At 39.9% G+C, this 71,688-nt stretch overlaps 7 protein-coding genes across 11 annotated transcripts in view; 6 read left to right on the forward strand and 1 right to left on the reverse strand.

Moving 5' to 3' along the window:
* The first annotated feature begins 4,854 nt into the window (after positions 1-4,854).
* On the forward strand, positions 4,855-28,454 carry LOC117812398 (neuronal acetylcholine receptor subunit alpha-9-like). The gene is made up of 6 exons (XM_034683124.1): positions 4,855-5,014; positions 18,369-18,514; positions 20,675-20,829; positions 20,926-21,172; positions 21,256-21,541; positions 24,879-28,454. Exons 1-6 carry the CDS (start codon positions 4,957-4,959, stop codon positions 25,607-25,609), a joined length of 1,623 nt encoding a protein of 540 aa, XP_034539015.1. The 5' UTR covers positions 4,855-4,956; the 3' UTR covers positions 25,610-28,454.
* Positions 28,455-36,752: 8,298 nt separating this feature from the next.
* LOC117812417 (olfactory receptor 146-like) lies at positions 36,753-37,979 on the forward strand. Its single transcript, XM_034683161.1, has 2 exons — positions 36,753-36,862; positions 37,031-37,979. The coding sequence occupies exon 2, from the start codon at positions 37,035-37,037 to the stop codon at positions 37,977-37,979; it is 945 nt and encodes a 314-aa protein (XP_034539052.1). The 5' UTR covers positions 36,753-36,862; positions 37,031-37,034.
* Positions 37,980-43,659: 5,680 nt separating this feature from the next.
* LOC117812416 (olfactory receptor 146-like) lies at positions 43,660-45,039 on the forward strand. Its single transcript, XM_034683160.1, has 2 exons — positions 43,660-43,744; positions 44,073-45,039. Coding segments are annotated over exons 1-2 (948 nt in total). The 5' UTR covers positions 43,660-43,742; the 3' UTR covers positions 45,019-45,039.
* Positions 45,040-49,565: 4,526 nt separating this feature from the next.
* LOC117812726 (putative olfactory receptor 52L2) lies at positions 49,566-50,510 on the forward strand. Its single transcript, XM_034683636.1, has one exon. It carries the CDS (start codon positions 49,566-49,568, stop codon positions 50,508-50,510), a length of 945 nt encoding a protein of 314 aa, XP_034539527.1.
* An 8,397-nt stretch (positions 50,511-58,907) lies between these two features.
* On the forward strand, positions 58,908-60,345 carry or101-1 (odorant receptor, family B, subfamily 101, member 1; the record flags this gene model as incomplete). The annotated part of the gene is made up of 3 exons (XM_034683637.1): positions 58,908-59,126; positions 59,222-59,881; positions 60,018-60,345. Coding segments are annotated over 3 exons (1,044 nt in total), but the record flags the coding sequence as incomplete, so codon positions are not given.
* A 2,750-nt stretch (positions 60,346-63,095) lies between these two features.
* Positions 63,096-65,795, forward strand: LOC117812728 (glucose-dependent insulinotropic receptor). The gene is made up of 2 exons (XM_034683640.1): positions 63,096-63,654; positions 65,125-65,795. The coding sequence occupies exons 1-2, from the start codon at positions 63,096-63,098 to the stop codon at positions 65,793-65,795; spliced, it is 1,230 nt and encodes a 409-aa protein (XP_034539531.1).
* A 2,487-nt stretch (positions 65,796-68,282) lies between these two features.
* Positions 68,283-71,688, reverse strand: part of LOC117812403 (dual specificity protein kinase CLK4-like) — an 8,885-nt gene continuing 5,479 nt past the window's right edge. For 4 of the 5 annotated variants that reach the window (XM_034683134.1, XM_034683138.1, XM_034683137.1 and 1 more), the window contains 7 exons: positions 71,669-71,688; positions 71,039-71,133; positions 70,764-70,893; positions 70,551-70,633; positions 70,319-70,398; positions 68,965-69,055; positions 68,283-68,875 (listed from right to left, as the gene is read on the reverse strand). The exon at positions 71,669-71,688 is cut by the window's right edge and continues 147 nt beyond it. In XM_034683134.1, coding sequence (XP_034539025.1) covers positions 68,720-68,875; positions 68,965-69,055; positions 70,319-70,398; positions 70,551-70,633; positions 70,764-70,893; positions 71,039-71,133; positions 71,669-71,688 — 655 coding nt within the window. In that variant the 3' untranslated portion in view covers positions 68,283-68,719. The remainder of the gene's footprint in view (positions 68,876-68,964; positions 69,056-70,318; positions 70,399-70,550; positions 70,634-70,763; positions 70,894-71,038; positions 71,134-71,668) is intronic. The other variant, XM_034683135.1, reaches the window with a different exon arrangement.

Genomic DNA, 71,688 nt, shown 5'->3' on the forward strand with positions numbered 1-71,688 from the left:
AACATTGACAGCAAAACTTCTAGAGCTCCCCCTGGTGACTGTCTGAAGTATTGGTAATAATCCCAGCCACCTTCATGTTAACAGATGAGATATGGTTAAAAGTATAATGTCAAAATAAAGATAAAATAAATATTTGTCAAACATGGTTTCTGTCATTATAGTTAGTTCTTATCATGCTGATTTATGTCACAGTGTATATGTTTCTGACTAGTTTAGTTTGAATTAGTAGGAGCAAATTAAATACTTTTTTAGATCCTCTTTGCTTTAAAACGTTGACATTTCTCTCAGAATTCTTAGATCAGAGACATCATTCTAGAATCTTTTCCTTGATCTTAAAGGTAGAATTCTAGAATGTTGTCTTTGATCTTAAAGAAAAAATTCTAGAGTATGTTGTCTTTGATCTTAAAGAAATATTTCTAGAATGTTGTCTTTGATCCTAAAGACAGATTCTAGAATGTAGTCTGTGATCTTAAGGTAGAATTCTAGAATGGAGTCTTTGATCTTAAAAACAGAATTCTAGAATGTTGTGTTTGATCTTAAAGGCAGAATTCTAGAATGTTAAAGACAGAATTCTAGAATGTTGTCTTTGATCTTAAAGACAGAATTCTAGAATGTTAAAGACAGAATTCTAGAATGTTGTCTTTGATCTTATCGGCAGAATTCTAGAGAATGTTGTATTTGATCTTAAAGACAGAATTCTAGAATGTTGTCTTTGATCTGAAAGGCAGAATTCTAAAATGGTGTATTTGTTCATAAAGATATAATTCTAGAATGTGACTTTGATTGTAAAGGTAGAATTTTAGAATGTTGCCTTTGATCTTTAAGGTAGAATTCTAGATGTTGTCTTCTATCTCAAAGGCAGAATTCTGTCTGAAAAGGGTGGGACTTAAAAATAATCAGTGGACCAAACCCTCTTCCATCTACCATGATGTTGACACAGCTCTGTTGACCAATGAGGCTCCTGCAGTGCTGTGTGCACCGGATTATCAGAGTAGAGAAGAAACGGTGAGAGGAAACGTAACATAAGAGTCATTGAACTTTCCATAACCGTGAGTGTCTGCTTCAAACCGACACAAGAATCTGTTCTGCTGTGAATGCCTAGTTATGCAAAACTCTTAGCCTAAACTCATCTCTGAACCGTTGTCATGAATGAACAACTTGTCTACATATCAAGAACAAAATTGATTGTTTAACCATGCTGTAAACATGTTTAAGTCTTCTCTGAAAGTGACAATTATAATATTGGCACTTAAGGGGACCTTTGCAGCCAGCCTCTTATGGACATTCGAGGACCTGCAGGTATTTGCAATTCTGCATTGGCTTCATTTTTCGACTCTGGAGGTTGCTGCAGATACTGCTGCATGAAAACTGCTTTTTCTTCTCACATGAGTATCGTAATTTCTCTTTTAAAAAATGTTAACCATGGGAAAAATGATTTTTTTCTTGCAATGTGGGCACTAACATCACATGTTTTGGGGGGATGAAAAATACCAAATTTTACAGTGTAAAATTGATAATTTGTGGTGTTGAAAAACGAGTTTGTGTTTTTAATGTAAGTTAAATCTTATATTTGTTACTTTACAATTCAAACTAAAGCACACATCATGAAAATGAAATAAAGAGGAATGTGTTTGGGGTTTGACTCTGTGACTTCATCCTCATTCAGTTAATTTATTTCCTGCTAATCCGTTAATCTCCTCTTAATGTCTTCACTTCACTTCAAACTGTTATGTATTCATGCAGCTCTCTGATTGGCTGATGCTCACTGTGAGAGTGTCTCATTTCATTCCCGATAACAGACTCAGAGTACAGAGGGTAGTTGAAACAGTGAAGAGGGTAAATTTAAATTTTTATCTTCATCAAGTGGAGAAACAGAGATGGTCTGGATAAGATAAAAGTGGAGGAATTCATTATAATGTAAAATCCTCAGTGAAATACAAAGATGTTATCTTAAAGGAGCTCTCTGACATTTAAAGATGACGTGGTTTCTCTCTCAGATGTTTTAGATTTATCACTTTCATCTCTGTTTGTCTAATACAAACAAAGATAACTTACTTTAAACTGTAACGTTCAGATAGTTTCTGAAGAAGAGGGCTGACAAGAAATAACTTCTCCAGAGCAGCATAGCTCACAAATCTGCTTTAAATTGACAAAGTATGTCCAAAGCTGAATAAAAACAGAATAAATCTGACACCTTGTTGCAGAAAAAACTGCCCTTAAACCTCTGGAAACCCATCCCACACACTCTGAGCTCCACCCTACATATATGGAGAGGTTTGCGTGGTTCTGAACTTAAAGCCCTACCACACTTTCACATCTGCTTCCTGTAAAAAGTCTGTGTGATCGATCCGTGGAAGCAGAAGGTAATAGTCTAGAAAATTCTCAGTGAGCGAGTTGGATGTGACGTTGCACACATTGAGCCAAGTGATTGTGCTTGATTCATTTAACCTCAGTTGTCTGTGTTATATTTTCAAGTGCTACGTTTGTATTGTGGGAATGACATCAGATATGTTGCAGTGACATGAACATAGAAACAGTCACCATTACAAACATGTCTCCTCCTCCTCCTGTATGCTACCCACAATATATCACAGGGTACAATGTAAAGAAGAACGGGATCATTCAATGCAGTATTTTACAATATGTTGCAGTATGCAATAGGATAGAAATGAAATGAAGCAATACAATAAGTAAAAAAACAACACCATATGACACAAAAGGATACGACACAACATGACACAAAATGATAGAATACAGAACAATACGATATGATAAGATAAGATTGAAACGAAACAATACAACACAGCAAAGAAAAGACAAAAAGGAACGATACAATATAGACCAATATGATGCAATGCAATACGAAACAAAACAATACAACACAACCTGGTACAATTCGGCACAATACGATATGATACAAAATGATATGATACGATATGATACAAGCAGCATAAAACGATACAATACGACACAAAACAATGTAATATGAAACAAAACTATTCGATTCGACATGAGATGACACGATATGATTGGGTCCAACACAAAGCGATACAACACGGCACAATACAATACAATATGAAACAAAACAATACAATAAGATGTGCTATAAAAGGATATGATACAATGCAATAGGATATGTTAAAGTTTGATGCCGTACAATACAGTATGATCTGATATGATACAAGAGAATGCAATGTGATTACATTATGATATGATACTATAGGAAATGACGTTTCACAAAATGACGCGATTAACCATGTTTTCTTAATGCAGGTGTCTAATGTCTCCAGCGATGGATTGCTGGTGCTGAGTGTTGGCTAAGGGGCGAGGGGTGCTTGTTGGTGGGCGGGGGAGTTAAGTAGTTGTCACCTGATGTGTTGGAGGTACAAGCAGCTTTTGGCTCCAGTTACAAAGGAATCAGACAAGTGGTCAACCTGGTCTTTAATTATTAACTCACCAAACACGTTTGCTGATATATTTTTAAAAGCCTGGTGTTAGATACTAACAGAGGAAGGGCTTTGCCTCTTTTTCCATCCTACAACTCGATGAACCAACTTTTTCCTTCTCCCTCTTTCTAGTCTCATCTGTGAAAGTTATTCCTCTGTGTTCTCCAGTTCACACAAGTCTCCCCTTGTCTCTTTCCTGAAGGCATCTAGTTGCTTCCATAATAGTGTATTTCCTGTTATATGCTGCCACTGCTATTAACTGCTGACCCGAACATTTGTCCTAATATGGTGCACTATGTGCAGCAGGGTCACTGTGGAGTTATAAAACATAGTCCCAAAGGAAAGGATACACAGAAAATATTCAAAAACAGAGAAAGTAATAAACTTAACATATTTTTTTAATGTAGGACCTTTTTTGAATGTAGGAAGCTTGTGTTTCTCGTGACCTAGATCGTAGTTTCTGAGTACAGACATGGCCAGCTTCCAGGAGTCAAGCTAACTGACTACTTGTTTCTTTTGTGTGTGTGTGTGTGTGTGTGAGAGTGCGTGTGAGTGCGTGTGAGTGCGTGTGTGTGTATACATACACACGAAACAATAAGGTAGATGATACAATGAAGTGTGATGCCATATAATATAATATGATAGAATGTGATATATATTCAAAACTATACTATAGGACACAAAATGATACAATAGGACATGAAATGATACTGAACTATACAATAAGACACGAAACAATGCAAAATGAAACATGAAACGATTTAACAGGACATGATACGATACAAAGAGATACAATAGGACACAAATGATACAAAACAATACAAAGGATACGATACAATACATTAGGGTACAATTCAATAGGACATGAAAGGATATAAAACAATACAATAGGACACAATTCAAGAGGATACAAGAGGACACAATACTAAAATATAGGATGCAATAGGATACGAAACAATAAAATACAATACATTTTGATCCGTTACAGTATGATCTGATTGTATACCAGGATTCCATACAATACTATGTAATCTGACATGACACGATACAATGTGATATATTAAATAATACAATTTGATAGAATGCTGATTGATTATTATATACATAATATAACTCCTCTTTAAACAACCTGAACAAATCCCTTGTTATGATAATTCTTCATACTGTGACTTGACTGCAGGATTAACAGTGGGGTGTACTCACGGGAATGTTAGTGCTCTAACTGTAGAAAAAGAGATCACTGGTCTGCAGCGTGTGTGTGGCACTAATGACCCCTCATACATCAGCGACCACCGCACTACAGCAAACACCAGCAGCTCCGCTCTCTCTCTCTCTCTCCCTCTCCCTCTCTCTCTCCCTCTCTCTCTCCCTCTCTCCCTCTCTCTCTCTCTCTCCCTCTCCCAGTGTGTTTGCTCATCTCTGCTCGGTGGTCAGATCAGTAGCTGATCTGTCATCCCAGTTTTGTAATCGATTGCTGTTGATTCGGATCAATAACAGTTATCGGAGAAGGATGAAGCTCCTCTGCGGTGGATCGATCCCGTTCCCCCTGCTGCTCATCTGTCTACCAGGTGGGAACATTTTCTTCTTTACTTTTTTTATACTTTTCAGGTACCAAAAAAGAACATGTTGATTAAGACTCGGCTTCAGAAGTTAAAGAACAGAAGGTTGGGAGTGTGTGGGTGAAAAACAAAAGCCTTTGTAGATTGTATAATTTGCATTTTATCTTATTTTTACATTATATTATTTAATTTCTGAAACATGCAGCTGATTTTGTTCTCCTGTGTTCAATAACTGATTAATAATTTTTTAATTGATTCGTATATTCAGCATATTTAAATGCTGTAAATGCATCAGAGTTAAAAGGATGTAGTCTTTGCACAGTTGCTCCAGTCAAAACTGGAGAATGAGTGACACCTGTCAGTGAGGATTAAAGCCATCGATCTGTTTGGTGGTCGGCAGCGTCTAACTGATCAAAATTGTAATCAGTGTCACTCTAAAGAAGGTGGAGGGAAGGTGACCCAGATACAGTTTACAGGGACAGAAAATGTATCTCTAAACATGCAAAGGACAGGTGTATGACGGTCAGGTGGATGTCTGTCAGGTGAATAACCATCAGATGAAAACCCTCTGAGACCAGTGACCAGGCTGTTGAGGCTGTACAGCTGGATGAGTATCTGGGGGCTGGTGTTGATGATTAACTGGTTTTTGATCTTCACGTGGATGCTGTTTGTTAAAAATCTCATCAACAGATGTTTTGAAAGCTTTAAATTAAAAAGCACTGAAATAACTTTTATATTCTTGTTTTATTGAATCTGTCCAATACCTCCTTGGTCACTTTGTCTCTTGGTCTCAGGTCCCTTAGCATTAATAAACTGTAACTGCAGAGCATTGCTAAAGTGTGCGGGGAAACTGCATGTTGGATCTCAAAAGAAGTCGCTTTAAAATAAAACCCAATCAGTCCTGACTGAGTGCAGACATAATTTGTTGGGTGAGTTTGAGTCGCCTCTGTTCGTCACCCCGTCTGCATGCAGGACAAAGACTGAATCCTTGTAATCCCTGTGGATCCTTAAAGAGTCTTAAATCAGAGCATGTGGCCATAAAGTGTCTTCACGGGTCTTTTTTTTTTTATTGTAGTGAGGGCTTAAATTTCAGATGAACACTTTGACGGAGACATGTCTGAATACTTGACCAAACACTCTGTATGTCACGATCATGATGTATTTTTCTTCTTTGTAGCTTTGGTTGTTCATTTCACACACCTGTGCAGCAGCTCAACATGGTTACCTTCAGCCTTTAAAGTGACTAACTGCATGCTTGTTTTTAGTTTGACTTGTATTTATTGTGCATTGGACCTTTATTTAGATTAATGTCTTTATGTTATATTCATCGTTAGCTTGATGGATACATGTTTCAGTGCTGACTACAAAATAATGTCCCCTGTGAGGGGACATTATTTTACAAGAGATGATTAAAATCTCATAAAGTTATTATTTTGTGTGTCTGAGATATTTTATTTGGGCACCCAAGATAACCTTTGTTGGACTTCAGCCCGTCCTTGGACTAGTGTTGTTTTTTGGGCAGGTTTGTGTGAATAGAAATCTCACTTTGGTTGAATCCGTCACTTCGCCACTTCTTCACAAAACCCTGACTTTAAAGATATTCACTTTATCACTCTTTAAGACGGATTTGATCCATTTAACTTTGTGTTGTTTGGATAAATTGAGCTTGATGTGTAAAGGATGGAGGCTCTTAACACAGTGTGGTCCATGGTGTGCATTTGTATCACATGTTCCCTGATTTATTGGAACCACACTGTTAGAAATGATTCTTGTAAAGTAGAACTAGAAGAGGGATTTGGGTAAGGTTTTACATTTATTAATGTTGCTTTTCTGTGTTATTGTTGTGGCAGGACTGTGTGTAATGTCACTGTTAAAGATTGTCGCTAATCTCTTATTCCAGCCTCATAAATAAGAATATCATCCAGTTTATTTCCTCCTCTATGAGACTCAATTTAAAACCTTTGGGTTGTGGACAAAACACGAAAATCCCAGACGTGATCTTTGGCTTTTGGAGACACTGATCAACATTCTATCCTGCTGTATTGATAAAAAATAATAAGAATAATAATCAAAATAACCAGCACAGGGAAAAGGTTGGTGGTTTCAACCCTAATTCTATAACTACAATGTAAAAGTAGTATTATGCTTCATTATTTCAGACATATATCGGTACGTCCACTCCGGGAAAATAAAAGATATAAATCAAGACTTTGAGAACTTGTTGACACTGAGATAACGAGAGGAAACAACGACAAAGTAATAAAATCAAGCAGTATGAAACAATTCAGGAAGAAAAGAATGACACAGTTCAACTACTTAAATGTTTTGTAGCTTATGAATACTATAAATAGTGAAAATACACAAATATGGAGTTGTTTAGACATGTAGAGTAAATACAGAAAGCAGGGTTAATGTTTTACAATGACTGATGTTGCATAAATACTAAAGATGTTATATTAGTCTGTTTGTTTTCTTATAAAATGCTTTAATCCAGAGTTACAAAGTGGTTCCTGTTTTCCATTATTGTCTGTACGTCAATTGTAAATCTAGCTTTTATCAGTTCCCTTCACACAATCAGTCTTTTCGTATTTTTATTGAACAGTGCTGTGAGCGGGGGAGTTCAGGATTCATTGTGCGTCTGAGTGATAAGACCTGGAAGACAAAACGAGAACTCACAGCCATGAGGTAGAGGTCAGAGGTCACCTAGCAAGCCAGAGGGAAATTAAAGCGTTACTATGACTGTGATGGAATAACCTGGATATAATAAGAGGCTGTTTTTACATAAAGTGCGCCAAGCATGACAATAAAAACTGTTTTCGTGCACAAGGGTTTTAACGTATGGGAGATGGAAAAGATACTGCTAAATGTCAGACTTCTTATTCATCTATAAGTGAAGCAGAGAAGAAGAGAGGAGAGGGAGGGTCAAATGAAAAGGAGCTTTTTGATGATGGAGATTTACTTGCTGCGTAGCCCTGCTTTCGTGTCTAGCTGTGTCGTGAGCATACTTATGAATATACTTGAGTATGCACTGTGTGTATTATCGAAGGGCATGCTATGAATCTCAGGCCGTGCGCAACTACTTGATATACATTTACTCTGTCACATCTACTCTGCCTCTACACTGCCCTTGCTGTTCATATTCATACCGCACCTCATGTTCATTTTTAAGGGCGTACAACAAAAGTTGCACGAATTGTTAAAAGCAAGTATATTTCCAGCCTTATTCTCTATAGGTTTTTACATACCGCCTTTTTAAGACCGCAGTTACCACCACCCTAGACGGCAACCTCCAGTCTCAAAATTCGAAGCCCATGCGACGTGTTATAAACTGCAATTCATCGAGAATCCGCTTGAGTAGTGTTGCCAACTTAGCGACTTTGTCGCTGTATTTAGCGAGTTTTCAGACCCCTCTAGCGACTCTTTTTCACACCCAGACTGCAAATGTATCACACATGTATGAAGACAGTGCTGGCAGATCCATTTAGATGGTTAATGTAAATTGTATACAATAACTATCTTGAAAATGATATTGTTGAAAAATTAAATGTTTTACTTTTATTTTTTGTAGGCTCCTAAGTCTAGTTATAAACATATTTAGGGTGTTTTTTAAATTATTTTTGTCTCTCCCTCAGCGTAGGACGGCCAATAGCTACTTTCCTCACTGAGGAGTTGGCAACACTGCGCTTGAGGCTGGCTGCAGAAACACCGGAAACCACATACACACCAATTCAAAAAAGACGATCTTTACAGCAGAAATAAACATGTTTCCAGCCTGGTACAAAAAATGGCTTTGCTCTACGTAGCTGTATCCATCCTTTACCTTGTTTAAGACATGTCTGTAAATCAGCGGCTTAACAGCATCTCTACTTTTTAAAAATGTATACATTTTAATGTTGACAGCATTTTGATGAAGATCATTATTGAGAAACCTTTTGGGGGAGCATTGTCTGTACAAAACAGGAATAAGATGGATACCAGGTAGCATAGAGCCCACATCTCCACTCGTGTATTATTTGCGTAACTTCCATCATGAATAATATTTGTGATCTAAAGACCTGAAGATTCTTTCGATTTTGTTAAAAGGCCTGATCAGGGGTCCTCACCTGTGTTATAGTTCTCTCTTGGCGGTATTTGTAAGTATGTGTGTTTTTGATGTCGGGACAGCCAGACAGAGTGAGCGTTGATAAGCGTTGATGTTGGCAAGGATTAGATCTGTCAATCACCACAGTCCTCACAGATAAGAGGAGGTCAAGGAGCAGAGTTAATCCAAACACACTTTAGATACAATCCAGATCACACATATCACACACATATCACACACTGTCTTCACACACAGTAGACATGGTTTCTTGTTTGTCACTTGTTTGTCAGGCTGCTTTTACCCCTCCTGATGACGAGCAAATGAGGGATAAAAAAGACTCCTACAAGCACAACAATCACCGAACCAAATCTCTCTCTCTCTCTCTCTCTCTCTCTCTCTCTCTCTCTCTCTCTCTCTCTCTCTCTCTCTCTCTCTCTTAATGTCAACCCTGCCTAAATGTGTTTATAATCTCTCTATGATTCTGTCAGTCTTGTTGTCCACGCTCTACTTTTACAATGTTGATCTACATCCTGTTGATCTGTCTGCAGAGAGAATCCCTGCTGTGTCTCCTAGAGTTACTTTTACTTCTTAAGTGCTTTTTAGAAAGAGTTTCTATCAAATTGGTATGGTTAAAGGTACAGGGAGTAATATTCAAAGGAACATTGTGTTGTATTTAAAGGTACAATGTGTAGTATTTGAAGGTACAGTGTGTAGTATTTGAAGGCACAGAGGGGAGTATTTAAAGGTACAGTGTTTAGTAGGTAAAGGTACAGAGTTTAGTATTGAAAGGTACAGTGGGTCATTTTTAAAGGTAAAGTGTGTAGTATTTAAAGGTACAGTGTGTAGTAGTGTTGTAGTCAAGACCACATTAACCTAGACCAAGACATGTTCTAGACTAAAGTGCACCGAGACCAAGACAATTAGGGATCGAGACCGAGTCAAGACCAAGTCAAGGCAAGACCGAGACAAGACCAAGACCATATATATCAATGAAAAATCATCATGAGAGTTTACAAAATAAAAGACTTCTGTTTATATTATTTAAGTTTGCTTTAAATACAATTAACAGCAAAAAAACAGGTTTCATTTTGTCTTTGTTGTCTTTCTTTTGACACCGTGTGAGACTTTTGACTCATTAAGTTTCTTTTTTCTTTTTCATCGTTAGCTTTTGATTAGAGTTAAAACTGTGTTTTCTGTTGCCTGTGATCTCAGGAGAGGTAGGAGGTCGTAACGGTAGCTGAGCAGGATTATTTTGTCAAGCCTTTTATTTTATTAGTTGTGTGCATTTTCTATTTTCTAATATTTGTAGTGTTTTTATCTGATGGGTTATTGGTGTTGAATGTGGTAATCCTGTGGCAGGTATTTAGCTGTGCCCTTCTCTCAGTGTGCCTCCAGAATTTGTTATTGAATGTCTATTTATTGCTTAATTAGATGACTAAGCATGCAGACATCTCTGGTCACGGGCACACACACAGTCTCTCCTCCTGTCGTCTGTCTCCATTCATTAACGCATGAGTGCAGGGGGCGGGTCACTCACCGTAGCACCGCGAAAGTCGCAGCCATTACAGGTGAGGAAAACAGATGAATTGAGCGGGGGGGCTTCCTCTCTTATCACAGAAATGACAGGGACACAGAGAGCATCAGTGGTGGTCTTGACCGGTCTTGATCTAAAATATGGAGTCCGCCCAGTCTGAGACCGAGATAAGATTACGTAAAAATTATTTAGTTTCCGAGACAATACCATAAATAAGCTGTCTCGAGACCAAGACTGGTCTCGAGTACTACAACAGTGTGTAGTATTTAAAGGTATAGTATATAGTATTTAAAGGTACAGTGTGTAGAATTGAAAGTTACAGTGTGTACTTTTTAAAGGTAGTGTGTAGTATTTAAAGGTACATTTTGAAGTATTTAAAGGTATAGTGTGTAGTATTAAAAGGTGATAGACGTTTTGACCTTTAAAGGCTGTGATCCTTTCACCCAGGGGATGGGTGATGGATGAGGAAAGTCCTTGATGATTCTGATTTATTTTTTTAAAGGAGCTTAAACATAATATTTAAAACACAGGATGAAGCTTTGGATGATAAATACACTCACACATGTACAGCTCAGCTCATATTGACTTAACATGCAATCATCTGTTCTTTGCACTTAGCTCTGATGCACACAACTTTGACCATCTGTGCTACCCCAATGTATGAACACACTTGTTACTATGACAATAGATGAGGAGAGAGATAAAGAGGATGATATAAATGATGATGATAAATATGTGCTGCATTATATACGTGTGTGAAAGTGTGTGTGCCAGCTGGCCAGCTTTCAGAGCTGTTGGCGCTCACCTCCTCAGAGAGTCGATGCTGCTGCCTCAGAAACTGCTGACTCGTCCGATCACCGAGCCGTGAAGACTTTTGAACAAAGAGCAGAGACAGTGAGAGGCAGAGCTGCAGGTGGACATTCAGAGAGACTGGAAAACTGACACAGAGCTGTCATTATTTTTAGACAGATGAGTCCGAGTATACAGATCTGTTCAGGTCTGTGGTCTGTGCCTTAGCTTGTTAGTGTTTTAGTAGGTGCTTCAGCCAGCAGCCACTGGGCCGTCAAGCTCAGCATCCTCACTGGACTAATGTCAGAAGTCCATCTGTCCGCGCTAAAACTTGTGTCCCAAACTTGTGACTGGGAATGTGTTATAGAGATCACATCATACAGGGTAGGTAGGGACACTTCTACTGAGTAGACTCAGGATGCTGTTTCAAATATTTTCTGCTGAAATCCTGGGTCTCTACCTGGAGAAAGGTGGCCCATCAGGTGCTGTACATTCACTGAGTTTGTTGTACATTGTTCATGGCTTTAGCTTTGGGTTGCCTCTGATAAAGCTTCTGCAGCTCTTAAAAGCTTGTTGACTCAGGACACTGCGCTAATGCAAGCTGGGGCTTCTACTGCTTCATATTTCTTCCATATGTCTTCATTATGATGACGACTTTTGTTGTGAGATCTTGAGGAGATTTTTCCTCCACCCTAAATACTGGCAAGACTTTTTTGGCTGGGGTGGCCAGGCGCTGTAAATAATTGGGGCCTCCCCTGAACCTATAGGGTTCTCATTGCATCTACTTTAACTTCTTAATATAAAATAATCCAAAAACTGTGATCTCGTAAATAATCAGCTTTGGAAGGTATTCTTACAGAGTGTAAGAATTTAAATCTACTAAACACTTTGGGGCTCCATTAAAGTACCAATTAAAGACAATGTTCCACACTGAAATGCAAAGAAGCTTCTTGCAGCCTTTTGAAACAAAGCCCAAGTATTTGATTTAATTTTAAGTGCCACCTCTGACAAGGCAAATAGCCAATCATGGTTTAGGGTCTCAGGGTGGCCACTGGGGTGACCGATCAGATTTCAGGGGCAGCAATGACCACACTTGGCCACCCCTGGAAACAATAAAAACCTCCACACCAGTGGCGCCATTTCTTTCTCTGGTAAGCTTCATCTTCTTTGTATATAATGAATTCACACCACGACCCAGTGTGTTGGTTGGTTTTTTGTGTGTTTTATGTATTACAAAAATAAGCTATGGCACCAGGACTGACTTTAAATCAGTCGAGACAGCAGCGACTTTCATGTCCAGAAAGCTAAGAAGAGAGCGATGTAATGGCTTTTCTGGTAACACGAAAAAATCACGCCGTAGGAAAAATTCTGTCTCTTCTCAAAGCCTCACTCCTGGTGCAGTCACATCTTTACTAAATGTCTTCACAATACTCTGTAACACATGTTGGAGTCTTTTGGGTGGTTCCTGTGGCCACAAAGGAGGTTTGAGGGGTCTAGGCTTCTCACAACCACTTAGGAGAGTTGAAGTGTCACTGAGGTGAATCAGGAGGTGTTTTAAGTGGGTCTAGTATGTTCTGTTTCTCATTGAGGTAGTTGTAGATGTCTTTTGGTTGTACTTACTTGCAGAGGAGGTTTATTTGAGGAGGTTAAGGGATCTTTTGGGGTTTTCTTTTGGCGACTAAAGATGGTCTTGACATCAATGGCAGAGTTTTTCAGAATGTTTTAGTGGATGCTTGGAGGCTCATGTCTATGTTGAGTTCTAGAATTCTTTTAGGATGACTCCTGTGACTACAGGGAATGTGTCAAGGTCATTCAGGAGGTCCAAGAAGTCTTCTTGTAGCCACCTTGTAGGTTTTAGTGATTACTGAAGAGGTTCTGAGGCTCTTTCAGGTGGTTCCATGTTCAGTTTGTCTCTACGAATGCATGCTGTAGTTAATTCAGATTGTTCCTGTAGCATTTCAAAATGCTCGAGGAGTCACTGACAATGGTAGTTTAGGAGGATCAAGTTTTCATCCATGAGTACGTAGGGGTCATTGTGATGGTTTATGATGCTGCTGAGGAGACCTGGGTTCTAGAAACCCCTCAGGAAGCCCAAAGGGCTCATAAGTTGGCTCTTGTAGATATTAAGTTGCTCTCAGCGGGCCTTTCAGAGACTATTGTTGTTCTTTCGTGTGTTGAACATTCAAGGGAGATGTTCAAAAGAAATGATTCTCCATCAACAAAACACCAAATAAGGAGATATCCTTCAGAAAAAGGGTGACCACTTTTCCAAAAGAGATTCTCGTGGACACAACCATCGACAAGGATCACTAAAGCCATTCTTTACAGCCCACTAAAACACTCTGTGTTGGGTTTTTACTTTCATTTGTCATCCCTGTGTATAAATAATGTCATATTTAATGGATTACCGGCCTTGAGTTGTTTCAGATGCCTTGACTGGAATGAAGGTGTTGATGGAAAAAAGGCAGACTACTGTTAATGCAGACTAGATGTTCACCATCATCCTCCTGTCTGACTTTGTGGTGTTTGTTGAAAAGAAGTAAAGGTGAAATAGAGCTCTCAAAGATGCACTCTGGTGTAAGTTTAGACCCATCATAACTCCATCTCTTACAGGTAGAAATAATCACCACTGTGAACATGAGCAGAGCAGAAACCTCACTATCACTGCCTAATTTTTGTGCAGTTTTATGTCCTTCTGACAGATTCACAGCTTCACCTTCACATTCCCATTTTAGTACAAACAGTGTTAACGCTCAGACCCTCGGTGTGTCTCCACCGTCAGACTGGAATCCACTAATTTATTATTTTCTCGATGTCTGAAGGTCACACAACAGGCCGAGGTTTTACACTCTTCCTTTTTTGTGCAAAGCATCTTGTTACACCTCTCCCTCTCTGTCTCTGTGAGTGATTAGGACGGTGTATTTTTGTCTTTAACGTCTCCTCCTGCAGGAAGGATCTCTCTGTTCTTGTTGTCGAGCTTTTAGAGCAGCAAAGAGAAGTTTCTGCTGTGGGTGCAGGTTGGATTACTGTGGGCCCTGGAGAACTCTGAGGGCTCTTTGAGGAACCATTTAAGAAATGAAAGAACTACAGAGAAACTGAGACTTTTCTGTAGTTTTCTGACTTTATCACACATTCTCATCTTCTGTGGCTGCAGTTTGTGTTCTTTTCTTACACTTAAGTGATTCTTATCTTGAGGGGATGTTTGCTCTGCAGTGTGTCTGCAGCAGAGGAACATTACTGCTGTTGCTGCTGCTGTAGGTGCAGTGTCAGAGGTGTTTTAACATTTAATTGTGTTGCTGCAAATGTTTCACTTTTTATCTTCCCCCACACTGCATCACTACTTGAAGCCTGTTAGGGTTAACAAGCAGAGCCATATAATGTTACAGAACCTTAACACAGTCCCTCCTTTAAAAACAGGAACAGGCAGATTCAAAAATAATGTGGATAGGATTGTGCACAATGAAATTTCTAGCCTCCATCAATAACTTAGACCTCTGGGTCCCCTTAGAGGGTTGAGCCTGTCAAAATTAGATTTGCAACTATCTGCAGATAAAACTGTAAAACACATCCTTACTTCTTTTGATACAAACATTAAAATTCTTTTCTTCGGGCATTCAGAAAAAAAAGGTGGTAAACAAGTTGCAACCTCCAGTCTTGAAATATGAAGCCAATGCTAGAAGCTACAGTACCTTGAGTGTCCACTTGAGGCTGTGCAGCAGCACTGGAAGCCACATACACAGCCATTTAAAAAAAGGCCAATCTTTACAGCAGAAATAAACATGTTTACAGCCTGGCTAAAAAAACAGTTTTGGTCTGAATAGCGAATTTCTCTATCTGCACACTGTATGGGGGTTGAAGATATCAAGGTTACGAGTTTTGCATTATTAGGGGCCCCCTAAACTCTGCCTCTTTGCTTCATGTTAGGTCGACCAAAAGTTAGGTTGAGTCAGCATTTACGCGGGCGATAGGCTTCAAAACTGCTTCAAAAACCAATGGGTGACTTCACAGAGACTGAGTCAAAGTTTTCTACATTATATGAGTTAACATGGGCCGTAACATTGTTTGTTGGCTTTTGCAGACAGCCTCTAATGGACACAGTTTTGCACACCAGCTTTAACAGTGGAGGATGATTGAGGCCAATATGTGATGAACAAAGGTATTGAAGGAGACGTCAGAGTTGTATCATGAGGTTTTATAATTTTTGAACGATAATACAAACATTATAAGTGCACCACGACCAGGAAAGAAATGACACTCGGCGTGCATGGACGAAACAAAAAATTCAAGCCCTCCGCTCAGAAGGTGGGTCTTCAGGAGTAAACTTTCACTGTGACTTTCCAGGATGTCTTTGGCCACTAAAGCTCATTCCACAGCTGCCTGAAGAGGACTGACTGCAGCTGATTGGGAAGTCTTTGTCATCAACAGATTTTATAAACTATTTACACGAGTCAAGTGTCGGCTGTTCAAGGCCTTTCACTACTTACTTATATGGTTACAGGAGTCAGGATGCAGCTTTGTCTGCAGCGATCAGCCTGATGGTTGAGATGAATGTGCAGCTTTATCTGCTCTGACGTGCTGCATGTTCATCTGATATGAAGGTTGGAGAACATGAACTAAAGTCGGCCCCTCAGTTCTCTGAGTATCAGTCTTTTCTGTTCCAATCAGATGTTTTTCTAGCTGCTGAACTTCACCGGCAGCCTCCATCCTCATACATTTCTCACTGACACTTGAGTATGTTTGTTTTGTGACTGTCAGGATGATGTTTGGAGGCTGCAGTTGGCTTATTTGTTGAGTTAATGTGTGATAATCAATCTTTCAGAAGTTGGTTCTGAATTTTATTTGTCTTTCTCCAATTTTTTGGTGAACTTGTCATCCTTCAATGTCAAAGACACCCAGGTGCATTGTATTGTCTTGTAACTGTGTTACACTCTGCTCCCTTTACTTCCACTGTGGGTGTAGTTTAGGTACCATTATTGGCCACTTCTGAGAGTTTGTGGTTCCTCCTCAGTGTGTCATAAATATCTATTATGACATTCAAAGACATATTTCATTTTCGTGAAGAAACGTGTTCCTTTGAGTAAAAACGTTCTGAAGTGGGGCTGTTGGAGTCAAATAAGTGTTTTACTGGGTTTGAATTTTTCTGTGTCTAGTCTATGAACGTAATTCTAACATTGATCACAAGGTGGATTAAGTTTGATTTGATCTGCTTCATGTTTTCAGTGCAAAAAAACTTACATTTGAAAAAGTCACAGAAAACCAAAAGACCAAGATATAAATCTTATTTTGAGATTTAAATATTCAAGTACTTCAATGAGCTCACCAACACGATCTGAATTGCTGTGAAAAAGTAAACAGAGAACGTTGCAGGTCGGAAACAGACGACCCGACTTTCAGAGAGACCACACTGCCCTTAAACGTTTTGACAGAGTATTGCTGAGCGACACGAACACACCGACACACAAGTATGTAGTGCTCACGTCCGCGTCAGCCACTGCAGCATAGGGTGGACAGCAGTAGAATGCCTCTGCTGTGCTTATTAACCAATAATAGCCCGGAGCATGCAGCTGGAAGAGGGTGAGCTAATGAGCGAGAGAGAGCAGAGTTAAACTACTGCTGTGATTGCAGGTATAGACTTCCTGTCTGAACTTTCACCAGAGCTTCATTCGATTGTGTTGAAGAGCAGCAGATTATGAAGAATAACCAACGACGACACAGAAGAGACGTGCATAACATCTGACTTCCACATATCTGGCTTTTAATGTATCAAGTGATTGTTCTCTGTTTTGAAAAGTCGCACAACCATCATTGCCATTGTAGACAAAAATTGAGGAAGAAGGTGATTACTAAAAGTAATATATGGAATATTGAGCTTTAAATAGTGAGTTACTTGGTGAAACACTTCAATAGTGCCTGCCCCAATAGTTTGCCAAGAGTCTAGTAACGATTGTAACCAATGTTTACACTCCAAATGTATGAAATACTGAAATCTCTTCTATATTTAAAAAATTATAGGGTGGTATTAATGAAGGGTGTTTCAAAATGTTGTGGCTTTTCTTGGTAAAACTTTGGGAATCACTGATCTGTTATATGAAGGTATACATAATAACATCCATCGTCACTGAACCAGCCCCATGTCCTGTCGTCAAGGTTTGTAAGACATTGGTGAAGTATTCAACTGAATATTTATATATGAACATAACCACCTTTGAAAACCACGCACCACATGATCCATATTGAAACATTGTCTTTATAAATCTAAATGTATGATGCTAGTTCAAGCTCAAATTTCTGGTCCATGGTGTATTTTTTCTCTTTCTTCTGGTATTGCAACCTCACTTTGTTGATAATTTGCAAATAAAAATATTTTCCAACCCAGAGTAAAGTCCATAATGCCCACCCGCATCCATCACATCCATCACATCTACATTAGTAACACAGGATTTAAAGGATTTATCTCCTGTTGCTCTTCACACGTTTTCTGATTAATGTGTGAAGCCTGAGGTGATCAGCAGGTTAATTAAACTGGGAAATGTGGTTTGCATGTGGTTACTGTATGTTTCTGTGGTATGGACTTAAGGCTTTACTGATGGAGATATGAGACATTACAGGATTAGGAAATCCCTGCAGAGAAAATGACTTGGCCTCCTAGCACTCAAAATATTATGCAGAATAACGATGAATAATTACTGTAAATTAAAGGTTGAACTGTCGACCTATGGCCTACATATTTTTCTCTAAATAAAATGACTGTAAAGACTTCAATGATTTCCTACAAATAAAATAAAATGGGTCAATTTTTTTTCTTTTGAATGAATGAAAATGCCTGGATTCCCCGGGTTGGGAATCAGGCAAATATTAGATAAGTTATTGAAGACATTTCTATTCTGGAGGTTTGTTTAAAACAATGGTTCATTTAAACCAACTGATTCAATAAAGTTCTCTCTCTTTCCCTTCCACAGTTTGCTTTGCTGCTCATGGTCGCTACGCTCAGAAGCTGCTGACGGACTTGTTCTCAAACTACACCAATGCTCTGCGGCCGGTGGAGGACACCGACCACATCATCAATGTCACTCTGCAGATCACTCTCTCACAGATCATCGACATGGTAATCCCATTAGACAGATATGAGTACAGCTTCTACTGACCAGGGGGGGGAGGATTTTGGTGTATGAGGTGATCTGCTTTCAGTTTGTGGCCAAAGAAGTATTAATCAAGAGCAGGCGTCTGAACAGGCTTTTGGTTGTTTGCAGGAAGCTAACGTTGTGGAAAGCTAAAGAGGAACATTTTGACAGAATTGACATCCGTCGTTGGCTGACAAGAATGTGGCTCTTAATCAATCTGCACATAGATATCCAGTTTCGAAGTTCACTCTAAATTCAACTTAGTCCCAGTTTTTAGTTGGATAATGACGAGCACATGTTAAAGGGTGTCTTGGCCAGAACACCTAGGCACATATAAGCCATTGGCCCCAGAGGTTAACTTGCTGGAGGGTGTTGTCATGGGAGTCAAGTACAAAATGCCATCTAGATGTTCACGTTGTTTGTATTTATTCATGATTGCAGCGCTCCAGTCCAAGACAAATTTAATTAAGCATTCAAGTTAAATTTAATTATTTTATCTAATGCAAAAAAAGCCACAACAACCGTCTGTCGACCTGCAGGCTACTTAATCGGCAGCAGTGCGGTATCGATTGTAACATAACATGAAATATTTTATCGTACTTCATCGGCCACAAATCCCTCACCACAACCACCAACAACTTCAACCTCTCCATCGACAATGTTTCCCTCACTCCATCCTCACATGTTCACAACCTCTGTATCATTTTGGACTCCCCTCTCACTCTGGAACAGAACATCAAGCACATCACCAAAACTGCCTTCTTCCACCTTAAAAATAGCGCCCGTCTCCATCCATCTCTCTCCTTTTCCACCGCTGAAACCCTGATCCACGCCTTTATTACTTCCAGACTCGGCTACAGTAATAGCATCTTATATGGCCTTCCTTCAAAACAACTCAACAAACTACAATATATCCAGAACTCTGCCTACTCACCTACACCGCTCCCGTGACCACATCAACCCCTGTCCTCCAAAACCTCCACTGGCTCCCTATCAAACAGCGCATACATTTTAAAATCCTCCTTCTCACCCACAAAGCCCTCCATAACCAGGCCCCCTCTTACCTCACCATATCTCACTGACCTGCTCCACCATCACACCCCCTCCTGTAACCTCCGATCCTCCAACGGCCATTTCCTCTCCCTACCACCTGACACCAAGCACCGAACCTGGGGGTACAGCGCTTTCTCTGTCGCCGCCCCCACCCTCTGGAACGCCTTACCACTACACAGTAGAAACTGCCCCAACCTGTCCACCTTCAAAACACTCACCAAAACCCACCTATTTAGAACTGCTTTTAAAATATGATTGCTTTTAAATGTATTTTATTCATGTTTTTATTATTCTATTGTTTTATATGATGTTTTATCCTTTGTGCAGCGTCTTTGAGTTTTTAGAAAAGCACTTTATAAATAAAATGTATTATATTATGATTGTAGTGTGTCGTATAATACTGTTCTGCACCAATTCAAATCTAATCATATCGTATCAAATTGTTTAATATTGAATCTCATCTATCCCATGTATCAAATTGTATCGTATCATTCAATTTATTTTTAATCATATAGTATCGTGGCGTATAGTATCAAATTGCATCATATTGCTGTCTAATCCCAGTGTAATGTGACATAATGTATCACATCGTATAATATTGTATTGTTTTCAATCGTATCCTGGTGTATCCTATACTATGCTGTTGGACTGTATTATTTCATAACAAGACATATTTTATTGCATTATATCATACTGAATTGAATCCTATTGTTTGCTATTGTGTTGTGTAATATCATACAGTCTCAGATTGAATCTTATCACAAGTGTCAATTTGCATAATATCTTGTCTTATCATATTATAGTCTATTGTCGTATTTGATAGAAGCATATAGAAACAGTGTGGTATAATACAGTATCCTATTAAATCAAATCTTGTCTTGTATCAAACTGTATGTTATCGTATTGAATCATAGTCAGTTGTATCATACGCAACTGGATCTTAATGTTTCTTATTGAATCAAATCAAATCGTATGCTATCTCATCTTGTCGTGTCGTATCGAATCATATCACATACTTTTCAAACATATTGTATCACATTGTATCGTATTGTATTGTACCTATGCTGATGCGCGTGTTCCTTTTAAACCAGGATGAGCGGAACCAGATCCTCACCACCTACCTGTGGATCCGCCAGGTTTGGATGGATGCCTTCCTCTCCTGGAAGAAGGAGGACTACGATGGCCTGGACACCATCCGCATCCCCAGCAGCTACGTGTGGAGACCAGACATTGTCCTGTATAACAGGTTCATGTGGCCTCATGCTGCAGAATATTGGTAGGAAATCCCATTGCGCACCTTGGGTTCTTATCTGTCTATCCTTCTGTACTTTCTTCACCACAGTGCAGATGACGAGTTCTCAAGCTCTATGGAGACCAATGTGGTTCTCCGTAACGATGGGCAGGTAATGTGGGACCAGCCAGCCATTACCAAAAGCTCCTGCTCCGTGGATGTGGCCTTCTTCCCCTTTGATTTGCAGGAGTGTCACCTGACCTTTGGCTCCTGGACTCACAACGGCAACCAGATGGACTTATCCAATGCCTTGGACAGTGCTGACTTGACCGACTTTGTCCCCAATGTGGAGTGGGAGGTGAGTGCCTACCTTGTTCATGTGTTTCAAATATATAATACATTGAAATACTCTAAAAAAATTAAGTCTATTTTTCCATCCAGGTTCTGGGCATGCCAGCCAAGAAGAATGTTATTCTGTATGGATGCTGTTCAGATCCGTATCCGGACATCACCTTTACCCTCCACCTGAAGAGACGGGCCTCCTTCTACATCTTTAATCTCCTCATCCCCTGCATGATGATCTCCTTTCTGGCTCCTCTAGGCTTCTACCTGCCGGCTGACTCGGGTGAAAAGGTTTCTCTGGGGGTTACGGTGCTGCTGGCCCTCACCGTGTTTCAGCTGCTCGTGGCTGAGAGCATGCCGCCCTCCGAGAGCGTCCCATTGATCGGTGAGGATACCAAGAATTCCTTGATTTATGTGTCTCGATGTTCTGTGTGGATACATTAATTTATTATAACATAAGGCTAAACCAAGTTCTTTTGAAACAGAAGTCTTAGTTTTGTCCTTTTCAGGGTCATTGAAATAAGTGCGTCTGTTAGAAGTTGACGGATTCCTGAGAGTCACTTGGTTTCAACGGTGCCAATCACTTCTCATTATTGTTGGCTGGACACATGCTGATTAAGAATCCATTCTAGTTTCCCAGTTTTCATTTGTACAATCTTTATAAAAGCTGTCACCTCGATTCTTTCAGTAGAACTCTCTTCATGCACCTTGTTTGGTTTCTATCTCTTCTTTTCCACCAACACCTGCACAATACATTCTCCACACATCCACTCAATCACACGACTGATTCAACTGATGTTCACATCTCATCTGTACCAAAGTACACTATATGGACTTAAGTATTCGGACGCCTCACCATTGCCTTTGTCACCCCAACAGGGACTGTAATGACATTGTATTTAAAGACGCACTTTAATATGGAATTTGTCCCCTTTTGCAGCTCTAACACCTTCTACTCTTCTTAGAAGGCTTTCCACAAATGTTAGAGTGTTTCATTCTGTAGAGCATTTATGATGTCAGGCACTGATGTTGGACGAGAAGGCCTGGCTCACAATCTCCTTTCCAGTTCATCCCGAAGGTGCTCAAGCTCTTCCACACTGATCTCATCAAACTATGTCTTTATAATCCTTGCTTTGTGCACTGGGGCACAGTCATGTTGGAATAGAAAAGGGCTTTCACCCAAACTGTTGCAGCATAGCATTGTCCAAATTGTCTTGGTAAGCTGAAGCATTAAGATTCAATGTAGATAAGGGGCCTGGTTGAAACACCTGTATTCAATAATTAACAGGTGTTGCATAGTACTTTGTCCATATAGTATTTATGTTTTTCTAAATAAATTAGTTAATTTAAGCATTTTTTTCTATATCTCTCCACTTTACATGCCATGGCCTTTTGGCCTGGCCATGACACTACAAGGTCACAGACTTGAGGAGAGCAACTGTCTTGTTGTATACATTATTGGTTCACGAATCAGTAATACGCACTCATACAGGCAGATTAAAATATGCCATGTTAGCAGAATGATAATATTGGGATTTTTGTAAACAGATTCAGTTCCGTTAAACCTTTAAAATTGATATACTTATATTGCACACTGTTAACATTTTTTTTAATGTAACCTGCTGCTGTGACACACCAGTTTGACCTTCTGATAGATTTAATGTAGTTTAATTTATTCTGATAATCACAATAACTTTATTTAACAGAGTCAAAAGTATGTAAGATTCATGTATGCATTGTGTGATGTCAGCTTTTCGTTCTTCTTACAATCAAAATAAGAATGAAAACCTAAAATAAATGCAGCACTGTTCTCTGACTAACAAAGTGACCATAATCCTCAATGCAACATTATCACCCATAATGCAACACTGTGGTTAAAACACCCTGAGAGTGGAAGGTGTGCAAGCCTGAGAACAGATCAGATGGAGAACAGTGAATTTTAAATGAATACTGAAATTGCTGCAGTTTATTTTATTGTTGTACAGCAGAGGAAAGTTGCAAGGTAAGCTGATCTGTGTGTGTGTGTGTGTGTGTGTGTGTGTGTGTGTGTGTGTGTGTGTGTGTGTGTGTGTGTGTGTGTGTGTGTGTGTGTGTGTTTGTTTTCACTTGTTTGTAACTAATAAACAGAACAGACAGTGGAGATTTGAGTGCAGTGTTCTGAGCCCTGCAGTAAACACAGTGTTTGTGTTTAATGGCTGTAATGAAGAGGCGGTCAACAGAGGGAGAAATACAACAATTAGAAATCAATGATCACTCAGCAGTTTGTTCATGTAGTCCTCTCATTCCAGCTGAGATCTGAGAAAGAACCTAAGCTGTTTCAGTTTCACTAGAGAAGCAGGAAGAGAACACCATTCTGCTGGTCACTGAATAGTTTAACTACTGGATCAGATTCCCTCTTCTAACTAAAGTCAGACTTTTCTTTAATGGTTCTAAAGATTATCTGAAGGCAAAATGGGAGCATTTTTGTCTTATTTAAGACAAAAAAAGTCAGCACACTAAGTGTCCTTTTAACTATTAATCTGGTCACAGACCAGCAACAAGGAACGGACACCTTTCAGCCCAACACCTCCCTCAGGTACGCCGAGGTTGAAAAGTTGAGAGTTTAAAAGGACATTTAGTGAGCTGACTTTTCTCGTCTCTAAAGATTATCTTGTCAGACTGTCCTGAGGTTTGAGGTGTGAAAAGAGTAATGTTCCTGTCCCCGATCTGCTTGAAATGAGTGAACGCGAAGCACAAAGTTAGATGGATGTCAGAAATGGAGGACCAACTTGTTGATTTGTGGCAGCAACGAGAATCTTTATAGAGCCCTTTACTGTTATCAACAGTTACAGCTGCATGCGCATCCTGGCCATGGAAGCACTGCGGAGTACAACAGTTTACCAAGCTATGCAAGGGAGTTAACCATCAAAACCGCAATTGTTACCTAAACAAACTCACTTACGAAAGGTAAACAACTTCTAGCCCCGTTTGAAATCAGTGAGACGATAGAAGACATCAGCAAGTGGACAGATATTCAGTTGACAGTCGTCTTTAGTGGAGAAGCCAGCGTGTACGCCAGAGAGTGATTAAACAGACAAGTCAGTCCATGCCTGAGACTACATTATCTGTGGACATGTACAGAGAGTCAAATATCTAGAAATCCTCTCATGCTAAAGACGAGCTCACAAGACTGCCTTGCCTGAGACCTGGATCATGACAAAGGAGCCAAAAAACTAAGTCCAGACAGCAAAGTGCACCAGTACAGATCAGAGTACTAATGATTCTGTGTTTTTTAATTGCTAGTCAGCAGAGTTATTTGTTGGATAATATACTATAGTAAATTTTAACATAAAATCTGTTCCTGTTACATGTAGTTAAAACTTTCCCGTATTATTTACCTCTCCAAATTGAGTCTTAATTGTCTTATTTGGTCGTAACCTCGACATGAAACTAGCCTTTTTAACGGTGAAAACTGGGTTCAGATGTCCAACAGTTAATACTACTGAATAACAGTCAAACCTGATTGAACTGATGTTGGATAAAGAAGAAATTTAATAACTTGCAGTTACAAACCCCCCTGGTTTTTAGCTGCTACCTAGAATGTATTCGCAAGGAGTCTTTTCATGTTTCAGCAGCTGTTGGAACCACAACAATCACTCAAACACTTTGTTGAACCAGAGACGGCTTCAAACAGAACATGGATGTTTGACTCGTAATGATGATACATTTCTCTTTTTTTACAGGGAAGTATTACATCGCCACAATGACCATGGTCACTGCGTCAACAGCGCTCACTATCTTCATCATGAACATCCACCACTGTGGTGCTGAGGCTCGTCCGGTCCCTGAGTGGGCCGAGCTCTTCATCCTGAACTACCTGGCTCGCATCTGCTTTGTGTACGAGGTGGGAGAGAACTGCCTCAGCGTGACCTCATCCAAGAAACAGCCTCCGTCCAAGGAGGACGCTGACGCACCTCCAGCCAACGGCAGCAACACCAAAGGAACAAACTGGGATGTGAACGGGCAGGCGTGGGGGGGCAAGGTGGAGGAGGAAAAGCCAGGGCGGGATTCTAACAGCCAGGTGGACTGGAAGGAGGATCTGTTTGTGAACATTGACCACTCAGAGGAGGAGGGAGCTGCAGGAGGACATAAAGAAGAGAGGGAGGAGTCAGATAGTGCCTGTGGAGGAGAAGGAGAGGACGTTGAGGAAAAGAAAGGTGTAGGAGATGAAGGGGAAGGTGGAGCCAGGGGGCACAGGAGGGAGATCTTCGTGAGAACCCAGTGTGTGTGCCAGCACCAGGGGCTGTGCAGGAACGTTCAGTACATTGCCAACTCGTACCAGGACCAGCGAGCCGCACAGCTACGCATCGGGGAGTGGAGGAAGGTCGCCAAAGTCATGGATCGCTTTTTCATGTGGCTCTTCTTCATCATGGTCTTCCTCATGAGCATCCTCATCCTCGGGAAAGCCATCTAATCGAGGGGAGGGTTGGTGCACCGATGAAATGATTTGTTGAATGTTCTTTGAAGAGAAGTCTGTGTTTCAAACCCTCAGCCTAATTCGTCACAGTTTTTTTATTTCCATAACCACTCTTTGCAAAAAGTTTTGAATCTGCTTCCGTCCACAGCTGTGACTCAGGCTGTAACGGCTGCAACGTTATCCTTGGGGTAAATGTTCCTGATCAAAGTATGTCAACAAAATGAGCTTGATTTTGCTGCTCAGGCTGTAGTGACACAGTGAGGAGACCTGTGAGCAACATGCCAAAAAATGCCACAACTTGGCTAGAATAGACAGAAAAATAACACGTTGAGGGTGTGTTCCCTTTGTGTTGGCTATGTTCATGTTACAAGCATGACACATAAAATAGAGTAACATTCCTGGTGTGTTTTTCAAAGTAAGAGCCCATGAAAAACTGCTCTTGTTTTTCCACGTTTCTTTAGTGAATTAATTTGTATATGAAGCTCTCTCTTCGATTCTCTACTGTTAAATATCCATTTTGTTCTCTGCCTCTAAATTTATGTAACAGATTACAAAATATATCTCCTTCTATGGCAATCTCTCCTTCTCTTTGTCGCCCACTTTTAGTCCTCATCTCACTGACTCTCTCTGTGCATTAGGACCCATTAGTTAAAGCTTATCCCCTTCTGTTTTGGTAGTAAATTTTTGGGCTTTAGGTGCCAGCCTCTAATGGACACTTGTGAAACTGCAGCTTTTTGCAATTCTGCAATGGCTTAATTTTTTAACACCAAAGTTTGACACTTGGATGTAACATCTAGCCTTTTCTGTTTTTGAGAATAAATATTCCTAACATAAAGCTCTATTTCCTTCGGATACTTTCTGTAATGTAGTCAGACATTGCGAACAGAAATTGGAATAAAAACAAGAGATTTTAGTGGACACACTTTGACTGACACACTTTCTATAAAAGTGATCATTGCCGCCATTACAGCTTGTTCACTAACTACTGGAGAAATTAAAAAACCTTTTGCACTTTGTGCCATTTGAACCGTTAAATATCAAAGAATTTGGCCCAGGTTTGTCACTATTACAAGACTCAACTTCAAGATGAACGTAAGATGAATGGTGGGATGGGCTTTATTTCACTGACTTCCATCTGTCTGATGATCAAAAAGATATTTAATTACACAAAGGAATGAGCGACCTAGCTGTTGCTGTGTTACAGTTTTAAAAACTATGATTGCCACACTTTTTTATAAGTTTATTTGTTGTTTACTGTGTGACTGATCACTTTTTTGACAATTAAAAATGCATGCAGGAGTTTTTTTTATAAATCAGTCACATTGAAAATATGTAATACATGGGACTGCAACCTACTATTGTTGTTCTAATGCATAATTTTCTCTTTCAGCAAAGTGTATAAAGTGTAAAAATGTAAAATATTTCTGTATATCCACCTCAAGTATTCCACCTGAACAACGTAAACTTCTTATCAACTGTTAATCATGAAAGCCATGAATGAAGCTGAATATTCATCTGTCATGATTTCTTTGTTCCATTTGTACAAATATTAAGTCAAAAGGGGAAATAATAAGGGGATTGGTGCGTCATTATGTAGCTTATGTCATTACTTAAGAAGGCACAGCAGCCTCTGCTGTTTTAAAAAGGGTAGTGGAATCCATCATTCATCTCAATGATTTGAATAATCCCATACCCTCACTGATTAGGAAAGGTAACTTGGTTGCACTCGATTTCTGGGGAATGCTCCTTTAACCTAAACTGTGTCTTAAACATTGTAATTTGAAAAGTTGACAGGAGCAGTAGAGTGGATCATCTCTCTGAGGGTTTCTTCTCCTGCAGAGTTTATCACCAACATCCAAGATCTTAAAGATTCGCTTGTTTACTTGAGTTGATCTCACTGCATGACAAATACTTGCATTGAACCTGTGCGTAATAAAACTTAAAGTGTTATGATGCTATAAGTGTGATCATCTTGTGACAGCACAGAGATACTATAACTCATAAATGAATTATCAAGTCTGTTCTAGTTTTTATTCAGAATGAATTAAAATGGATGAATCTTAAATGTTGCTTTGTCAAGGGTTTGGACACAAATAGACGTTATCATTATTGAAAAAAAAACATGGGGAATATCTTTACTCTGTAAAATGTTCCTGAAACATCAACCCTGGTAACAGTTATTCAGGAAACACTGCCAACAATGTTTTTAGTAATGTCAAACTGAAGATGTAAAAAAAGGAGTGACAGCAAGATCATAAAGTGGCCATCGACATACCAAAAACTGGGTACGTCATATGCTAGAAGTTATGCAACATGCTTCGTGGCTAGCGGTATGTTGCCAGACCCGTGTGCAAGAGTCCTCAGTGGTATGCTACCAGTATCCACTGTGCATTTTGTGTCTTTGCTGACAACTTAAGCACAACACAGGGATGTAAACCAAGTTTCTTTCACCTGTCTTTCATGTGTATCAAAGGTATGGTTGTTCGGTACCTCTGTTGACAAAAAAGTCCTTAAGCTTTAGCCAGTGGCCGGTCAGGGTTGACCACATCACATGCCGCAGTTATTCCGGAATACAGCGAGGCCCCTTTAGATCGAGGGCCGGCTGAAAAAAAGTTGAATTTAGTGAAACTTTTTTTTTGCTTGAATCCAGAATAAAAGCACTGTTACTTGCCTTTTTGGAGTGGTCTTAGTCTTCACAATGCAAAAACAAGAAAATGCCAAATTTAACTCACTACATGTTGTATATCCTGTTTGTTTGGTGTTCAAAACTGATCAAACGACACATTTAAACATGACACACTGCTGATGCCGTCATATTCATTAAAAGTTTGTTATTAAAAAAGCCCTGTTTACTGTGCTTTCTATTCTGCTCACTATACATTTCATTTCAATTTCAGTATCTCCATTCTTGTTTTAATTTTAGTTGGAGCAAAGGCAAGCGGAATATTCTCGGTCTTTAATATAAAAAACTACAGTTCCTCTCATGTCCACTAGAGGCCGACTCTTATATTGAGTTGGTCCCCATAGAGCCCCATGTTAAAATGTTACAGCAGAAATAAACATGTTTACAGCATGGTGCAAAAACAGATTATGTTTTTATAGCTCATGTCTCTATTCATGACAACTGTGTGGGCTGAATTTATATACAACCTACCTGTTTACATTAGATTATTAACCAGCTGTGTTAAATACATGATTCTGATTGGCTCAAACCCCATAACAATCATACCAAACACCAGGGACTAACTGATCACACAGGTCATATCAAATTAGTTTGCAGTAAGAAGAATAGAACGGAACTGAACAGATCACAGCAGAATAGAATAGAACACATCAAACCATAATAGAATGGAATAGATCAAACCGGAATAGAATTGAATGGAATAAATCAAACCAGAATAGAATGGAATGCTCCCAATTGATCAAAGCCAATAACTACAGTGATTCCTTCTAGACAGAAAAGTGACACCAGGGATGACCATGACAACGGTTCAGGTTGAACCTGTTTACATTAGATTAATGATTAAGTGATGACTAGACTTTACCTCTGAGCTGTGTTATATGTGTGGGAGCTTTTTGGACACTTTTTTTCGTGTAAATATCAGATTTAGTACAGTATGTCTGGATGTGCCTGACACACACAGCATCACTCTCTTTAGGTCTGTTCTCTGCACTTTACCGCTGTGACACACATTAATGCACTTTCTAGCTGGTTTTAAACTAAGTTTTTACATTTACTTACTGTAGGCTTTAGGTTATGTATGTATTTATTTATTTATTTATTTATAGAGTCTACTTTTAGCTTGTTATCTATTCTGTATGCTGCTGGACCTGAGTAATGTGTTTCGTTCCTTCATGTTTTTAAATGTGACTGAATGACAATAAAGTGAACCTTGAACCACATTTAGAATCTAATACTGTAGGAAACATTTTGTTTATTCTCTTCTGAGCCAACTAATGAATCAGCCCTGGACTAAACCTACAGTATATAAATCCAATGACAGTAGTGGTATTTATAATCCCTTATTACCCGGCTTTCTTACTGATCTTCTGGTTGTGTAAGAAGCTTGATTCTGATTGGTCACAACCCCTTGACAACCCCTTGACAGCGGTTATTAACATTCACTAACATGAGCAACACCAGAGTCAAACTGATCGCATGCCTTCAGGGTGGTCAAGACCTCTTCGCTTCACGTCGGTGTCTTGACCACCCTGTCGGGATTCTTTTTCCCATAACAACCTGCTAACCACACATTATCCAGTACTTACATCTCTCAAACTGTAAAAAAAAAAAAAAAAAAAAAAAAAAGTAAAAATGTCAAATTCAAAGCTTTGAAGCAGCAGTCCATAAACTAAACTGTGATGTTGAGTGTGACTGGATATTGTGGGGCAGGAGGTGAACATTGGTGTTTAGATGGATTTTGATTGCTTAGATATGTCACAGAACCTTTTGCTAATATTTTTGAAACAAATATGAATCATTATATTAAGCCTACCATTGAAAAAGGAATCTAAAACATCAGGTGTTGGTATCCCATCATGCTGAGCTTCTTACAGTCTGTTAGAGCTGTATTCTGGTTTGTGTGCAGCAGAGGGAGCTACTACTGCTGCTACTGCTGCTACTGCATGCAGCTCTTTGACAGTGATTTTTGAAGAGTAATACCAAGAGTATTCCAATGAAGAGTTTATTTTGTTATCAATATTGAGTCCCTGAGTAAACTCTTTTTTTCTTAGGTGGTGCCTAGTTTCTTACCCTAATTTGGACCAACTATTTTTCAATCTAAATCTCTTGCTCCTCTGAAGTTATATGGGGTTGGTAAAATGCTTCAGTGGCAAAATAAATTATCAAGTGTATGAATGAAGAACATTTCATTGCATTTGTTTGATTCCCAAATCAAAACACCACTATCATCTCTTTCAAGTCTGGTTCTGCTGGAGGTTTCTGCCTGTTAAAGGAAGTTTGTCCTTGCCACTGTAACTAGCTAAATGCTGCAAAGTGCTCTGCTCATGGTGGATTAAGATGAGATCAGACTGAGTCCTGTCAGTATGATGGGACTGGATCTTATCCAGCCTTGATGTTGGGTCTGTGTTAATAATAGAACATAGAGTACGGTCTAGACCTGCTCTGTTTGTAAAGAGTCTTCAGATAACACTTTATGTGATTCAGGGCTATATAAATAAAGACTGATTGATGATAATTAATATAGACTTAAAACGGTTTTGAAGCATTAAGTAATGGAATTTTAAACGTGTGATTAAATGTGACTAATGCCAGTAAACTGTTGAAATTTGGTTTTTGAACAAGGTTTTAAAAAAATAATCAGTTGACAGCGCTTGTTTACGAAAAAAGAAGTATATTAACTTGTTTAACATCTTTGACAGTCGTGTTTTGTAGATTTTTATAATATACAAAGTATTGTGCTAAGGGTTGTGTTAAAAATATCTATTTTCTTTATTTTAATTTGTGTGTGTTATGTAAATTTAAGTGTTTTGTTGTAAGATGTGTCTCTTGAACAATTTGTGAAATTTAATCTTTTAGGAATTATTAACTTCTACTTTTGTAAAGTACAGCATGCGTATTTGTTTAAATTAATTCAACGTATTTATTGAACCTAGCTTACCAAACAGCTTCTGTACCTGTTTGTGTTAATTCTGACTAAGATAACACAAGACGTCACTCTCACATGGGATACACATACTTCAACTTTGTTATGGCTTTAACAGCAGTAAAACTTCAAACTGTTGCATGTTTGGAGCTCAGGGGATTACACTGCCCCCTGGTGGTCCACCAGTTTCATCACTGTGTGTTTGGTTGCCACAGCAGCCGGTAATGAGTGCTAATGTTTCTGCAACAGAGGCAACCATTAATGAGGTCCACTGTGAGCAGCTTTCTCACTCAACATTTATCAACAGTTTCTGATGATAATTAGCCACAAAGGAGCGGAGAGAGGTGTGCTAATAGATGTTTATCAGAGCTCAGAGGGTAACACTGTTTACAAGAGAGGGTAACTAAAGCTCCAGGGATCTACATGGAGTCACATCATGACCATGGCCACACTTTGACTGCTGGTTTTCAATTGAACAACTACTGTGTAGGTTTTGATGAATTCAATGTGAATATTGGTGAACCCTGACCTTTGCTCCAGTGGCATCATTTGCAATTTGGTAACAGCTAACAACCCCAATAAAACTTTACTGAGCTACACAAAGTGTACATCTCAGTGACCCCATGGCCATGGGAAGTAGGAGTGCTGAGGGTGCTGCAGCTCCCCCGGTTGGAAAAGGCCTCACACATTTTTTTCTGGATGCATAAATAAGTTTAAATAAATACATTCATTAACAGAATAAAACAGTTTTTTTTCATTGTATTATTTTCTGAAAATGTAATGCCTGAGGAAGATTTTAGAAATAATTATAGCAATTTTAAATAACTGTTCATTTTAAAATAACCCGATGCCTGGGCCCTGTGAGTGTGCCTGCTTAAAAACTGAACGTATTTGGATGAGTTCTGTTCAATGCACTTTACTGCCTTTTGGGCCTGTTTTACCAGGTTTGGCTGCTCTTTGCTGTACAACGGGGTATGGAAGATGCCAGTTGGGCAGTTGATACATATTATAGTAGCCTGTATTATATTCGTTATTGATGTGAATTTATAATGAAAAGTTATCTTGAAAGCTTGTATTCAAACCAGATAAATAAAAATAAAATGTATGTGCGCTAAAGCCTATCAGTTGCATACGTAACCTAAATGCAAAATGAAAAAAAAATTGCACCTCTTACTACAGCACCCCCAACTTAAAGCCACTTCCCACAGCTCTGAGTGACCCTGCTACCTTTCCTCTATGAAGCTCAATATTTATCATCTACCCTGGCACTTTCGGCACGAGTCAACTTTTCCTGGATTGAATTTAGCCTAATTTTAAACAAAGGCAGGTTGTAATTACTCTACATGTGACACTGTTTCCGACAACTGTATGCTTGTTATTGTGATGCAACAGTTTGTGGAGGATATAGCTTATATGAATGGTTCTCTACCAAGACATTTTTGTGGACTGAGTCCAGCTCTTTGTCACTGGTCCCTGAATGCCTCATGGCAGCCTTTAATTCTGTTAAGCACCTGGTCACTGAGACACCTGGGAGCGCAGAGGACTTCAGGACACTAATTCAATTAAACTGAACTTCAGTTCCCAGCTGTTCAGAGAAGTCCTCTGGTAAAACTGTGGGTTGGACAGATAAGACCTCAGTACTCAGACGTCTGTTTGCAGGGCAGAACAACTCAGGCATGATTCTGCATGATTCTGAAAATAACTTTTGGGGCTCTGTTACCCTGAAATATACCTTAAGTTGCTGTTTCAAAGTACCATCAAGCATTTTTACCCGGGTAGAAAAGTGGGTACCTCAAAATGTACCTTGAGAGATGGTATGTACGGCACCATGCTGCCTTGAAACAGAAGCATATGGTTACCATAGACTGTATAAAATATGGACGTAGTATCCGTGACGTCACCCATCTGTTTCTGAAGCTCTGTTTTGAGGCCAATTGTGGAGGCAGTAAAGATCGTCTTTTTTGAATTGGTGTGTATGTGGTTTCCAGTACTTCCAGCGCCAGAATCAACTGGATCCTTGATGAACTGTAGTTTTTAGCACTTAGGACTCACTTAGCACTCTAGGACTCATATTTTTAGACAGGAGGTTGCCGCTTGATGGTTACCTATAAACAGATGCTTAATGGGACCTGGTACCTTGAAACAGACACTAAGAAGTGACTTGTAACAAACCCTAAAGCTGCCTCTTAAAGCTGCCGTTGGTATCGTGATATAAACATCAGTTCGGAGAGAGATTTGGAAGATCAACACTACCCCTCCCCTCTCTGCTCCCATAACCCTACCCACAAAAGACAGTTGTGCACGTTCTATGAGGAAATAGTGGCTTCCCAGCTAATCAGGGGGATGTAGTGGGGCCCCCACTCAACCAATCAGGACAGAAGATTGTAGGTTAGCTGTGATTGGTCAGTCATAACGGGAACAAGGGGAATAATAACATTGCTTTGTACAAAGGCATTGGAAAACACAGAGATTTCGCAATAATCTCAAATTACTTCACTTACCGATGAGTACCGATGGGTATTATGACCTCTTCAACGTTTTTTACACCATTCCTACCTACAGCAGCTTTAACAGGCCCCAACAGAAGCTGAAGGGCTCTTTGAAACTGTCAGTTATGGGTACCTTAAAACAGATACCTAATGTTACCTCGAACAGATCCTAAGGGGTACCTTAAAACAGATACTAAGGCTATCATGAAAAACACGGTGGCTACCTTCAAACAGATGCTACAGTAACATTGAACAAGATCATTAAACTAACCTGACATACAGTGGGTACGGAAAATATTCAGACACCTTCCCTTTTTCTACATTGTGTCATGTTACAGCCTTATTCCAAAATGGATTAAAAAAAATGCCCCCCCATCAATCTACACAATACCCCATAATGACAAAGTGAAAAATGTTTTGTAGAAATTTTTGCAAATGAATTAAAATTAAAACACTCAAATATCGCATGTTCATAAGGCCTGAATGTCTGGAGGAAACAAGGCACCGCTTATCACCTGGCCGATACCAGTGAAGCATGGTGGTGGCAGCGTCATGCTGTGGGATGTTTTTCAGCGGCAGGAACCTGGAGACTAGTCAGGATCGAAGGAAAGATGAACACAGCAAAGTACAGAGAGATTCTTGACGAAAAACCTGCTCCAGAGCATTCTGGACCTCAAACTGCAGCGAAGGTTCACCTTCCAACAGGACAACAATACTCAGCACACAGCCAAAATAACAAAGGAGTGGCTTCAGGACAAGTCTCTGAATGTCCTTAGTGGCACAGCCAGAGCCCGGACTTAAACCTGATTGAAAATCTCTGGAAAGACCTGAAAATAGCTGTGCACTGACGCTCCCCATGCAACCTCATCAAGCTTGAGAGGATGTGCAAAGAGCAATAGGAGAAACTCCCCAAATCCAGGTGTGCTAAGCTTGTAGCATCATACCTGAGAAGACTGGAGGCTCTAACCCCTTCCAAAGGTGCTTCAACAGAATATTTAGTAAGGGGTGAGAATACTTATGAACATGCGATATTTGAGTGTTTTATTTTTAATTATTTGCAAAAAATTCTACAAATAATTTTTCACTTTGTCATTATGGAGTATTATGTGTAGAATGTTGAGGGAAAAAAATAATTTAATCAATTTTGGAATAAGGCTGTAACACAACAAAATAAAAAAAAAAGAAGTTAAGGGGTCTGAATACTTTCCGTACCCACTGTGTGTAGGTGCTAAGGTATAGACACATTTATCCGTCATAACTTACTGTACTAAACTGCTGTGTGAAGAACATGTTTCATGGTGCTTTTAATGCCCAAGTCCACTGTTAAACATTCTAAAAGCAGAGTATTACCGCTTACTTTCGCTATCGCGTTGATTTGTTTTATGTTACATCACACAAAATTAGTCAGAAAGCCAAATTTACTGTCAAATAGGTTTGGTTCCAGAAACTAACCTCCTCAAGTGGCTTTCTCCAGTATTCAGTCAAGTAAGGAATATTTAGTGCCTTTCATACGCTTTTGTAGTTCATTTCTTCTCAGCTACACTGCAAAAACTCAAAATCTTACCAAGTGAAATTGTCTAATTTTTAGTCAGTTTGTCTTATCCCACTTGATTTAAGATACATTTACTTAAAAAGTAACATTTGAGCAAAAGAGAGGGATTTTTTTTTACAAAGCATCTTAAATATCTTAAGTCAAACAATCTTGAAATGATCTTGTTTTGAGTTGTAATTTAGAAGAAACAAGGTTTATTTAACATTTCATACATTTTCAAGCTGAGATCTTATTTGTAGAAGATGGATAACCCTGATTTAAGACAAACCCTTTACTTGATTTAAGTAAATGCATTTTATTGGAGAATCTATCAGATAACAGCTCCACTGATAAAAGAAAAAAAGAAAGAAAGAAAGAAAAATGGCTTTTTTAAGGGTGGGTTACAGTTTTCAGGCACTGTTTCTTCTAAATCAGATCAAAATATACATCCTCAAAACTACATGCACACAATGAAAAACCTACTTTTGAGCATAGCTGACTTATCCTAGAAAAAAACATGACTGAATATTAGTATATCCAGCTCACTATGAGAAGACATTATATCTCAAAATGCTCAAATTAAACATTGTAATTTTAGTTCAAGTACAAGATGGTCTTAAACCGAGAGAAGTGCCGCTATAATACAACTCAAATTAAGGTGAATATATCCCAAAGGAAGAAGTTGACATGAAATGTATTAGTGCAAAGATCTTTTTTTGAGTGAGAAATATTAATTGTTAGCATTCCTGGCTTATTCTGAGACACTCAATTTTAAAATACTGGTAAAATATTGCTTAAAATAAGTTTTCCCTGCTAATTTTGATATTACCTCTTATTTTAGGAGATCTTACCAAGCAAATCTTCACTTTTTCTACTAGCAGAATTTTTTGCTTATTTTCAAGGTAAAAGTACCTTGAAATATTTTTTTTTCTTGTTTTAGGAGGGGAATTTTTTCCTGTGTAACATGTCGCTAACTAGCTTCCAGGGCTATTTCCTTCAGTGGCCTATGTTCATTTAAGTGAGTATGTATGATTAGAAGGAACTTGTTTATACAGATTGGACACATTTTGACTCTCAGTGATGTCACTCTTCTTAAATATGGTGTTTCAGGCGCATATACCACATATGCAGATCCAACTTTATACACTAAGATACATAATGCAAATATTTCTGTCTCTACGGACTCCATGCATGCTCTATGACCACCTGATTGTGAAATGTCCATAAATTATCTGTGTAGTGTAAATTGTATGTTCAACATACTGTCTGCAATATTCAAATATGCAACATAGGTCAGACAGAACGTAGAACTTCGAACAAAAGTAACAAGTTCATGCACTTTTCTGGAATTCATGCTTGGTTTGAGACACCCTCTCCTTTTGAATTGCTGTTGTTTTTTCTCCTCTGAACTCTGAGGGTACAACCAGTAGAGGATGTTGACAGCTGTAATGGCTATCACAATGGGCCCCAGTGTTGCATCAGGTTATCCAAGGCAATGATAATTCCCTAAAGCTGATATCCTGCCTATAAAACATGGAAGTTAAGATCAACAATTTGTTTGGTGGCAGCAGGGAACTGGGAGGAACAAGAAGAAGACTCAGGGTTGGATCCAAAGAAGCTCAGGGTACATCATGCTGATCTTAACTCTTTGCAAATATCCTTAGCGAAGTCTCTTTGCTTATATCTGGGAACAGTTGAATGTTTGCTTTATTGTAACCATCTTTGAAATTGACCTTGAACATAGAATTCCTGACATCACTTGCAGTATTACAGTTGTTGTGTTGTGTTCCAGGTTGATGGAAAACTACACCTACAACAGCCTCACACTCCAGCTGGAGGGGTTGAGTGTCCCGAAGGAGTCCGTCTACCCTGTCTTTGTCTTCTTCTTTTTCTCCTACCTCCTTATCTTGATTGTAAACTTAGGCATTGTTTTCCTGGTTTTCATTGATACAAACCTCCACCAGCCTATGTACCTTCTTTTCTGCAACCTGCCCTTCAATGACATCCTTGGAAACACCATTATGACGCCTCGTGTGCTGGTGGATTTGCTGCGGCCTCCCTCTGAACGCATCATCAGCTACTATGAATGTATTGTGCAAGCTTTCACAACACACATGTTTGGCACCACGAGTCACACCGTGCTCATGATCATGGCCTTTGATAGATATGTGGCCATCTGTAACCCCATGCATTACGCCTCTATAATGACTAACAGGATGGTGATTAAGCTGACGGTGTATGCTTGGGGGTCTGCCTTTGTTTTAGTGGCTATTTTGCTGGGTCTGACCATACGGCTGAACCGATGCAGGACTATGATCATGAATCCTTACTGTGATAACGCCTCCTTGTTCAAGCTTTCCTGTGACAGTGTTGTCATTAATAACGTGTACGGCCTCACGTTCACCGTCGTCCTGCTCACCTCCTCTATAGGGAGCATCGTTCTCACCTACACAAAGATCACAGTCGTCTGTCTGACGAGTAAGAGCAAGTCCCTGAACAGTAAAGCCCTGAAGACCTGCAGCACTCACCTGGTTGTGTACTTGGTCATGCTTTTCAGTGGAATAATATACATTGTTCTGCACCGCTTCCCTCAGTACTCTTTCTACAGAAAACTGTCCAGCATTTTGTTTCACATCATCCCAGGCAGCCTCAACCCCATCATCTACGGTGTGCAATCCAAAGAGATCCGCAAATTTTTGTTGAAGTTGTTTGTGTCTAAAAAAGTTTTGCCTACGTTATGAAGACATTATTCTAAAGATTTTTCTTATCTATCTAGCTGTGTTCTGCTGTATTCTATGCTTGTCATTTCTCAGAGTTAAAGGCTCTCTCTCTGCTCTCTGTAACTGCTCAATGATAATATAGTAATAAGTATTAAATATTGAAATCGTAATATGAGTAAATGCTCTGTCTGTAGTTGCCATCATTGAATAACATCAGCCTTAAAAATCAACACTTGTGCACATGTGCTCCTGAGTTATTATATTTAGGAGAACACGAAGATCTTTAAGGGTGCAACTTTAACACGCAACTGAGCTGCATTTTGTCTCAATCCCGAATAATTTCTCTCCTTAAATAATTGTCAAAATTAAGACAGTGTCTTTCAAAATAACATCCTTGAGTTCATGTCTTTTCCAAGAGACAAAAGGCTCGACTTAACCTGAAACAATAAATGAGCTGAAGTCTTTGTGTCACTCTGCAGATAGTTAGATAGTATGAAAATTTAGTGTAACAGAAACCTTTACTTTTGTGAACATCTATCCTTATTGGCTTTGTGAAGCCTAAAATAAGTATATATTTCCTCAAGATTATAAAATTAATGCAAATTAAACAATAAAAGAAGATGTAAACAAACACTGAATGACAAAGCTCACTGTGTCACATCAAACAGAAGAGCAATGATGTTAAACTGAAACATGAAAACAATTCAAGACATCCCTTCTCCTCCTCACATCATTCTTAGCTTGAGAAACATTTCTGTCATGCTTGGCTTAATGCTGTCAGCTCAGTGTCTTGTTTCTCAGATTTAATCTTTAAAACATGTCACAGAGCCATCACTCCAAACCACACAGTTAGGTCTTACACCTCAGTGATAGAAAGTGCTGTAGATGTTGTGATAACTGCAAACTTCACCAAGTTAAGGCTGGAAAAACTGTTTAATAATGTGGCCTGGTTGTCCTGCTGATTGCTAATGCTAGCATCATAGCACAGGTTTTGTCACAGAGTCCAATCAGATGAAATTTGTACATAAACACTTTTCTACAAAGCTTGCTGAACGGCAGGATTAGGGAATGTTTGCCGACCTTCATATTTACACGGGACATCCACCAGATCTGTGTACATCTCCGATCCGCTGCAGTCTGGCTCCATGCTCTCGTGTCCGTCAACACCTACTAGTTGCGTTTTCGGAGCAGGACTGCCAGACAGCAGGAGTCATGTGACCGAGGTTTTCCCTCAGTAATCACTAAATCAAGGATTCTCCTCCTCCTCTCCTCATCTATGTTGTCTTTATGGTCCTCTGAAAACCTCTGACTTGATGACTCCAAGCCTGCCTCCGCTCAAAATGACATTTTGTTGCCATGTTTAAGTTAAAAACGATATAACGATAACACAGAGTGTTTTATTATGAAAATTAAAATTAATTCATTTTATTTTGGTGCCTGACTTCCTGTCAAGCTCCATCTGCGCTGTGCAGAATCGATGTGTCATGCTCCGGCATCCGGCAAAAATAAAAGTCTCCACCAGTGGTGGTCTTGTTACACAAATAGAACACAGCACGGTGGCAACCCTCTGCGACCCAAGCTTCAGTAATGATTGTGGTCACTAAGGGTTGCTTAATCATTAGTATCACCGCACAGAGTTTTTTTTGGCGTCATGGTGAGATGATCCCTCTCCATCTAAGTATCTTAGGTCTCTCTCCCCTTCTCTTTCCCTGCCGCTTTGTATATCCTTATGTAATCTTTCTTTTACTTTCTCTTATTTTTTTTTGGTAAACCTAGGTGTGCACGCCCTCTTTTACAGAACATGATATTAGCTGTCAATAAAAGATAGGCCAGAGTTCTAAGAGGGATGGTGATGGTTGCATGCACACAGTCACAAGCACAGAAGAAAAATGTTTTCTTTCTTTTCTTTTGCTGCAAGAATAAATTGCATTAATATTTGACAGTTTGTGACAAACATGACACAAACCAGAAATATATATGCAGACAAGAGTAAAAAAAAAATAAAAATAATAATAATAATAATAAATAAATAAATAAATAAATAAATAAAAATAAAAGTCTTGTGTATCTGATCCGATGCGTTCCGACCTGCCAGATCAGAGATGCAGCTGGAACGCAAAGGAGTGGATCCAGTGGGAGTTAACAGATTGACTAGAATAGAAACCAATCAGATCCAGTGCCGTAATGGATCAGAGATGGACCGGACAGGGATCTAATGGAATTTGGCCATCAGTCCTCATCACTTGATTTCTGAAGTGGAGAATTGCTTCACTGCTCTTGAATGTTGTAAACTTTCTCACTAAGCTAACTAACGCTACCTGACAACTACCTTATGAATCAATGTTTATTTAGAGAGCGCCAAAATACAACAAATGTCATCTGAAGACTCCTTAAAAACAGAGCAGGTCTAAACTTTATTTTATGTTATATTATTAACAGAGACCCAACATTGAGACAGGATAAGATCCAGTCCCATCTTACAGACAGGACTCAGTCTGATCTCATCTTAATCCACCATGAGCAGAGCACTTTGCAGCATTTAGCAAGTTACAGCGGCAAGGACAAACTTCCTTTAACAGGCAGAAACCTCCAGCAGGACCACACTCATGTTAGACACACATCTGCTGAGACCAAGTTGGAGCGAGGGATAGAGGGAGATGAAGAGAGAGAGAGATGATAGTGGTGAGACGGACAGTAGTGGTTGTAGCAGCTGGAGTCTGGCACGTCCACAGCAGCAGAGATCCAGAGGAACCTACGAGACAAGGGAGCTCAGGGACTCCAGAAAGGTCTATGGTTAGTAACTTTAAAGGGACATGAAGAGTTAAAGTAAGTGACTGGCAGACAGAGGAGAGGGGGGGGGGGGAAGACAGGATCCCAGTGTGTCAGTCTAATCCTATAGCAGCATAACTAAGGCCTTAGAGCTGGTCCAAGCCTGATCCAGCTCTAACTATAAGCTTTATCAAAAAGGAAAGTTTTAAGCCTACTCTTAAAAGTAAATAGGACTCTGACCCTGACTGGATTCCATAGGAGAGGGGTCTGATAACTGAAGGCTCTACTTCCCATACTACTAACTTAGTTAACGTTAATCTCATTGGAAGTAAAAGTTTCACGTCTGAGGCTCCATCATCATGGGTGTTGGATATAACAGGTAACAACTCCTGCGTCTAACTTTGCAAGAGTCAGAGGAGGAAAGGATCATGTGATGTTTTTAACACGCAGCATTGTTTCAGTACATTGACGACTCTTTTTGTTTAGTTTTGTGGTGCGATAGACGTCCGCGTTGGGCTGTTGCTGCCTCTTACTGATTATTTTTGTTATTTGCACATGTGCTCCTCTATTGTCTCTATCTTAAATTGTAAATGTGAGTTACACACACTGTTAAACCCCCACCGTGAACTGAACTTGGAGAGGTTTTACCACCAGACCCTGAAATTAAAAATTTGTAAACACTAAGGAAGATATTCACACTTCTACTTCAAAATAAAACATAAAATTAGGTTCACATTGTTGTTTTTCTGTGTAACTGAGTGAAGTTCATGGACTGTACTGGAGCCTTGAGTCTCAAAAAGGTCTCAGTTACACAAAACATTTGGCTTGGTTCTGCTGTTGCTTTTTCTTGCCCGGTTTGTTTTGGTGTTTTTCCACCTCTGCATCCATCTGCACTGGTCTGCACCCTCTCTGCTTTGACAACATTTGGGCAGCCAATCAGCACAGCGTCTCATTATCGTAGCATCCCCACCCACTCAAATCAATGCATGGATAACAAGATTACAAGCTGAGAGGCTTCAGATCCTCATCAGAGGCTGGATTTGTGATGTTTTTGCAAATCAATTCAATACCTTGCTTAAAAATACAACTAGGACATTATGTAAACAGTGAAAATATCATTATATTGGACCTTTAACTGAGACATACGTTAACAGCTGTCTTATAAAGATGATCCCTCTGCTGGTTAAACATGTGTCTACAGATACATCTATTGTAATTTAATATCTAGACAAAAGAGTTGGCAGGGACACCTTTCCCTTCCTACTGTAGCATTTCTCCAGCAAAAATTTAACTTCGTCTTTGGCAGTTAGAGCAGCACATTCTCTAATGCACTGCACTGATTATAATGCAGCATTGCTATGAGATCACTGATGTGCCGTAATCGCAGTAAGAAAACTACAAATTCACAAAGTTACATTGTTGTAAACAGTGTTCTTCATAAAAACTACTGGCAGATTGTGACGGATGGCCAGGATGTCCATGATTTCCAAAAAGACTGTCGACTTTTGATTTGTCAGACCACAGGACATTTTCCACTTCCCCTCAGTTCATCTTAAATTGGCTCAGGTCCAGATAAGTCTTCAGTGTTTCTGGATCAAGTTTATATATGGTTTCCTCTTTACACAAATCAGTTTTAAATTGCATTTGTGGATACAGTGATGAAATGTGTTCACAGACAATGATTTTACGAGGTGATTTTGAGCCCATGCAGTGATTTCCATTAACCATCAGCTGTTAGCATCCCGTAGCATGTCGTTGCTAAACAATGCTAGGCCCGATTTTCCCTGCAAGCTGAGGAGAAGGAGGCATGGATGACATACTGAGGTGCAAGCTAAAAAAGACGACATTGACCTGCCCTTCCACCCACCATTATGGGGAATGTAAGATCTATCTACGATGAAGATACGGTGGACGAGCTAACCCAGCACCAGAGGGAATACTGGCAGAATAGCATCATGTTAACAGAGCTAACACTGGACATGAACGCCGCATTGGAAGGATTTCATCTGCTGTGAGCGAACAGGATACAGGAGAGCAAGACTGAACTAACTGGTGAAGAAGGCCAGCTCAGTCCTGGACCCTGTGGAGGTGGTGGCTGACAGGAGAATTATGGCCAAGCTGTCGTCTCTGATGGACATTTTTTTCTCTATATATTCTTATACTGTACACCTTCTTGTTTGCTGCTGTAACTCCATGAATTTCCCCGTAGTGGGACGAATAAAGGAGTATCTTATCTTATCTTATCTTATCTTATCTTATCTTATCTTACAGAGCCCAATTGTTTTAATGCAGTGACTACAACTACAGTGTTGTGTCTGTTTTTAATGCAGTGACTTCTAGTGCAGTCATGTCTGTTTTTAATGCAGTAACTACAACTACAGTGTCATGTCTGTTTTTAATGCAGTAACTACAACTACAGTGTTGTGTCTGTTTTTAATGCAGTGACTTCTAGTGCAGTCATGTCTGTTTTTAATGCAGTAACTACAACTACAGTGTCATGTCTGTTTTTAATGTAGTGACTTCCACTGCAGTCATGTCTGTTTTTAATGCAGTGATCTCACTACAGAGTCATGTCTGTTTTAATGCAGTGATTTCCACTATAGAGTCATGTCTGTTTTTAATGCAGCGCTGCCTGATGGTCTGAAGATCAGGATTTGGTCCTTGTCCCTCTTGTATAGAGATATCACTTAGAACCATCCTTAACTCTTCTGAGCTTTGATTTCAGAAGATTCAAACCAATCACTTTGAGGAAAAATGAATGCTGTGATTGGGGGTAAATGGTAAAGACTTTTCAAATCCCATGACAAAATTTGTTTTTTTCTTTCAGCTGCTTGAAGTTGTGTCGACCTTGTTGACTTCTTGATGTTGCATCACACTTCCTCTGAGCTAAAGTTGACTGATTCCCAGAAGTTACAATCATGTCTGTCAACACCCTTAAACAGAGGAGGTCTTGTCTTGAGCTGGCGATTAGCAGTGAGCAGAGAGACATACGAGCAGGCTGACGGAGGACGTTCAATGTGGGTATGGCAGATCTACAAGGCACTGTTGGATTTTTCAGTTTTCTCACCATGCTTGATGCCAGAAAAGCTATACGATAAATATGCTTTACATGAACAATGTGCTGTGCTTTATAATTCTCTAGATTTCAGGGACAGCTGTCATTATCAATTCATTATGGCATTAATATGCTTGGATTTCCCAGTGATACCTGTACCTAATGTCAGTGTTTGTTCTTTCAGTTTGAATGTTTCTGTATTGTGCAGATTCTTACTCAATCTCTTGTTCAAAGGTTTAATGAAGTCATGATAACATCTGAGGCTTTACAGTTGTTGTGTTGTGTTCCAGGTTGATGGAAAACTACACCTACAACAGCCTCACACTTCAGCTGGAGGGGTTGAGTGTCCCGAAGGAGTCTGTCTACCCTGTCTTTCTCTTCTTCTTTTTCTCCTACCTCTTTATCTTGATTGTAAATTTAGGCATTGCTTTCCTTGTTTTCATTGATACAAACCTCCACCAGCCTATGTACCTTCTTTTCTGCAACCTGCCCTTCAATGACATCCTTGGAAACTCTATCATGTTGCCCAGGGTGATGATGAACATGCTGCGGCCTCCCTCTGAGCACAGCATCAGCTACTATGAATGTATTGTGCAAGCTTTCACAACACACATGTTTGGCACCACGAGTCACACCGTGCTCATGATCATGGCCTTTGACAGATATGTGGCCATCTGTAAGCCCATGCATTACGCCTCTATAATGACTAACAGGATGGTGATTAAGCTGACGGTGTTTGCTTGGGGGTCTGCCTTTGTTTTAGTGGCTATTTTGCTGGGTCTGACCATACGGCTGAACCGATGCAGGACTATGATCATGAATCCTTACTGTGATAACGCCTCCTTGTTCAAGCTTTCCTGTGACAGTGTTGTCATTAATAACGCGTACGGCCTCACGTTCACCGTCGTCCTGCTCACCTCCTCTATAGGCAGCATCGTTCTCACCTACACAAAGATCACAGTCGTCTGTCTGACGAGTAAGAGCAAGTCCCTGAACAGTAAAGCCCTGAAGACCTGCAGCACTCACCTGTTTGTGTACTTGATCATAGTGTTCAATGGGATATCTATCATCACTCTGCATCGCTTCCCTCAGTACTCTTTCTACAGAAAACTCTGCACCATCCTGTTTCACATCATCCCAGGCAGCCTCAACCCCATCATCTACGGCCTACAGTCCAAAGAGATAAGGAAGTTCCTCCTAAAGTGGATCATGTCCAAGAAGGTTTTACAGTCATAATACAGTTTTTGCTATATATTTGTGTTAATCGATTCATAAAAATGACATTAAATGCTTACTAGATACCCTACTCCAACGTTGTGTGTTTACTTTTTGTAAGAAATGTGAAAACATGAAAAAAAAAAAAACGCTATCCAACATTTTGTGTATTATAGTGAGGCCAAATGAGCTGATACTTGAAAGCAACATTTTGTTATCATACATCAAAGCACAATTTGAATCAGGACTTTTTACAGAGAGGGGGAACATTATTAATCTGTTTATAGATTTCATTTAGTGTCTGCACGTACAACTGCAACTCCAAAAGAGCGAGGACGTTGTAGAAAATGCTGATAAAACACATTTTGATGGTTTGCAAATTATTTAGAGTCTGTATCTAACTGGAAATAGTGCAAATGCAACATATCAAACTGAAACCTTTTATTGTTTTATGAAAAATATATGCTCAATTTAAATTTCTGCCAGCAACATGTTTATCACTGTGTTGCATCACCTCTTCTTTTAACACCCTTCACAGTTCAGGGTTTACTTTGTCATATTGTTTTAACATGATGCTCCACATATTTTCAATGGGGGGCTGCAGGCAGGCTTGTTTAGCACCTTGACTCTTCTACTACAGAGACATACTGTTGTAATACATGCAGAATGTGGCTTTTGTTCAGCATCAATGGTGCCTTCCTTGATGTGTAAGCTATGTCATTGGAACATCCCCACCATTGGGGATGCTGACTTTGAACTGTGTGCTAATGACGAGCCAGGTGGTTCCTCCTTATGTACTCAGTGTCCATGATTTACAAAAAAAATGTCAAATTCTATTCATCAGACCCCAGGAAAGTTTTCCCCTTCACCTCAGTCCATCTAAAACAGGCTCAAGCCCAGACAAGCTGATCTTGCATGGTTCAGTTTTAACATGCATTTGTGGATGCAGTCACAAATTGTGTTCAGTGATTCTGAGCCCAAGCAGTGATTTCCACTACAGAGTCATGTCTGTATTTAAGGCAGTGATTTCCACTACCGAGTCATGTCTGTTTTTAATGCAGTGATATCAGCTACAGAGTCATGTCTGTTTTTAATGCACTGCTGCCTGAGGGCCTGAAGATCAGGTCCATCCAGTCTTGGTTTGGTCCTTGTCCCTTTTATATAGAAGTGTCTCCAGATCCTCTGAATCTTTTAATGATAGTGTTGATGGATGGATGAATAAAGAAAACATACATTTGTTATAGGAAGAAATCAGCTGACAGCTCGCGCTGCTCATAGTCATTTTGCAGGGCTCGATAGAGAGCGAAACATAAAACACATTTTAGGTGTCATATCTAATTTAACAATCTTAATATTAATATTTGAACCTCTGTGTGCCTGTCTTAAAATGCACTGTACTATACATTCTACTTCTCCGCCACAGACAGATTTACTTTGCTGCATCGCGCTCCATACTGAGATGAAAACTTGCATACACGGACTTAGACCTGGGGTGCGTCTCAAAGTTCTAAACGTCCATCCTCGCGTCTCTTCCTCGCATCTCTTCCTCGCGTCTTAGTCCCGCCCACCAGAGATGCGAGGCAATGAAACCAGAGGAGAGAGGAGAGAGGAGATTTGTATTTAGAGAAATGAGACGTCCTCTCCTCCGGAGCGTCACGTGAAGCGACGTCGGTTTGTGATGACGGCTTTAACAGCTGTTTGTGTCTGCACACATGTTCACTGTAATAACTCTGATAAATATAAACAGTAACAGAGCTCTGTCTCTGTGTTTACATGTTTAACACACACCTCCACATGAAGAGAATCTGGTCTCTGTTTATTCTGTCCTAAAGCATCGCGGATCGATTCACCGGTAAAATGCCTCATTATTAAATTATTTATTACTTTAAGGGAAAATAGAACCATGCAACTCTTTTCAAACCCTGTGCTCATTAATGATCAGCCTCGTATGAAACTTTATTAACCTGACAGGAAATATAAAAAGTGTTTTTACTAACAGACAAACTTTACTGTCAGACTTCCCTTCATGAAGAAAACGAGAACAAATGGGGAAACTAACAGGAGGAATAACTGATCATTGATATATATTCTATCAATGATGTTAGACTCTATTACTCTATTTCATTAGACAGTGAATCTGACAAAAACAATCAGATATAACATAATCCACCCTCTGTTATATTGAATTTATGATTTTGCGATCAGTATTTTGTTTTTAAAATTCATGTCAAACACTTTTCAATCTCAGCTCCTCACAAACAGACTGTTTAGAAACCGACGGATGTTTATGATCTGTTTCAGGGCACCCTTAGTGACTGTTTTAAGGTCTGTTTTTTCTCTGTTATTAAACTCAGCTGATGTTAAGTTTCGGTTAAGTCCGAGCCGCTGCAGCGTCCAATCGGTGAGTGATATTCGATAAGGGGGCGTGTCTGTCAGAGAAAAGACTTCCGCAAAGTCTGCTCTCGTGTTTCCTCGATTATCCCTCCTCGGATCAGTCTCCTCGCTCCTCGCTCCTCTCTCCTCCAGCAGCGTTTAGAGCTTTGGGACGCAAGTTAAAATGGCGCGTCAGTAAGTACTTCCGGTTCGGCCGAGGAGCGAGGAGACTGCAGTTTAGAGCTTTGAGATGCACCCATGGTGTGGGATCTGAGCATATCCTCAGCCCACGTTCAAATTGATAAATGCCGACCTTTGCGTGGAAATGGTCGTACACCCTGTTTTCGGTCGTACGTATGTTTCATTAATAAGGGCCAATAGTCCGTAGTATTCAGTTCAATATGGTATTTTTTGATTTCCAAAAAGGTAATTCATTATGAGGTGTATTGAATAAAAAATGTAACATAATAAAGTTATGAAGTAAACGAACATGACTAGGTTAAAAGGAACCCCGGCTACCAAAACTTATTTTCCTATATGATAAATGTTTTTATCAGCTATATAAAAATGATAATAAAATCTCTCAAAATATCTTAGTTTGTATAAAACTGGAAAACATATTTTCACTCGTAGGCCGCCATTGTTCTTTGCGTCGCAATGATGTTTGGGTGGTGACGTCATTTGGTTGCAACAGTCTGTTTTCTTCATGCTTGTCAGCTGAAGCATGTGATTCCTGGGTGCTCTGTGAAGGCTCTGATGAACTTATGTTATATTTCCGATCAGACTGTCTGTACAGTGGCTGACTGCCCTCGCTGAAAAAGTCATTATCTGAGAGGAAAAGATCCAGAGACTGACTGTCCTCCTGACACTGTTTTTTCAGCTCATTTTCACAATGAGCAGCATAAACATGGTCTTGAGTAATAAGTTGGTGCGCATCAGCTGGCCACTGTACTGCTGCATCAGATGTGTGGTTTTTTGTCTGATCAACATCACTCTTATTTGGAGAACACTGTACACTGACGGACAGCTGTGTTGACTGATCGGGGGACTTGTCATCATCTTCCTCCGTGATCGTGGTAGTGATGGTGGTAGTGATCGTGGTAGTGGTCGTGGTCATGCCCGATGGTTCGCCATCAGAGGCTACATCTGCAGGAGCGGGTTGTTGACATCCCTGCAGGAGCACATCTAACTTCTCCTGCCTATGGCGTTTCCTCGAGCGGACTTCACTCTTTTCCCGTGGGCATTTTGTCTGTTTATGAACGAAAACTGACGGCACAGCATTTGGCTTCAGTCTCCGTTTATAACTAGCAGCACCTGTGAGCTCTTTCCCCAGCATGGGCCGGCTAAATGCATCAAATGCATCTGGAGTGAAGTGGCGAGAACATAGCCGCCGGTCCTTCGGCAGTTGTGTACGTCCACAAGCAATTTCCCACTCCTTTCTTCTCTTTTTGTCTCTTGGAAAGCTGTGTAGACTTACATCAGTCCCCTTGTTTCCCTTCGACTGGAAATTACACCCAAACGCAGCACAGTGTGGCATTATTATGGTTTTCACGCTCCTAAAAGCCAACGAGTAAACACGGTGAAAACCAGAGGCTCGGCAAGGCGCAACCATTACATGTCATCAACCCAGCATGCATGGCGCTAGTAAAACAATGGCTGTGCTCGTAGGTTAGAATATGTGTTATAAATTTTGCTCTTTAAAGAAATTACAATTATTCATGTCTATTTAACAAAGCAATCTAGTATGAGACAAACATTAAAGTGGATTTATGCCTATTAGTGCCCACAGTCGGGGTTCCTTTTAATAAAATAACACACTGTATTTTTTAGATTTACACCTGATGAGGTTGTTGACAGCTCTGTTAACCTCATGAACATTACATCATGTTGTCTGAGGCTACTCTTGAGGACGATGAGGTCAATAAAACTGAGGAACAAGATTCAATTCTGGAGAGAAGAGGGGAGAGGAGCCTGATGCTTTAGGTCTCTCTCTAGGGTTTTACTGATCTCAATCTTCAGATGCTTTTTGTTACTGTTAGTTTAGGAGGATGCCTTACTGTGGATACCTTATCTAAACCAGAAACAAAACAGTGATTTCAGTTTTCATTGAATGCTGTTTTTCTTTTTCACTGTTAAGAGTTTAACCAGAACATACTGGGAATTTGTCTGGGTCTGTTTCCTCGAGACAAACCCAGATGGAGAACTATACATACAATAGCCTCATTCTTCAGATGGAGGGGTTAAAGATCACAAAGACAAGCAAGTACCCTGTCTTCTTCTTCCTGCTTTTGACCTATGTGTTCATTTTATCAGCCAACGTGGGCATCGTGGTGTTGATATGGACGGAGAGAAGCCTCCACCAGCCGATGTACCTTCTTTTCTGCAACCTATCCATTAATGATATCATGGGAAACTCTCTCCTGGTTCCCCGGGTGCTTGCAGACATCCTGGTGCCTCCCTCTGAGCGCCTCATTCATTACTACGAGTGTCTGATGCAAGCTTTTACCACACACATGTTCGGCACCAACGCTCACACCGTGCTCATGATCATGGCCTTTGACAGATACGTGGCCATCTGTGACCCCCTGCGCTACACCAACGTAATGACTGACAGGATGGTGATAAAGCTGACGGTGTATGCCTGGGGGTCTGCCTTTGTTTTAGTGGCTATTTTGCTCGGTCTGACCATAAGGCTGAACCGGTGTCGGACTCTGATCATGAATCCTTACTGTGATAACCCCTCCTTGTTCAAGCTGTCCTGTGAAAATGTGTTCATCAATAATGCCTACGGCCTCATATTCACGGTGATTTTGCTCTCTGCGTCTATCAGTAGTATCATCCTCACATACTGTAAAATCACAGCAGCCTGTGTGACCAGTAAAAGCAGGTCGCTGAACAGCAAAGCACTAAGAACCTGCAGCACTCACCTGTGCCTGTACATGATCATGCTGATCAGCGGGATGATCCTCATCATGCTTCATCGTTTCCCAGAGTACTCAGAGTACAGGAAGATTTCAGCCATACTCTTCAACGTCGTCCCCGGCAGTCTGAACCCCATCATCTACGGGCTGCAGTCCCAGGAAATAAACAAGTGTTTGGTCAATATTTTCCACTTCAAAAGGGTGAAGCCATCGCTGTGATTCTGAGGTGTATTTCACAGGAAGATTATAAATAAGTCTTGAGTGTGAAATGTTTGCACAACTAAAGTTTAACCCTAAGACTTGGAAACATGTTTCCCGTGCAGCTTCTTCAGGTTTTCCCAGCACCCGAGGAAGCTATAGGTGAAAAATGTTGTTCACTCACTAAAGTAATTACAGTGTACAACTGTTTATCTTTCATTTTCTATATGTTGTGCTCGTGCAACCCCACTGGCACCTTAAAAAACACAAGTTGGCTGCGGATGGAGAGTCCTGTTCATTGTTTAAAGTCAAATTAAAAAGAAAAGAAAAGAAAGGAAAATAAAATAAAATAGATTGAATCAATAAATTAAATCAAAATTTAAATAAAATAATAAAATAATATAAAAAATAAATAAATTACAATGACAACTAAATAAATAAATACGAAAACAAAATGAAACTAAAAAAAAAATTGAATTAAGTTCAAATAAAGGTATATACTACTATTATATAAAGCTATCAGTAATTAAAGAATTAAACAGGGCAGTTAGGATATGTTATGCAGTGACAGGTTGAAGTGGCACTTATTAGATAAAGTGACATGATATGATGTGAATAATAGCAAAGAGTTTACCTCAGGGTGATGTACGCTGTGGTATGAGGTATAAAATAGACAATGACGATGCATTGTAAGGTAAAGTGGCAGCAGGAGTGCAGCAGTAAAAAACAGGGCAGGATATGTGGAATAGTAAAACTGTACAGTATGGTCTGGAGCAGTATGTATATACTAGTATATAATGTTGTCATTGTACAGAGGAGTTTTGATGGTATAGTATGAATATACCGTATATGGTTGTAGAGAGGAAAGTCGAAGCTATAGTACAAAGTGAACCAACTGGTTACCCGTCACATCTACTACAGTAAAGTCTAGGGTTACTTTGTGATGCTTTTCATGAGTCTGTGCTGTATTTTAGTTTCATGTTGTTTTGTGCACGATGTCCATGAGGTCTGTAACATTTTGGCAGTTATAACTTCAGTGTAACAACAAAATATTCAATACACTATAATGTCAGCTAGGATACAGATTTGCTGTTGTCTGTGATTTCTGTGATTTCTGTGACTGAATATCTGTCTGTTTACTCCTGTAGACGTTCAAAGCATCAATTTAAATCATGTGTTTAAATGCTTCCTTGCTGTGTAAGAGTTTGGTTTGATAAAAGTACTATAAAAGCTGAAAAGGTGAAGTCAAACAGATTCATTTAAAGTTTTATTTGTGAAAGATTATCATTTCTATTTATGCTGGTGGTGTTTAATGCAGCACATGGTTTGTCATTCCCTTGAAATAAAGTCTTTTCTAAAAATGTATTTTTTATTTATTATATAACAGATTAGTAGAGGTGTGCAGAGATGTCATTATCATTATCTGTGTTCAGATCAAGCGGCAACCTCCGGTCTCAAACGATGAAGCCAATGCGGAAGTGATATAAACTGCAATACATCGAAAATCCGCTTGAGGCTGGCTGCAGAAACACCGGAAACCACATTGATATGAATGGGAAAAAGACGATCTTTGCAGCATTAATAAACATGTTTACAGCCTGGTTCAAAAAAACGGCTTGGCCCTACAACGCTAATCTCTCTAATGGCAGACACTGTACGGGGGGGGGAATTTTTTTCTAACATGACGGTTAAGAAGATATTAAGATTATGAGTTTTGCCCAAATAAGGACATGACTGACGTGACTCCCGGTCGGGAACACACAGCCATTGGCTAAGAGACTCACACTACGTCACACTCTGCCTAGTTGAGTTCGCATTACCAATATGGCTGCTGCCGTCGATTTGCTTCAAAACAGCTCTCAGGAACAGATGGGTGACGTCACGGATACTACGTCCATATTTTTTACAGTCTATGGTTCAGATAGAAAAGCAGAAGTGGGTGTGGCTTATAACAGACGTTTTCTGGGGGTGGTTTCTAGCCTGGAATAATACGAACAGGTCTCTTTCAGACTTCTTGCCAATATCTGATTTTTAAAATCAAGATAAAATAAGAATCAAATCATCTTTATCTTTCCATGTGCAGTGAGTATGTCTTAGTGCTTTGGTGGAAAAAAATCTATGAATATTAGGCAATACGTGTATCTTATTTAAGGTACAAAGATACTACAGCAAGGCGAAGCCATGTAGATAAGTAAGGGGTAGATTTCATCATCCCCCTCAGTCCAAAATAGGGTAAGCCCTGATAACAGAACCCTGTGACTAACAAAGTTACTTGCTCAAATGAGACATACTTTGGTAGAGAAGTGGTAGTTATGTTCCGGGGAGAACATGAGAGAGTTACTGAAAACAGTACAAAACTAAGTTGATTTAGTGAAAAACAGGGTTTGATATATGTAAAAGAGGCGTGGTGTACTAGATGCCACACTTCAGACCTCAGGGAGATGAACTCTTTGCTGGTGATTTTAACTGTAAGGTTGCAATCATCACAGTTTGTCCGGTCAGAACATGGATGTCGTGGATGGCAACATATTCAATGGTGACACACTCTCTTTGATTTCCACTCCTTTTATTTTCTTTGACATTGATCTTTCATTTGTATTTGAATATGAAGGTGAAGGTGTGTGGTTTCTGAAGGAAATAATACAAATATATATAAACATGAAGTCTGCACAAATAATAACAACTTAATTAGAAACTCTATATGATTATAAACTATGAAAAACAATGAACAAAGCTAAACTACACTCCAACTATCTAGGGTCAATCAACAAATTACCATAATGACAGCCACTACCTCTGTCTCACTCATACACACTCAGACATAGAACACAAGAAAATGTTGTCGGTCCCTAAGTGGACCCTGCATGCTCATGCTGTATGTCAGACTTAGTGGCACCAATAAACTAACTAAAACTTTATCTAGACAACACAATATATGAACATAAATGATGATCATGAACTACTAATGCAAACTGATGACTAAACTATGATTAAAACTACTCACAATCTTATGGACGCACTAAAAACTATGGAAAAGGATGGGAAGGGAATAGGATGATGGTGAGGGGAATAGAAACGTCTCCTCCGATCGGCTGCATCACTGACTGAGCGGTGTGCAAGTGTGCCTCTGTGCATCCTGTTTTTGTTCCTTCAAAATAAAAGTCATTTGCATATGCAATTTAGAACAACCTTTTGTTCCTTCAAAATAAAGTTTTGCAGATGCAATTTGGAACAACCTTTTGCGCAATATACATGATGAGTTATCACTAAATGAGGATAAAACCACATGTAAGGTGTTCGCTGGAGACAGATGCCTCTGTATCTTAAAGAGCTCATTGTGCCCTATTACCCCTCTAGAACACTACGCTCATGCAGGCCTGCTCGTTGTACCTAAAGTCTCTAAAAATAGTATGGGAGGTAGACACCTCTCCTTTGGAATCATCTACCAGTCTTTGAGTTTTGGAGGCAGACACCCTCTCTACTTTTAAGAGTAGGCTTCAAACTTTCCTTTTTGATAAAGCTTATAGTTACAGCTGGCTCAGGCTTGGACAAGCTCTTAGTTATGCTGCAATAGGCTTAGACTGCAGGGGGGAACTGGCACACTGGGATCCTGTCTTCCACTCTCTCTCCACTCTTACTTTAACTCTTCCTGTCCCATTAAAGTCACTAGCCTTGGACCTTTCTGGAGTCCCTGAGCTCCCTTGTCTCATAGGTTCCTCTGGATCTCTGCCAAGACGGCCTGCTACTGTGGATGTGCCAGACTCCAGCTGTTACAACTACTACTATCCGTCTCACCTACACTACCAGTCAAACGTTTGGAAACACCTTCTCATTCAAGGGTTTATATTTATGTTAATTATTTGAAACACTGTAGATTAATACCAAATATATTAAAACTATGAAAGGAATATATGGAATTATTTAATGAACAAAAAAGTGTTAAAGAAAGCAGAATATGTTTTATATTTTAGATTCTGTAAAGTAGCCCCCTTTTTCCTTCATGACAGCTTTGCACACTATTGGTATTCTCTCAGTCTGCTTCATGAAGTGGTCTCCTGGAATGGTTTCTAATTAACATGAGCCTTGTCAAGAGTTCATTTGTAGAATGACTTGCCTTCTTAATGTGTTTGAGACCATCAGTTGTGTTGTTCAGAGGTAGGGTTAGTACTTAATGGATAGCCCTATTTGACTACTGTTGTAATCCATATTATGGCAAAACCAGATTATTTCAAAGTTTCTATGTCTTCAGTATTAATCTACAATGTCGAAAATAATTAAAATAAATAAAATCATTGAATTAGAAGGTGTGTCCAAACTTTTGCCTGGTAGTGCAAATCATCTCTCATCTTCCTCTATCCCTCTTTCCAACACGGTCTCAACAGATGTGTGTCTAACATGAGTCTGGTCCTGCTGGAAGGTTTCTTCCTGTTAAAGGAAGTTTGTCCTTGTCACTGTAACTTGCTAAATGCTGCAAAGTGCTCATGGTGGATTAAGATGAGATCAGACTGAGTCCTGTCTGTAAAATGGGACTGGATCTTATCCTGTCTTGATGTTGGGTCTTTGTTAATAATAGAACATAGAGTACAGTCTAGACCTGCTCTGTTTGTAAAGAGTTTTCAGATAACATTTGTTGTGGTTTGGTGATATATGAATAAAGACACCATAGATCATAAACTCATTGAAAACCACACATAGGACACATCAAAACTAAATCTATTGATCTTTCATGTCGAATAAAACATATTTTTTCTCAAATAATGTATTGTTCACTCATTTTGCCATGTATGACATAATGTGCTGCGGTCTGGGTAAATGTAGATAAATCAAACCTCGATCCTATCACCAAACTCCAGAAAAATCTATTAGAATAATAATCAAACCTAATTGACTGCATCTTTTAAGCATCACCTATTTTACCCAAAACAAAACTTTTTTTTGTTGCTTTTGCAGTCACAGTTTTTTACTTGCAGACGTCTCTGTTGTTGTATTTTTTCTGGTTTTGCATTTACTGTTGAATGTGCATCATTTTCCTTCAGACATCAATCTTTTGACTGTTGCAGGATGTTCGCAATTATTGGCCACCCTGTTTGTTTGGTTGTTTCAAAGATTTTAGCTAAAGAGGAGCTAAAATATCAAGTTGAAGGTATTCATTTTACTATTAGCCATTTGATTAACTCTTGAAATCCTTAAAGGATCTCAAGGTTGTGTCTATGACAAACAGATCCTCAGACTTCTGTTCAGATAATCAACAAAAGATCCTGTTGTCATATAACGCCCCGCACAGACATGAGCAATTAAAGTAATGACTCTCTATAATGAGACTCACTTTATAATCTTCTATAATGAACCTTTAATTAGAGTGTCAAACACGATGCAGGTTGTTGTTCCCTCGGAAACTAAGACAATTATGTTTCTTGTGTTTTCTCTTTCTGCTTGTTAGTGGTCACAGAGGTCACTTAAAAAAGTCCCTTTTGATTTATGTATCTATCATGAGTACAATTAACATTTTTAATGCGAGGGATATGATGTAACTTTGTCTAATTGATGAAACTTGGTCTCATTTTAATCTAGAAAAAAAAGGTCACTGTTTCTTCAAAAGGTAGAACCCCGACCTTTGATGAAGTAAATGTGTTTGAACTCGACCGAGCTGCAGAGAGTTTAAGTCACACTTTCAGGTAAGAAGAGGATAATTCTGAAAATATTTGACATGTTAATGTTTAGATATAGTCTCAAAGCTAATATGAAAAAGTTGTGTCATTAATACACAAATGCAGTGTCTTTTAAATGTTTCAAATTTGTGAATTTGTGGTATCTTTTGCACAGTTCTCCTTTTTTTTTTTTTTTTTAGCAAATTTTGCACTTTAATCGGTTCCTGCAGAATCTGTTGATGTTTTCAAAATGCTGCTAAGACACACCTGACAGGGGTTTGGTTGATTATCTGTTAATGCTTCACATATTTTATTGATCAGTGTTTTAGTTTACAGCTTAAATCTGTGGCTCCTGTCACTACTAGGGCCCCTTGACTTTGGAACAACCTGCCTGAGGAGTAGTGATGTGCGGATCGATACTGAAATATCGATAGTACCGATACCAGATCTTTATGTTCTAAAATTGATTCTCAAATCAAAATACCGATACTTTTGATACTTCAATCATTTGAGGCAATGTATATCATTAATAGGAACACAGTGGAAAGTAACTAAACCATTGAGATCTTGTCTAAATGATATGCGGTTGGTGGGAACTACTTGTTCTAGTTCTTAATAATGAAACAATAATTTATTGTAATTGTTTTATTGTTTTACTTATTTTCTTTTTTGTTTGTGTTTAAAACACAATTTTCACATATTTTGTATGATTGTGTCCTCTGTTTGGTTTTTCTGTTGTTGTATTACCTTGGCTATATTGTAAATGAGGCCGCTACCTCGATATACTTACAAGTTTAAAATAAATAAATATATAACTCAGAAATACACTCCTTTTTTTAGATTTACCAGACACAATAGGTGTATTTGCACAAAGTATCGCTATCAGATTGGTATCGCCGACACCAGCCTGAATTTTACTCAGTATCGGATCGGAAAGGAAATCGGTGGTATCAAACATCACTACTGAGGAGAAACGGCAGAATCAGTTACATCCTTTAAATCTCTTCTTAAAACTCACTAACAGACTTGCTTTTATGTGATGACGTCTTCGTATGGCTTTTTAAACCTATTTCTACTTTTTATAATATATTATTTATTTTAATTGTTTTATCAACTGACTGGTTTTAATCTCTTTTTAAGTTGGATTTATTAAGACTGAGTCCATGTTGTTGGGTCCTTGAGCTTTAAATTTTGAATTACATTTGGATTGATTATGCTGATTGAGTTCTCCTGATTGGGTTCTCATGTTGAATTGGTAAATTGCTGGTTGGATCTGTTGTTGAGCATATAGTCTTGTGTTGTTTGTTCTTTACTCCGTTTTCTTTGCACTTTGTAAACCCATGTTTTTAAAGGTGCTGTATACATAAAGTTATCATTATTTTATCATAATTACTCTTTTTAAAACTGTCTGTACGTTCTTGTCAATGTGAAGCACTAGAAGCGCCCTATTAATACATTGTGTTTTCTAGATAGACTGTTGACATCAACCCACCTGTTCTCCTCTGTGTCTGCTGAGGAAAGATGGAGCTTTTTCCCTTTGATACCTCTCCTGAAAGCCCCAGAGGTTTGTGACTGTTTCACTGCTTTTCCTTCCATCAAAAGTCTATCAGAATTTTATTCTCTTTAGTAAGTAAGACAAAACTGACCTTCTGCAGCTTGTGCGACAACCATCATATGCATGTGCAGGGGTGCATATAATTATTTTTAAGGTTGATGTCAATTTGAATTCTGTTGTATTTAACATGAGGTTATACTAATGTTCAATAATTTTTTTTATTCTTGATTTTTAGGGGACACCAAATGATATTTTCCGTCCACTTTCAGTAAACAAGAAAGTCATCCTTTACGACTTCTAAACTGGGCAGAATCATGCCCAAGCTAGCTTAAAAGGTTTATTCTGAAAGAGCAAAATTTACTTCCTGTGTATTGGGGTCATATCCACTCATTATCTGCAACGTTGAGGAAAATCTTGCTGGTTTGTACGCTGCTCTGCCCTGATAGAAGAGTTAAAGGACATTTAGTGTGCTTGTATTTTTTACTCCTTGTATTCTTTGTGTGTTCGTACACGTGAAGGCAATTTATTGTTTTTTTCACCTTACATTCAAGTTATTATGAAGTGTGATTTCTATGTACACATACACTGTTTCATTTCACAAGTAAGCTTGCTGACCAGGTGAACTCAGGAGAGAGTACGGGTATGAAGACAGGTATGACACTAGGTCAATAGTACAACATGAAATGTGTGGTGGGAGTGTTGTAGTCCAGGACTAGGACTGGAGTCCAACTCAAAACCTGATTTTAAGGACTGGTAACTTGACTTAGTCTTGAGCACTGATGACTCAGACTTGAATTCCATCGTAAAATATTTGAGCTCACTTTTTGAAGAGGCTTTTATTTTGCCTTGTTTGGAGGTATCATGATGTAGGAGATTATACAGCAACCTTTGCAGCCAAGTAGTGAAGGACAGCAGAATAGTTATGGGGGAAGGGGAAATATTTTGTCTTGTGCAATCTTCCTTTCTTCTGCATCGATCTCCCTGCCCCCCATCTCCGCTCAGCTGGTGTCTGTGTTTGTTTTTCATTTTAATGAAAATTTTCCCTGATATTATCAAGCCCCGAAAGCATTGCAGCACCCAAAAGCTTCCTTTGATATTATAAACAAGACACATTTAATCAGTACCCAGACTTGGTCCAGTTAGGGATATGGTCAAACTCACCTTCCCAGTTTGCTGATCTTATATTTTCAAACCTTCATGGACTGATTGAAAAACACTGGTTACCCTTCTTACATCACTCTTCCAGATCAACACTTGTCCTTGTTGAGCAGTCACAGATCCAGCTCTGTTAACAGCACCTTGGAGCCTGATGTCACGTCCTTCTTCATCATCCAGGGCCTGGCCAACCTCGGGGGGAGAAAGATGATCCTGTTTGTCATCCTGCTGTTGTGTTACATCATCATCCTGGCTGGAAACAGCATGATCATCTTTGTGGTACAGACAAATTAGTCTTATCAATGTTGCCTCCATCTGATGAAGATAGTGTTTCGATGCCTTAACCGCCACTACTGTATTATTTTCTCATGCAGGCGTTGACTGATCCAAAACTCACCTCCCCCATGTACTTCTTCCTCTCCAACCTCTCCTTCGTGGACATCGTCTTCACCACCACTACAATTCCAAACATGCTGTCTGGTTTTTTGACACCCTTGAAAACCATTTCCATCACTGGCTGTTTCCTTCAGATGTATTTCTTTATTCAGTTGGCTGTTACTGGCCGTGCCATCCTGACTGTCATGGCATACGACCGCTATATGGCTATCTGTAACCCCCTGCGCTACACTGCCATCATGACCCGGCCCATACGGATGCTCCTGATTGCAGGAGCCTGGGGATTTGGCACCTTCTGCACAATGCCAGCCTGCACCAAGGCCTGGCATCGGACATACTGTCAGAATGTGGTGAGACACGGCTGGTGCGACCCGTCCTCTGTAAGGCGGCTTGTGTGTGGTGACGCCTCACTGGACAGCATTGTGTCCCTTTCCTTTGCACTAGTGGCTCTACTGACCACCGGCGTCCTCATCCTCACCTCCTATGTCCTGATTGGTGTTTCAATATCTAAGATGGGTGTCCGTCAGAGGCTGAAGGCCTTGGCGACGTGTGCCGCCCACCTGACTGTGGTTTCCATCTCCTACAGCGCGGCATCGTTTGTTTACATCTCCTACAGAGTGGGAAACTTTTCACCAGAGGTACGAGAAATTATTTGAGCCTATTTGTTGTAAACTTTGGAGTAGGATAGAAATAACTGATCCAAAAGCTAATGTATCAGGAAAACGTTGAACAACACAAAAAATTCCAAAGGCCTTGTTTTTAAATGTGTTGCAGATTCGTATCATCGTTTCTGTGCTGTATTCCGCTCTGACTCCTTTCCTGAACCCGATCATCTACAGTCTAAGGAACAAGGAGCTGCAAGAGTCCATCAGAAGGACTATGAGCAGGATCAGACCCGCTGCTGTGTTACCCGCAAAAGATGTCAACTCGGTGTCCTGACTGAGAAATAAAACCTTCCACGTTGATGACTGGACATCTAGAAACTGGGCAGGGAAAGAGAACTAAACATAATGGTGGTCATGCTGTTGATTTCTGATTTGTAAGATATGAATGAGCTTTTTAGTCATGTTGTTCATGGTCCCTGTCAAACAATAAAATGTAAAAAGTGACTGAACGTTTGATTATTGAAGTAAAAGTTCCAGTCGTGGATGACCCTTGACCCCCTTCCATCTTTTTTTCTCAGAGACAACTTTTCACATCCTTGGGCCTTTTATTTTATCAAGAGTGTAAAATAAAGCAAACTGTTTTGACACCTTGGGGTTAAGGATCTGGTCGGGGACATTGCTGCAGAACCCTGAGGCATTGCTCTGACCCTTCACACTTTGTCGTAGTAGTTTGGTAACTGTGAAGGTAAAAATCAGAATGTCAAATCACGCATTTTGATTTCATACTTCCCAGCTCATCTCAGATTTCATTCATGGAGAGAGTTCTCCACCTAGTGCTAAGATTGTGTAACTACTGCTTTGGTAATTCCAAATGTCATCGGTATATAGAAATATCACTTAGTGAGTACAATTATAATTTCTTAGTTAAAATATAACAGATGATCCTGAGACAAATTGTATGTGTGTTAGAATTCACAATTTTGCCGTACACTGAATAAGATGGATGTTTCATATTTTATGGTACAAGATTATTTTCTTTTTGTCCCTTAATCAGGAAATATTCTTCATGCAACCGTATGTTTGTTCTCATGTTATTAAACTTGTAAAAACGTAACTTATTGGCTCACCTGCCAATGCCTTAATTTCGAAGCTACAAATCCTCGCCCAAAGACAAAGAAGCAAATCAGATCAGCTTGTCAAGAGCATACCTTGCAACTCATAGGCCAGGGTTGAAGTCTCACCTTGGCTGGCCCAGTTAGCCTTTCTGATCCATTATTTATTTATTTATTTATTTATTTATTTATTTATTTATTTATTTATTTATTTATGTATCTTTTGCAACATTATGGATGCAGAGGTATCAAACTTTTTCATGTAACTCGAAGGAGGGTTACCAATTACCTCACTTGCTAATGGTTTAGGTTCTAACTTTAATGCTTCCCTTGAATAAGAAGAAGCAGTTTAGCTTACCAGGTAAACCACTGGCCTTATTACCATCAGTTTGCACCTTTAGTCTTGGGGACTGTTTTCCCCTTGATGTCTGATCATGTTCTTTATTGTTGCACCCTTTTTTTAGCAGAAGTATTTTGATATCTTTAATTTAACTTGAAAACAATTAACTTATAAAAGGGTTACTGCTTAGCTTACCGGCTAAAGCCTTCATTTTGAAACACAGACAGAGCCATCACTTTCACGTCACTATAAATTCCGATCCTTTTCACCCTGAGTTTAATCCTGTCATAGTATCAGGTTATTACAGGACATTTCTTGACTAATAAAGTAACTTAGGAGCTGTTTCCATGTGACTTAAGAAGAAGAAATTCTCTTTAACACATGAACAAAATGGGATAGTAATAAAGGCACTTTTTGGGTTAACCATTAACCAGATCAAAATAAGGTAGAAATGTCTCCAGTCTTTTTTCAATCCTCCTGCTCACTAGCTCAAGAAGCTGCTCTGCTGCCAGGTGATGTTTTAGGCGTGCAGCCGGAGAGCCTCATTAGCTGGACTTATTTGCGTGTGAGTCGAAGTGGAAAATGTTCCACAGAGGTCTATCTCAAGGTCTCTGAGGCGAGCAGGGTTAGAGTTTAACTGAGTCGACTCTTTGGAAGAGCTTACCAGAGACAAACTAAGACTAGAAAATAATATATCTTGTCATTGATCATGTGTGTGAAAAAACACAGTCACATTTGATATCTAATACCTAAAGATTGTAGTATAGAGAGTAAATCTGGCTTTAAAACCTGAAAGCAATGTGGATTTACTCTAAACCTGCAATGCTTCTTATGGCCAATAGGGGCAAGCGCAAGGGATAATTTATAGTGAGCAGGTGTTGTGCATATTGGAATACTAACAGAATGAGGAAAGCAGAGGAAAAGGTCTTACTCACCCTGAAAAGATTCTAATCTTCATAACCACCTGATCACTATGTAACCCTGATTCCAAATAAGTTGAAACGCAATACAAAATGTTGATATAAAAAGATTTTCATGGTTTGCAAGTCATTTCAAGCCTGTATTTAATTGAAAAGAGGACAAAAACAAAATTTCAAAATTTGAAATGTGGAAATGTTAAGTGACGCATTAAGATCAGACATGGCCCTGTAGTGGAAATCACTGCATGGGCTCAGAATCACCTCTAAAAACCATAGTTTGTGAACACAGTTAGTTACTACATCCACAAATACATGTTAAAAGTGTAAAATGCAAACAAGAAACCATATAAATGTACACAAAATGACCGAAGATCTGTATTGTTTCATGTCTGTGTCGGCACCTTTATGTTATAAAACGATCTTGCTTCTCAGAGAGCCAGCAGGCAGGCAGTTCGGACAAAGGTCAATCCCAGAGAGGCAACAACAGCAACAGAGGAGCAGCATGTATGTGTTTAAGCTGCTAAGTGTGTGTGTCTATACACTCAGTAATCGTGGAAGTGTGGGAGGGGACAGGCAAGACCTGCTGAAAATGCTGTGAGCGTTACTGCTCTCTGCATGTGCTCAGGGGATTATAAGGACATCGTGATGAGAACCAAGAGACTGGATGGAAGTTTTGGCAACAAAAAGAGTCTAATACACTTCACATTGGACTGGATTAACGTTACAGATCTTCTCAAGTTAACTTCCACTTGTTGTGTTTTAATGGGCAGCTTTAAAGGACTGAACATTTCCTGATGGGATCACTGACAGACGGTCACAACTGAAATGACGCTTTGAGAGTTTTGGCCTAAAATCTGTGGGTTTTCATCATCAGCATGTCGTATTTGTGGGGACATGACAGCACTAAGCCACCTGACAGCATGAGTCCAGACTGCTTGGACTCCAACGGACCCCCAGCCCTGAGTGAGGTGAAGCCTCGTGTGATGGGTTATATCCTGAGCATCTCTGCTTGCTTCATCATCTCCACAAACCTGCTGGTGGCAGCCGCTTTACTTAAACTACTCCTGAAGAAGAGCAGCCAGAGCTGGTGCTTTGTTCTGAACCTGGCCCTGGCGGACACCCTAGTGGGTGTGGCAATTACCGGTCTGGCCACAGAAGACTTCAACAGCTACAATATCACTGAAAACCAGCAGAGCCATGATCCTCCAACGAACACCAAACCTCCCGCTCAGGGCAAAGCCCAGTGTTTGATGCGGATGGCCTTCGTGGTGTCACCCTGCATAGCATCCATCATGTCCATGTTCCTCATCTCACTTGATCGCTACGCAGCCATTAAGGCGCCCCTGCGATACTCCCGGCTGTCAGGGAGGTGGACGGCAGTTGGATCTCTGCTGGTTCTGTGGATCAGCTCCTACATGGTGGGGTTCTTGCCTGGTGAGACATACACATATACAAATTATACATTTGTTTTGAAAGGGGTTGGATGAGGCACTTTTGATACCTTTTTTTCGTTGTCTCAGTGAAGTGGTCACAGGTGTGGGGTCTGTCCATACCTCATAACTCAATGCCAACATAAGCTTTACTCAAGTACTTCCAGGTAGCTGGTGGTACTAGAAAGAGCTAAACATCTACATAGAAACTGCACGCTGTTAAATGCAATGAAGATCCTTGTGCAGGAACAAGGTGAAAACCTCTTCTTTCTTGGTGCACCCCAAAAACAGTTGGGTTTTATATGCTGGTGTGGGGATACACAGGTGGTCCCAGTCAGCTCAGCCTGTTTGTTGACTAGCTGGATGGAGAACCTACACAGTGGCTAGGCTGCAAACCATTGTAGACCAATCAGATCATTAGAGGTCAATTTTACAACACAATTCAGCCTATTTTAAGAAAGTCCAACCCAAACCTCGGGGTGCCGTGAGAAAGCATCTTTTTTTAAATTAACATTGCTGTCAACATCGCTCACTTTTTGGTCTGGTTATGTTTTTTGTCTCTATGAAAGCCTGCAGATCTCAGCTGATCAGTGCAATACAGGCAGAGTAACATGTATGTGTCACATCTGCAAATAGTTCTAAAACTAGGTGGCTCTCTGACGGCAAAGGGCTGAAACATGTCTTGAGAGTACAGCAACCCTACTTTTGGGTCGGACTTTCTTTAAAGCTCCTGTGAGGAACATTGGTCCATGTGAATTTTGGAGCCCCTTGTGGCCAAAGTAGTGCCTCCCATCTCTTTGTGATGTTGTCCTTTACATGTGCAGTAAGGTTTGTTTTAAAAAAAGATCACTCCCTGTTGTCCTTTCCAGTCAAGACCTGACTCATTGCGATTATTTGCAGTGGGAAATCTCATAAAAGGTTCACGCCTACCCCCCTAAAGCCATTTCAGACATTTATGGTAACTACACAGTTAGCCAGTCTCTTCCCTGGTTGTCTTGTCATAAAGAGGCAGTAGTGTACGTTTTGGTTGGTTTCATTACCAGTTAAAAACTCCTCACAGGGGCTTTAAATTGTCTAAACTACATTGTAAAGTTCATTCCGTCTGCAGTGCTTCATAGCCTTGCTTCTGCTCCAGTTCTCTGCTTGGTTTCTCAACAAGGTAGGTAATACACTTATTATTGATAAGTACCTCATACAACCACCATTATTCCCAAACCCTATTTCAAAAAAACCACAACTCTTAACAGTTGGCTTGGGAAATGGACTACAGCACTTAAAAATGGGTCAAAAGAAAAATATGATTTTGCAAATCCCTTTAAAAGTCCAACAATATTATTTGATCCCAAAAATAAAACTCACACAGCTCTGACGATGGCGTCCTCTATGTTGTTCTTGGACTCCTCTCTTGATAATCCAAGCCTAAAAATGTATGTTTAATAGAAAACAATAAGTAACCCTCACCTGTATTCCCCAGTTATGGTGCGACAGCTGCAGACTGACGGCTACAACGGCTTCTGTGCCTTCTTCTCGGTCATCCAACAGGTGGACATGGTTGTTTTGTTCAGCGTCTGCTTCTTTCCAGTGTTCACTGTGTTTGTTTACATCTACCTGGACATCCTTAAAATCTCCTGCAGCCACCAGAAGCAGATCTTACAAATCCGGCAAGCTGGTTCCAGAACGACTGAGCACCATCACCATCAACATAATGAGCATCATCGCCATCATCGGCAGCAGAAGATGTGCTTCACAGGCCATGTCAAGGCCTTGAGGACAGTGGCAGTGCTTGTCGGCTGCTTCCTCATCCTATGGTGCCCATTTTTTGTGGCGTGCTTAGTTCACCTTCTGTGTAAAAGCTGCAAAGTTACTGAAGTGATGGAGAATCACTTGTGGCTCTTAGGACTGTCCAACTCACAGATCAATCCTCTAGTGTACGCCTGCTGGCAAAAAGAGGTGCGGCTACAACTAGCAGCCATTTTTTCTTGCTTTGGAGATAGATCTTCAGCTGCTGGACTACCACACGTCACCGCAAGATGCAACCCCCAGCAACCTGGCCTGACACAAGCAGCTGTTTCTGGTGTAGATATCCTGGAGCTTTCACAGGTGCAGCCAATAGTCACCAGTGATAAAGATCTTACAAGCATGTAAGAAAAAAACAGAGAAACAGTCAGCGTCAGAGGACGGTTTACTGACTGCGATAGTAGCATGGATTATCCATCTCTTGCCACGGCTTTGAGCCATTGCGAAGGATACTGCAAAATAATTTTTCAGAGCATTCATTCTTGCAGAGACATATGGTAATACTTAAAAATCACACCTTACACTTTCTAGTTGCCTGAAAAAGCTTTGGTCAAAATTAACTTAATTTTGTTAATCTCATACCAACATAAAAAACATGAATCAAACTTTATTCATAAAGCCCTGAATCCCTACAAATGTTATCTGAAGACTTCCCAAACAGAGCAGGTCTAGACTGTACTCTATGTTATATTATTAACAAAGACCCAACATCAAGACAGGATAAGATCCAGTCCCATCTTACAGACAGGACTCTCGTCTTAATCCACCATGAGCAGAGCACTTTGCAGCATTTAGCAAGTTACAGTGGCAAGGACAAACTTCCTTTAACAGGCAGAAACCTCCAGCAGGACCAGACTCATGTTAGACACACATCTGCTGAGACTGTGTTGGAGAGAAGGATAGAGGGAGATGAAGAGAGAGAGATGATAGTGGTGAGACAGATAGTAGGATTGTAGCAGCTGGAGTCTGGCACATCCACAGGAGCAGCTCATCTACAGTAGAGATCCAGAGGAACCTATGAGACAAGGGAGCTCAGGGACTCCAGAAAGGTCTATGGTTAGTAACTTTAATGGGACAGGAAGAGTTAAAGTAAGAGACAGGCAGAGAGAGGAGAGTGACAGAAAGTCAGGATCCCAGTGTGTCAGTTCCCCCAGCAGTCTAAGCATATAGCAGCATAACTAAGAGCTTGTCCAAGCCTGAGCCAGCCCTAACTATAGGCTAACAATATATAATGTCATGTATTGTAATGGAGATACAGTGCCATTTATGTTCTTCAGGGGTCATTTGCAGTGTCTGACATTGTCGACCTTTCTTGGTTTTGTTTTACATGATTCATTTATCGTATTTTTAAAGTCTGCTTGTTCCTTAATGTCTGTCTTCATAGATATTAAAGTCGAAAGTTGATGAGTTAATTTGTCTTCAAAGTGCTGACATCACAAGACAAGTCATTTCCATGCATGTTGATGAACTTGTAATTCACCAAAGTCAAACCCACAATCATGGTCAAGTGTTTAACAACTTCCCTTTTGGATTTCAAGGTCTACAGATAACTCTTCAGGTATTGAAAAAACTGGAATGTTGTTGGAATCACAAGTAACGTTAGCAAACTAAGCAAACTCTCTTCTTCTCTAGCTGAAGTTGATAAACAGATTCTCCTTCAAAATGTCTGATGATCTTTTGCACAAGACCTTGATTCACATCCCAAGGACATTAATTCCACATTGCATCACACTTCTGCAACCTTTTTGGGTCCCACAAGGCCTTTTAAAATGAATAAATGCTGCCACGTGGAAAAGTAGAGGGGTTTACACGACAAGAGTATTTTGGGGACAAATCCCTTCACCCAACAAAAGCAAGTGCCGGTTTATTTGGTGGCTATTCGAGGCTGTCCGATTGCAGAAATGCCCCAAAAATAGGGGGGTCCAGGAATGTTGAAATCCTTAATAAATTATGTTATTAAGGTGCGTGATGTGAGTAAGCTGGTTCTGGTGCAGCTTTTGTGGATGCTGTCTGACAGGAACTTCACTTAGAAATGAGAGGATGAGAGTGGGAACAGCTGGAAATCCTCTGTTGACCAAATCATCTTATTGATCTTGCTCAAATATGCACAAAAATCGTTTCATGTAAAGTTTAACAAAGTTTGCGTTTTTGAAGTACCTTTTCCAAATATCTAGTGTCTGTTTAAATATGTCTGTATAAATGATCTGATGTCTCTCACATGGGTGTCCAGTTTTACAAAGAAGCAAATTTAGACACCTGTCCTAAATGACCATCTGTCTCTGTGGTGCCAATTAAACGGACAGAGAGATCACTGATAACACCCAGCAAACATTGGTGACATACTGAACATGACATTAGACATGAACTGTGAGCCCGGCTGTTGAACCCTCTTTGTTTTATATTGTTTTATTACATGTTTGTGATTTAGGAGCTTTGAACAGACGGTAGACAAGCTCGCTGTTTATCTGAGCGACCGCTCCAGCACTTGTAATATTTCATAGTTGGATAAATGTTCTGTCATGGAAACTTCCTCTGATGTTTGTATTTTGATAAATGCTGTACATTCCACGGGTCAGCAGTCTGTATCAACAAAACGGTCACGTCAGAGGTTTCCAGGCTGGTTAGGTCGCTTACATGTACTCCAGACTGACAGACGACAGTGTGTTCATCGAGTCTTATCAGCTGAGCTAGAAATAGAGATATGTTACTTCTGATTCTTTGTCAAATATCTGCGAAGGTCTATAGTTTTAAATGCAGAAAGAAAAACCTGATTTGTCCGATTCTGGTTGAAGTACCTCATCACTTAAGTTCAAATTCACACTGTTTCAGCAGAAGGAAGATGCGCAGAAATGCAACATATTTATTGACAAAGAGGACAAAGAATAATGGAAAAACTGAAATGCTCAACATTACACCAATCAATCAATTAATCAATCAATCAATCAAACAAACTATACAAATACCTTTCACAATGGCATGCACACTGCCGTCTGAGGATGGGAGGTTATTTGAAGGGAACAGGAATGCTTTCTGAACTGTTTTCTGAAAATCATCAAACTCATAAACCAAGAACCACAAAACCAAACAAGTAATCACAACTCTTAGATTACAGCTCGAGGTAGATGTTGAATGTGTGTGTGTGTGTGTGTGTGTGTGTGTGTGTGTGTGTGTGTGTGTGTGTGTGTGTGTGTGTGCGTGCGTGCGTGTGTGTGTGTGTGTGTGTGTGTGTGCGTGCGTGTGTGTGTGTGTGTGAGTGTGCTGGTTGGTTTGTGCTAGCTGCGCTGCTTCATTGGTGTCCTCATCGGAGTGAAAAACGGGTGCCACAGCGCCTCCTCCAGGGTGATCCGCCTGCAGACGTCGTACTCTAACATGCAGCTGAGCAGGTCAAACAGTTGCTTCTCCTCCTCGCTCCTTCTCCACATACACTGCTGAGAGATAAACTTACTGTTACTTGCACTTCCTGCTGCTGTTACCGCTACCTGACGGCTGCAGCTGTTTGGTCGATTTTTGGTCTTACCTTGAGAGGCTGACAGTGTTTCTTGATGTAGTCATTAGAGGAGCTCTGGTTGTCCCAGTTCAGACGCTCGTTGCTCACGTAATGCTGCTTTCTACACGAAAAACAGTGCACACACAAAGACATGAGTTATCTCAAGGATGGTGTTCCCAACCAGCACCAATACCACAAAACATTTTTTCAGCATTACAGTTTAATAAAAAGGTTTTTACAGAGGGATTTTAGGATCAGACTTTTAGGGGTGCTCAGAGAGATTGTGATATGTAAAGTTGCAAGTGTTAACCACTCATTCACTCAACAACATTTATTTCCCTACATATACGATTTCTATTGACAACAATAATACTCAATAAGTTGTGTTATCACCATAAAATATTAAAAAAAATGAAAGATGGATTATGCTGTTTTTGCTAAGATAGTAAAACAGTCCCGCCAGGATTTTGCAGGATTTTTTTGTGATTGTTGCGGCCCAAAAAGCCTGAATTTGCGACAGCTTTTTGAAAAAATTGCGGTGAAAGTTGCGATTTTTTTTTTTGCTTTTGTCCCCCAATAACATCTCAGGGGCAAGTAAATACGCTAAATTACAGTTGTTTTTAGAAAACATTCTTGATGTGGCCACTGACTGTATTTTGATTCTCTTGATTCACAGAAAAATGCCATGAAAGGACTGTATTGCACATTTACGACGGTCCCTGAATGCACCTCGCAGCGACTGATGCACAGTCAGTTTACGGCACTCTGAAATTAATCTGCATCTTTGATGACAAGGAGTTGATCAAAACTTATTTAATGTGTCTGATGTATCACCAAACTGGATTAAATCAAGCTGTAGACGCAGAGCTTTTTACGGTAACCACGGCAACAACGTCAAACATCAAATAGTAAACAGATGTCCCCCGGTTGTATCTTTGTCACTAACGCACACCGGGGGTAAAAATTATCAATGAGGATGAGACAGATGCATGGAGGTGAGGAGAGCTAGTTCATAAAGCACACCTGCTGCAGGTAGAGACCAAGCGAACACTGAGCCCCTAAATCTATAAATAATAACGTTGTCATCATCACTTGTCCTGCCTGCTGTCCCCTCTTTTCACCCGTTCTCTGTGCGTGTTTTGTTGTTGAAAAGTGCCAATCAAGTGAGGACTTATGTTTATGTTCCAAGGAAGTCAAACTGATGACAAAACCGATGACGTGCAGGGGCTGAGATTGATGTAATTGGTCAAATTTGCGGGAAAGTTGCGGTGATTGTAAAAAATTGCAGGGCTGCGAAAAAATCGCGCTGATTGGTTGAATTTGCGTTGATAGTTGCGATCGCGAAATCGCAATCGTTTAATGTAATGGGTTGTTCAGCTCTTACCTGCTCTGTTTCAGTAGGTGTGGAGGAATCGGCCCCAAGACTTCCTCCATCATCGCCAAATGTTCAATGCTGTTATGAGTCTAAAACAACAGACAGGCAGGACAGAAACTCAATTTAAATTGTTACAACATGTGACTAATGAGTGTTTGTGTGTGTGTGTGTGTGTGTGTGTGTGTGTGTGTGTGTGTGCGCGTGCGTGTGTGCGTGTGTGTGTGTGTGAGTGTCTGTGTACCTGGAAGAGTATGCGTCCCAGGTAATACTCCATGAGAACGCAGCCCAGACTCCAAACGTCACACGACTGATTCCAGCCCAGATCTGTGCACAAACACACACAGTTAAATACATACAGTTATATAATCCAGCTAAATGAGGCCAATTCAGTCGGTTTCTGTGAGTGTGTGTTGGTGTGTGTTTGTGTGTGTGGATGTGTGAGTTATGTATATACCCAGTATGACCTCTGGAGCTCGATAGTGTCGTGTTGACACCAGAGATTCGTGATGTTGGTGGTCAAATGTTGCGGTACCAAAATCCACCACCTTCACATCCAGACTTCTGAGCGTCTTCTTCTTACACCCCTGCCACACACACACACACACACACACACACACACACACTCACACACACACACAGAAACATAGGGTTTTACACATCTGTCATCACTTTGCAAACTTGGAAACAACAGTATAACTTGTGTTTTGTCAGCAGGAGCACAACCGTTACCTTGTCGTTATTGTACTCTAGGTCGTAGTCCGAGCTGACAAACAGGATGTTCTCTGGTTTCAGGTCCGTGTGGGTTAGCTTGTTACGATGCAGGACTGAAAATACACACAAACAGTTCAACTCTCTGAATGTTTGAAGTTTGAGTGTTGTAAGTCTCCGTGGGTTTTGAAGCTGAGATTTGAAGCCAGCAGCAATATTGGAAATGCTGAATCAACCTAACTTTGACCTAACAACAGGCAAAGAGGTGCCATTGAGGCCTCCTTGCTAACAGCTACAGAGTGCTGTCTGTCAACCAATTGGTTACAATTTGTAATTCTCTAGCTTTTTCAGTTAACCTAATTTGAAAAATATGGCAATTTAGGCATCTCTTTGGCATCTCTCTGTTTTGCATGTGCAAGACTTGTGAGGCCCATTAGCAGTAATAAATCTGCAATGATTTGTTGGATTTTCAAAATTACAAGTAAAAAATAAACAGATCCAGTTAGCTGCCATGTTAAGACAAGGCTGGAGAATTGGAGAGAATTTGGAAATGGTTCCCCCAAAAGCAAAGAAGAAGAGTGGATTCACAAGTACAAGAAACAACAACTTGAAATCAGGGGTCAGAGGTCAACATACAAACAGTGGACTCACAGCAGACGGCTCTGAAGATC

The sequence above is a fragment of the Notolabrus celidotus genome, chromosome 5 (assembly GCF_009762535.1).
Source record: "Notolabrus celidotus isolate fNotCel1 chromosome 5, fNotCel1.pri, whole genome shotgun sequence".
Lineage (NCBI taxonomy): Eukaryota > Metazoa > Chordata > Actinopteri > Labriformes > Labridae > Notolabrus > Notolabrus celidotus.

Bases quoted from the DNA above. Each gene is read 5' to 3' on its own strand.
- LOC117812398 (XM_034683124.1), top strand. From the start codon at position 4,957: ATGAAGCTCCTCTGCGGTGGATCGATCCCGTTCCCCCTGCTGCTCATC. The intron at 21,173-21,255 runs GTGAGTGCCTAC...TTTTCCATCCAG, and splicing joins TCCCCAATGTGGAGTGGGAG to GTTCTGGGCATGCCAGCCAA. The intron at 21,542-24,878 runs GTGAGGATACCA...CTTTTTTTACAG, and splicing joins CGAGAGCGTCCCATTGATCG to GGAAGTATTACATCGCCACA.
- LOC117812417 (XM_034683161.1), top strand. From the start codon at position 37,035: ATGGAAAACTACACCTACAACAGCCTCACACTCCAGCTGGAGGGGTTG.
- LOC117812726 (XM_034683636.1), top strand. From the start codon at position 49,566: ATGGAGAACTATACATACAATAGCCTCATTCTTCAGATGGAGGGGTTA.
- LOC117812728 (XM_034683640.1), top strand. From the start codon at position 63,096: ATGTCGTATTTGTGGGGACATGACAGCACTAAGCCACCTGACAGCATG. The intron at 63,655-65,124 runs GTGAGACATACA...TGTATTCCCCAG, and splicing joins CATGGTGGGGTTCTTGCCTG to TTATGGTGCGACAGCTGCAG.